Genomic DNA, 72,089 nt, shown 5'->3' on the forward strand with positions numbered 1-72,089 from the left:
AGCTTTATTTAGATAAAGATTTTTATGTCAAAAAATTTAAGAGTAAAATGTCCTGATATCTACAATTTAGTTTTTAAAACATAAAAAAATAAGATGTGTTGGTAGACGGATAGATAAAGCAGATACTGATAGGTACCAATTGTAAAATCTGAGTGGTAGATATTTGGGTGTTGATTATGAAATTCTTTCAACTTTTCTGCTAAGTACCAGTTTGGTACTTCTGCTAAGTACCAGTTTGGTACTTAGCACAATATCTAGAACATAATAAGTTGGTGATGATTGTTTTTATTAATGGTAATTAAACAGTGACAAAATAGAGGTTAAAAGAGCATTTTGGCTTTTGCAGGAATTCAGACAAATAAAACCATGGTCTAACATAGAGTAGTTGTAGTGAGAATGGAGGTAGTAGAAACATGTTAGAGGCAGAGCTGCTATAGTTGGTGAACAGTTGGTAATTAGTGTTGAGAGAAGGGGCAGAGTCTGGGATAATGCTCCAGGTTCCGGCTTTGGCAATGAATGGATGCTGGTACCATTCAGAGATGATAATCCTCTCCAGAAGAATAAAAACATGCTTTAGAATGTCCTGGGACCATCAGAGTTTTACTGCCAAGAAGGTGCAGTAGCCCTGTCTCTTTGACAGGTCAACTTCTGTTGTTCTCATTTTGACCCCTCTTGTGGAGCAATGCAAAATATGACAAACATTGTTTTGACCCAAGAAAAGAAAATTTTCATGCATCATAACCTTCCCTCAGGAAGATACTTCAAGGGATACTCCTTAAAGTACTCCGCAGATGTTTCTGGAAATGATATCCTTTATGACCCTGGTGTGTGCATGTAGTTAAGGAAGTGCTGGCTTGGTGGAGAGAAACAGCTGCTCAGAGTGTGGAGTGCATCATTCCATTGGCTGACGTGCCCTTTGAACAGACTCACTCAGCAGTGCTTGCACTAGAGTTCAGGGAAAGGCTAGCACTTAGATCAGTGTTGCCATCAAGACTATGGCTCATAGATAGTTGTAGAACAATGATTTCTAGTACAACTGCATTTTCTAGCCAATGAGATATTAAATGTTGAGAGTTATTATTTTTATTATTCAGTGCCTTTCCCAAGAAAGGGCTCTGTTCTTCATAAAAGTTTTCCTGTTATTTGATCTCCCACAGGCCTTGCATTGGGATTGAAGAAATGCCATTTGGTTCAGTGTTCAAAGAAAAATTGTAATAGTCAAGTTCATGCCACAGCTGAGAGTTCATGGTTCTAGGCCAGAGACCGTAGGTATAGGAGGGCCAGCCTCAGTCCTCTCTAAGCAATGGCACTCAAAGTGTGGTCCACAAATGTGACCAAAGCCAGCTCACAAGCTGTTACAGAGCTGCTTTGAGATAAGTACAGAAATTGAGAGGAAGAACTTAGAAATCTTTATAGCAATTTTATGTTGTATTGACATCCAAGTACATGATCAATGGACATGTCATTCTTGCATGTGTAGCAGGGTCTTGTAACTGACTGTGATGGATAACAAAGGAAGGAAGGAAGGAAGGAAGGCAGGAAGGAAGGAAGGAAGGAAGGAAGGAAGGAAGGAAGGAAGGAAGAAAAGGAGAAAGATAGGAGGGAGGAAAGAGGGGAGGAAGAAAGAAAAATGGTGTTTTACCACATTTAGTTTGAGAAGTCCTGCTTTACACTGCACCTCAGAGCACCCCACAGATACAAAGACTCTTTACAGATCCACAGACCTCTTCATAGAACTACAAGACTCTCAGAAAATTTCTGATAGTATCCACAGAGTCAAGCAATTCTCACAGAACCTCAGGAATCTTCTCAGTCTCTCTTGTTTACCACTCTCCTTCCTCAGAGATGCAGCTGAACAAACTACTAAAGTCCATTTTCCAGGCCGCAGAGCACCAAGAGTGAGTGGAAGTCAATTTGTTACTGCAGGGGACATTGCCTCTACCTTGCTGGCATAGAGTTCTGCTTCTGAATATAATGTGTTTGGTACCTAACTCCAACTTTTAGGATTCTTAAAGTATCAGTTAGCTTTTGCTGTGTAACAAATCACCCCCAAATTTAGTAGCTTAAAAATACAAATTATTGGTTATCCCAGTTTTGAGGGCTGACTTGGTCTTAATTGGCATCCTTTCTTGTTTGGGCCAGAATCAGCTATTTTCTCCTGGGGTGCGTCTAGGGTCTTAAAAGGGTTGGCTGGAATGGTTGGGATCACTCTGTGGTCGCTCAATGTTCAGTAGGCCTCCCTAAGCTTGCTCAGATGATGGGGGAAGAGTCTCCAGCAGTAAGACGGCAAGCCCTAATAAGCAAACATTCTTTAAGCCTCTGCTTATATTATACTGCTAATGTTTCATTGGCCAAAGTAGGTCACTTGGCCAGGTCCTGATTCAGAGTGGAGGAATAAACTGTACCTTTTTATGGAAGAAACAGAAAAGCTACATTGCAAAGAGGCATACATATAGGAATGAAAAACTTTGGTGGCTATTTTGCTTTTAATAAAGATCGAAGAGGCCAAGTGATGTTGTTTACTTCTGGCCCATAGTAGCTGCTCAATAAATAGCTATTGAATAAATATTGTCTTAAGAGGCCTTCACTTTTCCTTCTCCTCATATAGTTGATGTTCAGATATTTAAAACACTCTTCTCCCAGAGTCTAGTTCTGATTGTGGATGGCCTTGGATGCCAAAAACACTTAGTCATCTTCTGTTTACTATGTCATCATGGAAGAAGCCAGCAAAGTCTGGTGACCTTAATAAGAGTAACTGTATGGCTTTTGTTTCTTTTATAGAAGTAACCACTGGTATAAATTGGGAACTGATGTTTCAGTGTGCATTTAAGACTGCACCAGCCAGTTTCAGCTCTGAGTATTCATACATAACATTGCGTATAAAGATCAGGAATCAGCTGCTGAAATTCTTGGATGAAAAATGGCTCCATCAGTTGCCTGAATGGAACACACTCAATGAGTTTAGGGCTCTGGTAGACTGCCATGAAGTTTAGGTACAAGTTATTATTTTCCATAGCTCCATAACTAAGTAGTCCATGCATTCAGCCTTATAACAAGCCTTCTCCCTCAGATTGAATATGTGAAGGTTTTATTTTTCTGGGAGATCTTCTTGCTGGGGGCCCACCACTGGTGATTCATATCAAACACTTTTATCTTGGATTCTTTTGAAGAAAGTCTTCAGCTGGATTATTTGAGAAAGCTGAGATGGCCTACATGATGACACCATGGGAATGCTTCTGTTCCTCTGGAGGATTTCCTGCCCTTCTCTGCACGCCTGAATCCTAGTGATGTCACTGGGTTTCTGTGTATCAGCTCTAATATCCCCCTACATCTTACCTCTCTTTATATGTGGTGGTTTTTAGAGGGCTTGGGAATGACCTAGGAAACAATATGACGACAAGAGGCAGGCATACACAACAATTTATTAGGTGGCACTTGGATAGGGTTGCATGAGAGGCAAGGTTCCTGGACAGAATGAGACTGCAGAGGCTACAGTGGGCACAGGGCCTACCATCCAGAAAGGGAGAAGGGAAAGGGAACTTCTACGAAAGGAGGGGGTCTTAAAGGAGGCTTACCTCTCTAGGTGATGCTGTGCAACTGCAAGGTAGAAAGTCTCTGCGTCAGAGAACTTTGAAGGACTGTAGCAACTTGGAGTCTTACAACCATAAGCCTTATCTCATTAATGGCCAGTGGATGTAGGGTGAGGTTTCATGGGTTATGCAAAGCAGACAGGTTCTAAATGGCCAAAAATCTTTATATTTGGGCTATTTAAAAAAGAATTAAATATGTAAAAATTTGAATTAGACACCAGTAGGCCTTCAAGGTGATGGGTCTAAGCCTGCAGTGAAGAAATAAACAACGTAGGGGCCAATACACAGAGGCCGCCTTTGGATCATTCATATGGCACTGGGTTCTAGGGTATTCTTTCAAAGACCATGATGAGGCCAGCCACAAGATGAAATGTTGTGGTCCCTCCCAAAGGAGAATAAGCGTACAAAAAGGAAGGCTTGAGTAGCCGTTGGAAACAATGTGGCATGGCATGAACTCAGACTATAACCACCCAGTTTTTTGCTCAGGTTCACAGGAGCAAATCTCTGATTTCTATGGATGTTTTTTTTCCTTGACTGGGGAAAGTTACCTGGGCTGAAGTCCTTACTCAGTCTTTGCCTTCACATCTGCTTCTTCATTTCCTGAGATGTCTACAGTCTATTTGAAGAAATACCATTTCTTTCATTTGCCTTGACCAATGGAAACTAGACTGTCAGAGCTAGAGAGGTCACTGGGAGTTCTCATGTTTCTAGTGGGGAGTTCCACGAAACCTAAGTCTTAGAGAGAATCTGAGAACAAGAGTTCCAAGGTCCAATAAATACAGAAAATACTTCATACTCTAGTGCCCTCCTAGGTGTCCACAAGACACAAATGCATATTCAATGATCTATAGTTATATAGGAGTGAGGTGTGAGACCATGACAGGTAGACCACCTCTAGGAAGACTGTTGAAAATACTTTTCTGGGAAGGAAAATTCCAAAAATCCTGAGGTTTCTGAATCATTGAGGAGCTCATAAGATAGTGAAAACCAAATATTAATAGTATTTTGATTTTGTTACGGTTGCACATTGTAATGGATGGATGAAAGAGAGAGGGAAAGGGGGAAGAACAAGAGAGAGAGAGAGAGACACAGAGAGAGAGAGAGAGAGAGAGAAATTGTGGGAAATAAGACAATGTGGCAAGTGATAGACAATTGACAGCCACATAGGGCTTCCCCCTTAGTCAAATGAATCATAATTTTCAGCCCACTTTTACTTGTCTGAACCATCTTTGACCATGCTTTTGCTGTGGGTTGTGGGGATTCTCAGATTCAAAGTCACATGACTAAACCAATGAACTGTTGCCTCATTCAGGGTCCCTCGAGATCAGTTAAGCTCCAGACTATTTCCTCCCCCAACCCCTGCTCAAATCTCCTGACGTATTTACATTAAGTACAAACTAAGGCTACCAAAGTCATGGTCTATATTAATGCTTACGTTTTACCAACAACATTAATTAAATCCTATCCTAATACCTCTGTGCCTGGATGTGTGACTCAGTTGGGAGACAGCACAAAGAATGAAGCAGGGCCTGGTCTGTGGCTCCCGGCCCCTCCCTGGGGCAGGCCCTGTGCCCATTTCCTCTACAGAAAGTCACAGATTCATCACGATGGAGGCACAAAGCTAAGATGTGTGATTATTAATCACTATTAGCCCCGTGATATGTTCAGTTTCACGCAAATTTATTTTTTTGCTTTTATGTTAGAACTTGAAAACACAGTGTTGAAAGAATTCTTTTGCACTGCATCCTCCAAGCTGTGCAGTCTTCCAGGTTTTGCTTTAATTTCTGTCACTGTGGAACTTGGGGTATGTCTAAGAGTTTACATGCAAGAGTTTAGTGGTTAAGAACATGGGGTCTTGGCTTCAGATAGTTAGAGTTTACTTTTGCTCCACCATGTGCCAGCTATGTGTCCTTGGGCATTTCTTTCACCTCTTGGTGCCCTCAGGACACAGCAGTCCATCCCTCCTGAGATTGTAGTAGGTAATAAATGAGATGTTTAGCTCAATGTCTGGTAAGTGTCCAATACAGTATAAATAAAGTAATTTATAATGTTTTCCCAACTAACCACACTGGTGTCTTTCTCACTTCACTAAATAATCTTCTTAACATTGTTTTTAATATCTACACATTTCATCTCATCACTGTGCCAAAATTTGCCCAATTATTCTCCTATTATTTGAGATTTAGGATGTTCACATTTTCCTTTATCATAAAAAAGTACTGCAATAAGTATCTTTTTTTTTTGCTACATTTTTGCATATCCATAACTATTTTAAGATACATTTCTAAAATTATCATTCTGAGTCAAAATTCTAAGGTAATTGTGCTAGAAGCCCCAGAATTACCACTGAAATCCCCTAGAATGGCTATGTCCTAGTCATTAATAATGAAGAGTGAAAGTAGTTGATACTTTGCCCATAAATTGCCTTGAACCTCTCAAAAGGATTTGACCTTTGTTTGTGAACTTCTCTGGCTTTAGCTGAGGTTTCAAACTTGTTTAAGTGGACTCAGAGATGAAGAAAACATCTGCTTCGAGTTCATTTTAAATGCAACCACTGCTTCTCCAACTTGAAGGTGCACACAGAATGAGGGATCCTGGGGACAACGGTGCACTTTGGGAATTGTTCACACAGATTCCCTTCTAGAATGATTCATGTGCACCTCCTTTTATTTATTTGTTTGTTTATTTATTTGTTTATTTATTTTTTTGGGGGGTAGATTAATGTTCAATGGCTTAGCCTGGCCTTGTTTGCCTGACTCAAGCAGTCCCCTTTCCTGTCTTCCTCCCCCAATGAAGACAACCACTGACATCGGGTCGGGGCTGCCTTCCTCAGCATCATCATGCCTAGCCCACAGGGCCTAGAAAGATCCATCGAGCCCTCTCTTATTCCATCCATTGCTTGTGGGCAGATAACTCATTTTCCACACCTTGGTGAGCCTTTCCCCAGTTGGAGCAGAAAAATGTCCTTTAGGAGTAATAGTTTTAGAAGAGTTTCAGAATTTTCAATCCCAAGTACAAATCAGTTTTGGACCCTCTCTTGCTTAAATTGCTCCTGAATCCTTTCTCTGCTAGCTCATAAGATGTCAGAGAAAGGTTTGCTTTCTCCCCCTCCACTCGCATCTGTGGAATCTGGCTTTCCTAAGCAACAGTGCTTTTGGGAACAAAGACATCTTTGTACTTTGTATTGTTCCAATGGCACATCGTAATCATTCTGTGCTTGTTCTCTCCCACAGGTGAAGTAGCAAAAGATGCAATTCATCTCAAAATGAATTTGTAAATTTATGTAATTTAGGGAACAGCTCTATGCCAACTTGAATTTGTGTGCCTTTAGAGGCTCTCTCCCTGCTTGTGTTATTCACTGAGAATACCTCTTGAGATGTGGAAATGACATAATTTCAAATATGTTTACAGAGGGGTCTGCTCTTGGAAGGCAAACTAGTTCCTTCCATTTCCTCCTTTCTCCCTTCTCCTTCCCTTCCCTCTCTTTCTTTTTTACCTTTTTCCTTCCCTCCTTACTCCCTCCCTTCCTCCTTCTCTCCCTTCTTTCCTCTTCATCTTTCCCCCTTTTGATTGCTCTTTTAATAATCAGCTGCTTTCACCCAAGGTCAGTAGAGTCTAGATGCGACTAGTAAAAGCAATAACTTGACTTTTGAGGACCCTTTAGACCAGCTGTGTCCCAGCCTTGCCAAGAACAACCATATAGTCTGCTGGCTGCAATGAAACAGGAAAGGCTTCATCTGTTATGTAAATACTTCCCAGATACCGACGAAACATCTGGCGAGACAAATGTTACAATGACGACCACATCAACTGGACAAATGCTCAATTAAGATTCACCTCTTTTCTGTGTGGGGAGTCCATATAATGGAAAAAGCATAGGTTTGGAAATCAGAGAAACTGACTGTAAGTTCCAACCCTGACACTTACTTTCTAGTCTCTGGAGGGAACATTGTAAATCCTTAAAGCCTCAGTTTCTTCACATAGAAAATGGTCATGATGATTGCCTGTTGACTAAGACACTACATGAAACAGCATTTCGTAAGTGCTGAAAAAAGGGCTACCTTTTACAGTCTGCTTAGATTCCACTCCCCATGGACACCAGTGACAGCCTTACAAAATGAAACTGTCAGCTCTGTACAGGACCCACCTGGCACTGGTGCTGCACGAGCAGGTGACACGGAGGCCTCGTCAGGCAGGATAGGCAGGATGCTTAAAAGAGGGACTCAAGGGACAGGTACAATCAGTGGAGGTTCCAGGACATTTTCTTGGTTTACTAATTAAAAAAGAAACATTAGTCTATAAATAGGCACAATGTGTCAGTATATTTGGTGAAAAAAGGAAATTAGATTATGTAGAGTCTATGGAGGCAGCATGAAAAAGACATGGATGTGCTATGACTACCAGACACAATCAGGAGCACAGTAGGATGCAAAACAGCGTGAGGAATGGAGTTCAGGCTCTGCAGCCAGAGCCCGGTTTGAATCTGGTCTCTGTCATTCCTTTGTGGGGTGTCTTAAGAAAGTCACTTGATGTCTTTTTGTGCCTCAGTTTCTCCCTCTGATAAAAGAGGGTGATAGGGGTGCCTGTTTCATAAGGTTATTGCAAGGATTAAAAGATCTGATTCATACAAAATCTTCAGAATGGTGACTAGCACATAGTAAGTACCAAGTTACTATGAGCTATTATTGTTATCAATATTTTTATCAATGACTTATGTATGATTTGTTGCTAATGAGCCGAGGCAGCATAGTGCAACAGAAAAGCTCAGGTGTGGGAATTAGACAGTCTAATGTGACTTAACTGGGTTTACTCAGGAAGTTTGCCTAATTCTCATTTTCCCTATCTGTAAGATGGGGGGGGGGATATACAAATAAATAATAATAAATAATAACAGTAGTGTGTGATATGGTGAATGTTCTATTCATTTTTATGGTGAGAAGCCTGGTTGGATATCCTCCATGATCTTGAGGACAAATACATTGCTCAGCATGGATGCCTGAAGTTAGAGTCCTGTTTTGCTGAGAGAGGGCCCATAGAAGGGGGCAAGAGAGCACCAGGAAAGCATTTCCTCAGGTGACTGTGAAGAGGCCGAGAGCCTGGCCTGGGTGGGTGGAAACAAGGTGCTGGGACCTAGTGGATGGAGATAGTTGAGTGCAGTAGTGACCAGCTCTGGTGCCTTGAAGACTCAAGGAGCATGCCAAACAGGTCATAGCTGAAGCCAGCAGGAGATGGAGTAGGGGGTGGGGGCGGTCAAAGGGGACACAAGGGTCCAGGAGACAGGTTCTAGAACATGGAGCTCATGGAAGAATAAATAGCTGATCAGATTGGACCTATCCAGTCAGAAGCAAAATTCATGCCCCTAGCCCCACCCCACCCCACCCTTTTTTTTCTGAGCAGAAATGATCTCATATTTCCAGGCTTAGTCTTGGCCTGAGGGGCAGTAGCCTTCAGAGTCTGATCATGGGGGTCATCCAGGAAAGAGACTGTCTAGGGAAGCCCAAAAGCCACACTCACAGGTCGTCCTCTATGTCAGGAGAGGATTGAGGGAGGGTCCTTCCTCTCTCCCCATCCCCTTTGCCTCTCTCTCTCTCCCCCTCCCTCCCTCCCTCAGTCTCTCTCTCTCTCTCTCTCTCTCTCTCACACACACACACACACACACACACACACACACACACACCCCAATATACACACACTTGTTTTGCCTGGCAAGACTATGAACCATAACTTGTAGAACATTGTAGCTCATACTGGGCCTTGCCTCGATTTGGGCTCTACAGAAGAAGGCAGATGGAAGGAAAGGAAACCAAGAACTATCTGACAGCATGACAATCTAGCAGGACACTGGATCATCTTGGAGAACATTAAAAATTACCCACACCTGAGCCCCATCCCAGACCATCATAGCAGCTGCTCGGGACACAAAGCTCTCAGGTGATTCTAATAAGCAATCAGGGCTGAGAACCACTGCTGGGAAAAATAAAAATGACTTACCCAAAGGGAGAAAGGCTAACTTATTTCATTGGGACTGGAAAGGCTGCTGAGGGAAGATCAGGGGAGAGGGCATTTGGACTACCCACCCTCCAACTGTGGAGCCCAACAAAACATAAAGTGTCTGGCCCAGGGCACTTCCTCAGACTCTATGGGACACTTCAGACTGGGGACCCCTAACATAAGGTGAGGAAATTGCCAGAATTTGAGGAAACATATTCAATAAAACTAAATCCCCTTGACTTGGAGTTTCTACCCAGGAGAACTTGCTAGAGATGGAGGACTCTTTAAGAGCTCAAAGGGGTATAAGCTGCAAAGAGCTTAAAGAATACCATGCCTTCATTTGTCTACTTCTCCACAATTTTTGGTTGTTCTTCCAGCCTGTCTTGTCTGACAGGTTGGAATGTTTCCACTAGAAGTTTACTTGAATTATCTGATGAAGGTCAACATTTAATAATGACTCAATTAAGGGCATATGAAAGACAGAGCCAGAAGAACTCATTTCCCCGAGTTTCATTCTACTATGCTACCACTGTGATGAGGTGGAGTGGGATCTAGACAATCAGGGCAGGTAGCAGAGGCCCTCTCCAGCCAGGGATTAGAGTAAAGCAGGCCCGAGACATTTGGCTCCCTGGGATGATGCTATAAGAGCTGATCTGTGCAATATTTGAGCTCAAAATGATGCTATTGATTAAAAATAAAACCTGTCTGCATACAAATAACATTATGGGCACAGATCCTTCACACAGTATATTTCATTTTTGCAGAGTTCACTGGGAGGTGAGGGGAAGACACTGGGAACCCAGGAGACCTTTTTGCTATTACACAGGCTGGTACTTCCTTCCAGTGAGAATAGCCTTGGTGTTGCAGGTTTTGGACATACCCAAAGCTCCTCTCCTTGTTGAATTCAAGTTCTCTTTGTCCTACAGGGCTTCTTAGGATCACTGCATTCTGGAAAGTACACAAAACTGGGTGCTGTCTCTTTAAATAGTAGAGGCCGAGACACTCTCAGGCCACCATGACATATCCCAGTATTGGACCAGCCCCTGAATAAACTGGAAAGATGCCTGATCTGGCCTTCAGTGACAGGGAACACCACCAGAGGACATCTTGGGGAGCCTGGCTGGAAGCAGCAGGGCTTGGTCTGCTGGCTGCTGGCCTCTCTGCTGCCCTGTGGAGAGGGCCTTGCCTTTGCATCCCTTGCAAAGAAAATCGCGTGGAAGAAGGGGTTACACTGTTGGCCCGGTGAGTTTTATTGCAAAATGTGCCTCTGGGTGATGTGTGCTTATGTTTTACAGAGTGTTGCCCAATTCCTACCCCATGCAAACTGCAAATGGAAGTGACTGCAGTGGAGACAGTGCATTTGCATTGGAATCGACTGGAGAGTCAGATAATATTTAAATCATTGGTTAAGAGCTGGATATAAACTCTGGCTAGGGTGGTGAGAAGGACTGTCTGAAAGCATCTAGAAAGCCCAGTATATCCAGATTTAAAGGGATAAGAGGGTCTAGATACTCTTTCCCTGGTGGGAAACAGCTCTGTGCACACAGCAGGCAGGTGACCTCACATTGGTAAGCAGGTTAGAGAGAAGCTTCCACCTGTAGAGGATCCCTGGCCTGCCTTGGGTGTGGCCGAGCCTGGTGGCACTGCACTAAGCAGCATTTCATCCTCTAGAACTGTGAGCCCAGCAGGCAGGAGACAGGAGACACAATGAGGGACTGATGGGTTCACATGTGGTTGTGACCTGGTTTTTGGTTAAAATATTGGGTTCAAAACAAAGGAAGAAAAGCTGTGCCTTACAATGTATGCACTTTTCTAGATGTATATACTTCATTTAAAAGTTTACTTGGGGAAAAAAGGAAGAGAAAGAAAATCCTGAGTTAAATATGCTAATATTTGTGAAGTGCCTAGGAAGTATGGGGTACATAGTTCCCACATAAATGTTGGTTAAATAAATAAAATAAGTGGCATAAAGCAGAGCAATAGTTTCTAGGACAAATCTGATCTATAAAATGATCAGGAAGGGAGAGAAAACACTTACATTTCTTTATTCATTCTACTTGCATATGCACTTTCAAACTATGGGAGTTATGAGCTATTTGAGTTCAGGGACAGTCAGGCTTGCTTTGAAGTGTGTTGTGAGGGTTACATGTGATATCATAATAAGAATGGCTATGATTTACTGGGCACTGGTCCCTTATTATGTTCCAGACACTATGTTCACTACTTCACACCCTTTAAATAGGCATTAGTCCTGTTTGCAAAGAGAGAAAACTGAAGCTCAGGGAACTTCAGCTAATTGCTCAAATTCATAAACCCTGAGTAAGTAGGGTAATCAGATTTGTTTGAGCCCAGCCACAGTGCCTAACCAAATTGGACCATATCACCTCTTACAGACCATGTATAAAATTCTGCTAAAGAGCCTGCAATATAATGGGCATTGAATACAATTTTTACAAGGATTCTTTTTAATCTGATAATATAACAATTTTTAAAAGATCATTGTTTGAAGAATTTTTCAAATAACTTATTTGCACTTAAAGATTAGAATATACAATTAGCTACAATAAGCAGCTACTTTCAAATAGTAAAATAGTATGGAATGATTTGAATCATTTAGAGTGATAAGGTTTTAAGACACAGAACACTAGCAGGTAGATGTGTGTGTGTGTGAGAGAGAGAGAGAGAGAGAGAGAGAGAGAGAGAGAGAGAGAGAGAGAGAGAGAGAGAGAGAATTTATGAACTGTATCAGTAGGCAAAGACATTTAACATCCACATTCTGGCTCCCTATTCCGCATCTAGGCGGACCTGTGGGAGCATTATATTTGGGCGCATCTGCGCCACGCCCGAAAGGACTAGGCTTTTTCCCACGATGCTGGGAAGACCACGTTCAGGCGGCAATGAATCAGCTGATTTCCCTAGCTGTACTTCCCCCACCTCAAATGGCCAACTCCCCACCTCGTGGCCAGGGATGCTAGCCTTGGCTGGGTGCCATGCCAGGAAAACGTGCCTGGAGCATACCCGGTTGTGGTTCTAGTTTTGTCCACGCTAAGAGAAACTGGATCCCAGGACACACTGTCTCTTAGTAGGCAGGCATCCCCGTCCATCCCCTAATTCTCACCCAAGCAGGGCATGCTTGAGTGGACCACTCCAATTCTAGCAACCCGAAACACCGCCTGGGTGCAGACACGGCGCGGTCGCTCGTGGTGCAGTTGTGCCCAGCTAAGACGCCAGGGCAGGCCAGATGCGCCAGGACACCAGAGCAGAGAGATGTTTTCTAGCGCTGAAGTGCCAACTCCCTCCTACCAGTAGGAGAGAAATACAGTCTCGGTCGCAGCATTGGCTCAGTTTGCTTGGGCGCGTCCCCTGAAGCCCAGCGCTGGGCTCCCGCGGGAGCGACCTTTGGGTGGCTTCCCCACCGTGCGCTGAGGGGCCAGTTTATTGTTCAACACTTGGTCTCTGTGAACTAAGCGGAACCAGGGAAAACGGAGATGAGAAAGCTCGGCTGCCTCTTAGTTTCGAGTAAAAGTCGCATCGGTTTTTCAGTGATCGACTTTCTCCTGAGGCGCATTTAAGGCCAAGTAACTGTGTCCTGTCCTCCCACCCACCCCGCCCCTTTTGCCCTCTCTCCTCCCTGAGTCCCGCCCTCCAGCACAAGCTGACCCAAGGACACACCCTACTGCAGCGACGCAGACAGGGCGTTGTTCCCGTTAAAGGGGAACGCCAGAGAGCCTCCCTCTGGCCCCTCGCTTCGCGCGCGCAGCCCCGCAGCGCAGCTGTCTTTGGGGACGCCAGCAGCTGAGCGAACGCACCGAGTTTGTGCCCGAGGCCATTCTGAAGATCGGGGACAGCTATCCCTTTGGGCCGTAAGTACTTTAGCAGGGAAAGTGGAGGCAATGGAAGAAGAGAAATGTGGGCATCTTTCGTTGATGGTCACAAAAAGCGCGGAGCAGGCGCGCGGGCTTAGGGGCTGGCCAGGTCCCCGAGCTTTCTGTCCCAGGCGCAGGCAGACAGGTCACGGTCTGTTTTGTATGGTTCCTGTGGGGGCTTGTAGGGATACAGTGCGGAGTGCCTTGAGGTCTGTAAGCTGTAAGGCGCGTCGGTGGTGGGGTCGCGAAATGGGGCAGGGACTGAGCAGTCCTCGCCTCGCTGGAGAGGCGCCTACTCGGGGACTCATTGGCGAAACATTCCCCCCGGGGGTTATGGACCCCTGTGATACCTAGCTTTCCAGCTATATGCTCGATCATCCCCCTCTTGCCCCTCCCCTGCACTAGAAGCCACTGGATTTAATTTAAACCTACTGGGAGATACCAGAAAACTATGCTTATATCTTCCTGTATATTTCCGGGTTTCTTCGAATGTCTTCCTTGTGGAGGGGGACGGAGGGGCCTGGGATTGGGTACTTTTAAAACCAAGTTATATGAAACATTGTCTCCCCGGCCCACGACTCCGTTATGATATGGTCCCCAAAGACGTAGCTGGTCTTACAGCTCTACATATCCTCTAACAAATCACCTGGTCTTCAGTTCCCCAAGGTACGTAAGATGAGGGGCGAGGACGCCGCAACTGCAGATAGATGTCCTGCCAGCTCTGGCCAGCTGCGATTCTGGGACCCAACCCTTTCCCAGCCGCCTCTAATTCACATCGGACATCTGCTCCCCTTTATTCCGGTTCCTCCGCCCATGGTCTGCGGCGCGAAGGCTGGACCGCATAGTGTCCCGGCTCCGCATGCTTGGGGAGCCGCTGGGCCCCAGAGGCGAACTTGAGACTAAGTGAGAGAGGTGGGGGAGTGGAGCGCACAGGGAGCGGGAAGCGCAGAGTCCCCCTAAGTCTCTCCCACTATGCTTTCCTCCCCACACTTCTCCAGCTCTAGGCCTTTACGGAGCCCCTAGTATCTCTGGCAGGCTGAGCTGGGGCCAGCACGCTCCCCAGCGCTGGCAGAACTGGGTGGAAACTTGGAGACTAACGGAATGCAGAGCGCACGGGAATCTGGGAAACCAGCTCCCAGCCTCGCACCTTATCTCATAGCCTGCTCCTGGTATCCCCAGGCCTCTCGCAGAAATCTGGGGGCCAAGCCCCTCACCCCCACTTCCACTCTATAAGGGAACATGCGCTCTCTCCTTTCTACCACCTTTTCCAAGTTGGGCTGTTCCCGGGAGTCGCCCGGGGTGGGTGGAGGCGGACTGCGGCCTCTGCTCGTCATTCTGGAAAAAACTCTCCTCCTGGGTGACTTACCACTTGTTTTGTTCCAAAAGCAAAATATGTTCTGTCGCAGGCAGGCCCCACTGATTGCTGGCCGGGAATCCTACGGTCAGCTGCTGCCCCCTCTCGGCAGTCACATGAAGCGCTCCCACCCCGAAGGCGCTGGCAGGCGCGGCGCCAGAGCCGAGCATTCCGCTAGCTCAGGGACCGTTCCTCTAGGCTCCTCCCGCTCCCGCCAGTAGTTTCAGCCTCAGATTGAGCTTTCGGCTCTCTCCCGGCAGGCAGAAACTCCGCTGAACAGAACTTGCCGCCAGAATGCTCCTCCTGTTGCTGGGAATCATTGTCCTCCACGTCGCTGTGCTGGTGCTGCTGTTCGTCTCCACGATAGTCAGCGTAAGTGTCCCGCGGGCGGCCGGGTCGGGAGAGGCATCCAATGCTGCGGGGCCTCTGGGGTGGTGATTCCAGCTGTACCTCTCTCGTTTGGGACTACGTGGTTATTTGCAGACATGAAGTCTCAGACGTCCCCAGGGCGTTTTGCAGATTCTGGCAAACAGCCCCTTTTCAGTTGTTTTGGGAAAGTCAGAGCAGTTTCAGGGATAGGAAGTAATCGCTGGACTAGGTTAGCTGCGCAGGCCTGTATTTAAGCCCAATAATTTCAGTGCAGATCCAGCCCCCGCCCCCGCTTTATTTGATAAAGTTGTTTAGCATTTTTTCTTCACGCGGGTTTGAGGAAGGAAGTGGAGTATTTGTGAAGGTTTGCTTTTTTCCCAAATATAGGTCAGATAGGTGGCTTAGTTCATAAAACATCCTTTAGGACTTGAAATTGGACAGTTAAAATTGGCTTTTTTAGAGTTCACAGTTCCAGTTTTGCTTTATGATGTAGACACTGCACCTTCTTACTAAAGTCTTCTTCACTATGTGAACAGGCCATCAGGATAACTTGAGTTACAATACTATCAAACATCAAATAGATTAAATTTTAAACTTATTTTCTTGGCTATGAAGATGAGCACAGACGCAGGCAGTTAGGTGACTGTGGCTTTAACTTTAAATATAAGGCAAATTTCAGGCAGGGTACTCATATCTGTTCCAAAGTTCGAGAAATAATCTGTCAGTGCAAGAGTGATTATGTTCCAGATTTGTTAATTAGTTGATTATTTATAAGCATTTAACAACATTTTAACTGTGCTTGATAATTTGGTCAGATTAATAGGAATTATAAGTAAGAAAATAGGCTCAGAGAGGTGGTGGCTCAGGGAATGACACCCAGGAGATCCAGCATGACTGTGGCCTCTGGCTGGGCAACACTGGGCAGGGCAGGTGGACAGGTTGGTGAAGTTGTTCTTTGCCTTCCTTTGTTCTTCTCCCTCCCTTTACCTTCACTCCTCACTATGTCACCTGATTTAGGATATCTGTTTTTCTAGCAATGGATGGTAGGCAATGGACATGCGACTGACCTCTGGCAGAACTGTAGTACTTCTTCTTCAGGCAGCATCCGGCACTGTTTCTCATCATCAACAAACGGTGAGACTGTTTTTATTTGCTTCAGAGCTTGTCCTTATGTGTCTGTAGCACATTTCTCAGTCTAGACCTGGGAGCACTTATTCTTGGAACACACAAGCTTGAAAGTTGTTGCTGGGGCGGGGTAGAATGTGACAGGTGGCCATGAATTAAGACAAAATGAGAGGGACAATAGTTTCATTGGCTAAACTAAAACCCTGGGTATCATTGTATGTTCTCTCTGCCAAAGAGAAATGCCCTTGAGCTCTTTCTTACCATCTAGTATAATGTTTCTTGTGAGTAAAGAAATGTGGACACAGATAAAGCAATAAAGGTGACATGATGGCAAAACCTTGGGTAGACCCCACTGGGACTTTAATCCAACTGGTGTCTGGTTTGGTGGTTCTCTGTCTCCAGAAATGTCCTGCTTCTTCCTATTGTAGTGAATACTGAGGCTATCTCAAGGATAGTTGGGACAGCTTGTGGTCCCCTAGTTATAAGACTGCCTTTTCAGGTCTTGGGATTCAGTAATGCCACTTAGCATCAAAAACTTTCAGTGTTTCTTTGTGTAAGATGGGGCCTCAAAACTATTTGCAAAACCCTCAGCTGAGCCTGGGAGAGTTCTTCATCCAGAAGATTGTGTTTCTCCTATGTCCTCAGCATCTTTGCTTGTAAGATATTGGAAACCAGGCTCACTTGCATTCAAGTTAAGGGAATAACTGGCAGTGGAAGCACCCACTCGAAATAGCTCCAGTTTTCAGAGAGGGGGAAAAAAATAAATAAAAGAACTGCTCTGCAGGGGGCCTTGTGTCTGGATGTGGAGAGGCAGAGGTAAATAGGATGCATTCTTTTTGGTGGCTGGGTGGTATTCAGTGGCAACTGGGACCCTGGAAGGGGCCATATTGCTTGGTAATGACACAATGAGCCTGGCTTGGCATAGTTCCATGTTCCTAAGGATATGTCGTTAGTCTGGAGAGGGAAGTAGGTATAGGGATGAGAGTGCTTAGCTGACATCCTAGGTTTAAAAGACCAATAAAGTACAGCTTTCAATGTGGCTTCATCTACTCATAAATCCAATCTTTTGTTGAAGATGCAACACCTAATGAGAAAAACCAATTTAGATCCAGGTCAGCAAAGCAGGCAGTGAAGAGGGCTATAAACTGGCTTTGCACATCCAATTTCTTTGCTGGGCTTTGCCTCCTGTGGGCTTCACAACCAACAGTGCCCAAGCTGTCACCGAAGCATTACAAACTAAACACCTTGAACCTCAGTATAGTGGTTCAGCTAAGATAGTAGTTTACATATGGAGGATAGGTAAAGAGTAGCAAACTCTGCTTTATGTTTTTACTTTCTTGTGGTGAAGGAAAGCAAGGCCCCAGTCTTCACTGAAGTGAGCAGTCCTTAATCTTTTGTTTGCATGTATGAAAAATATTGAATTAAAACCATCCTAGAAGTTGCATGGTGAGTTGGCAACCAAGTAAATGAAACATTCATGAGTGCCTGAGAATGTGAGATAGCACTGCTTGTCCCCAAAGCCATAACATCCAGTGTCTCATCCTTCAGGGTCTACTTTCTTACTAGGGGCATATTAATCAGTGCCCTGAAAACTCAGGATAGGTGTCTCCTCACTTGCCACTAATGCCTACCTGATGGTCACAAATGGTGACTCAACCTGGAAGGTTGGCTTTCCCTGCAGCCAGGCAGTGTCCGCAGGCACTGTTCCCAAGTGGCATCTGGCCATGCGGGGTTGGCATGGAATCTTGGACTCTTAGGCCCGGAAGGGGACAGTTTTGGCAGGCATGTTGAAATCCAGCTGGGTTTCAACAGAAATGAAGTGGTAGAGAAGCAGCTATCTAAATTGTGCTGAAACCGTCTGCAGGAAGGAGAGCAATATTTGCTTCATGGCCTGTTATTGACCTGCATTCTGCATCTTCCACGGTTGCAAATAGCCATTACGCCACACTAGAAGCAGATCTTAAAGAGGCAATAGTGTTATTTCAATGAAGCAACTTCTTATCTCTCAGTCGGCTCTATATGTGCCAACCTCATCTTCTAGGGTCTGTTTATGATGACTTTTTATTTATTTTTTAAATTGTGATTGCTTTCAGTGGCATTACCAGAACATGCGTTCTCCTCATCTGCCTTCTTGGCTCTCACAACAAGGAAGGGCATTTTGAGGAAATCTGGACATGCCCTTAAACGAGTTGGGATAATTTTGATGTGGGCCTATATACTGAGTTAGAAGTTCTCATTTCAGCTTCCCCAATGTTGTTATCTTTGCTGATATCTTCCTGATGGGTCAACGTGTATTACAAACTTCTGATGCAGGTGAATCCTCTGGGCCTTTGTTATCTTTCCTATTAGGTTTAACAATCTCTGTGGCAGACAATAGGTGAAAAGTACATAATTTTAAAAGTTAGACTGCCTTCCCAAATGAACTATATCAGTTGCAAACCAGTTACTTTGGTCTGAATTTACTCTTATATTTGAAACATAGTTTTTATTTGAGTAATCAAAAGTAATTTGTTAATGATACTGATTTATGCAGAATATGTTACAGGTGTATTATGTGAAGATATATTCGTTTACTCAACTTTGTTACTTTTTCCAAAGGGGCTCATTTTTGTATGTGTGGGGCCATGGCACTACATCTCCACAGGGCTTACCAGTCTCTTTGTTTTTTATATGGTGTCCCTTGCCAGGTTAATCATTTGGCAAACATTTATGTTTTATAGTTTGAAGGAGGCATATCAGATCTTTTCCCCAAGCTGCCTCTTGATGTGAGAAGTAGTTTTAGATTTCATACAAACTGCCCTCAACTCTGCCTGCTTTCTCCTTCTCAGAATTTATTTATATTCTTTCTGACTCCATACTGATCCTGGCTGAAGATGGAGACGAATGAGGCTTACTAGAGGCATATTAATCATGAGTGCCTCTTGGGCCCAGGAAATAAAAGGATATGGAAAATATGGACCTCGCCCTTGATGGTCCTAAGCCTCTTTGAGGAGTCAGGAGATAAGCATAAAGAGATGAATCACTGTGAAGGCAGCTTAGGCCAGATGCCCAAGGAGAGGGGGCAGGCTGGCAGTGCCAGAGTTCAGGGGAGGAAGTGGAAGGGAAGTCTCCTGTGGGAGGTGGAATTTGATCCATCCTCCAAAGGATAGGCAGGATTTAAGTAAATATAGGCAAGAAGGAGGATATTCCTTATCAAGGTGATGACATAACCAAAAGCAAGAGGAAAGCAATGTAGGGGATGTGGTAGACCAGTTAGCTAGTGTTCCTGTTAGGTTTAAGATTCACTCTATACAACAGAACATCTTCAAATGACAGTGGCTTAAATAAGATAGTTTATTTCTCTCCCTTTTAAAAGAAGTCTGGAAGTAGACAATCCAAAGATAGTTAAAGCAGTTCCATGAAATTGTCAGGTACTTTCTAGCTTATTTCTTTGCCATCTCTTGGGTTTGACCCTCATCCTCGTAGACCTAAGGGCTGCTTGAGCTCTAGCCATTTCATCCAAGCTTCAAGCAATAGGGTGGAGAAAGGAAGTGGAGAAGAATGCATCCCCTTCCCTTTTAATGAAATGTTCCCAGGTAGATCGTATACTTGTTTCTGTCTTTTATTGGATCTTAGTTACACAGCCACAACTAGTTACAAGGGAGGCTGAGAATGTAGCCATTTGGCCTGGTGAGATGCATGACTTCTCAATTCATAGAAATTTAATAGCCAGCACCTACCAGTAAGCCTGGCTTGAAACACTTCTCTCCAAGGCTTTGACTCCCCTGTTCATATTTAATCATGTTCTTTTACAGTAGCTAGGTCCTGTGAAATTTCAAAGCAGATTTGGGAATCTTCAAATATTCCATTTCTACCATATCTGGGGTCCGTCAGTGGCACCACCATGCTCACAGTGACCCATATCAGAAATAGTAGAATCCTTAGACTTCTCTTTCTCTCCCATTTTCTTAGTCATTAATGTAGTCTTATGCTACCTTCTAGACAGTTACACTGGGATATCTCAGAGGCACCTCCATGCCAGTCAGTATTCATCATCCACCAAATTTACCCTTCAACAGTTTCTAGTATTTTAGTGAATGCTGCTCTACCATCCAGTGAGCTAAATATCAGTCTGCCTTGGTGTACCTCTTTCTCTCTCCCTTCTCAGAGTCATCATAGGTCCTATAGGCCATTCATCATTGCCATGGTCCTTATCATGCCTCCTCACTTGTCAGAGCCATTGCAGCAGCCCCTGAACTCCTAACCTTTCTTGCTCCTTTGTAATTCATTTTCCATATTGAGTCCAGGGTAATATTTTTAAAAAATCTAAACCTAATCATACTACCCAAAGTTTAAAACCTTTCAGAGACCCATCTTTGGTCTTAATCTTCAGATGAGATCTTTATTAAGGCCCATGGAGATCTACCTGAGTGATGTGTTCCTGTTTCCCAGTAAATCTCCTTCCTTTCATCTTTGAATTTCAGCCTTTTCTTAGTTCCTCCAACAGGAACTTCCTGCCTTAGGATTCTCTCCCTCCCTTCTTTTCTCTCATCCTCTCTTCTTTCATTCCAAACTATTCATTGAACACCTACCATTTACCAGATACCATTGTAGGTACTGAGGATACAAGAGTAAGAGCTTATATTTTCCTGGGCAAAATAGTCAATAATTAACATGGATAATTTGGGACATGATAGAAACTACAAAGAGAATAAAATAGGGTAATGTGCTAAAGAGGGATTTGGGTGGGGAGGGGAGGACTCTTGAAGGAGCAACCCCTTGAGGATGACCAAGAGTTGGCCATATGAACATCTTAGAGGTTCCAGGGACCAATTTTGCCAGGGAGGGAAATAGCCTGGCAGAGCTAGAGTAATGGGAACAGAGAGCGAGAGGTAGTATAGCGGGCCAGCCCATCTGGCCTTCTAGACCCAAGTATGGAATTTGGTGCATATGGATGCATTTCTAGTTCCTACAATTTCATTTAGACCACTCTTATATGTTTTCCTTAACTGTCTGTTTTATTTCAAGTTCAAGTAACAGTCCAGAGCGTTTATAAAGCAGAATATATCAGAAATTTTACAAAGTAGAAATGCAGCAATATATTTCCAGTGATTATCCCAGGTCATGGGATTCTTGTCACTTCCAGCATTTTCTTTTCCTTACTCATTTTTCTCCTTGAGATCTTTTTATTTCAATCATAAAATAGGTATAAATGATATTTTACATTAGGAAATTAGTTTTAAATAGTGAATATGTGCTCTCTGCTTTGATTAAGAAAGTGGAGTGTCAGAACATGGTGGGCAGGGCTGTGTCAGTAGTCTTCATCCTCCTAGAAACAGATGAGACCAGTTCCTGGAGCCTTGGTTTTCAAACTAATAAGATCTGAGCCTCTCTGGCTGGGATCTGGGGGTGGGGTGCACCCAGTCTCCTCTTCAACATCTCCCTGGTGTCCTCACACCAGAATGAGTTTAAAATTTACTGAGGTTAGCAAAACATTTACCTTGTATTGAGTGAACTAATGCTTTTTGTTTTTGAATTCTCAAAATTATCCACATTTTAAGACCAAGTGTGGGCCTGGTGTGTAGCAGAATGGTTCAGAGGACTAGAGTTCAGCTTCTAGCTACTTGGAAGCCTGAAGACAGAAGGGCACAGCCCTGGCCTTGCCCTGCCCCTTGGCCTGGCCTTCATCATCTTCAGAGAATTAAACAGAGGCAAGACCCCGGTAGAGAGTGTCTTCAGAAAAACTCGTCTCCCATTCCCTGTCCCAATTTAGAAAGTCCTCTCTTGTCTCAGAAGAGAGTTGGTAAACCTTTTCATATTGAAATGTTAGGCTCATAAAATGTATACATTCTTGAAACAATTTCATTTTTAAAGAGGAGGCCCATGCTCAACATGAAAGCATGAAGGAAAATATCAGGACTTCCTCCAGTCTATCCCATCCTTTGCCACCTCTTGTGTATAAAGACAGCTGCACACATGCCTCCTCCCCCATTTCCCAGTGATGCCAGGCAGGACTTCTCTGCCACAGGGTGTGGATTGGAGTCAAGATCAAAAGCTAAGAAAATGAGCATTCTCTGCCTTTTCTTTCTATTCTAAACAACAATGACAAACTCATGGCAATCAACAGGTTGCAGGCAGCATTAGACCAATGCTTTGGATTGAAAATTAAAAAAAAATTCTTACCAGTCTCAGGAGCCCTCAACTCCAGTGTGTGCTGGTCTCCTGTTGTCTGTGCCTCCTATGATTCCAGATTTATCTTGTTTATCTCTTTAGAGGTGTTGTTATTTTGTCAAGGGCTTAGACCATTTCCTTGTCTGTGGTTCAGCTTTTGGTTAGATTTTAGAAAGCACAGGAGGCCCTCTGCATCTGTGGGTTCATGTTTTGCAATTTAAAATCTTTGTGGCTCCCTGGGCTAACCCACAATCTGTGCCCAAGTAATGGCTCTTGATTTAACAGGCCCTTTTGGGATGCTGAGACCCTGGCAGGCGAAGGAAGTCTGGGAGGTGGGATGTGGTGTCATAATGTTGATGTTTCAACTCTTCAAGTTTCTCATCAAAGGCCAACAGCCAGGAGCTAATTTGGAATGATCATTCAGACCTGTGTCTGAACTATCTGGCCCTTGAAGCTCACAGTCTTTGCTTTTTAAAAAATTGAAATTGTATCCCAAGAATTTCACCAGAGTCAGGAGCAGGGATTAGCCATAATGTGGCCTGAGGTTGTAGGTGATTTTAGTGAAAGAACACCTAGCAAGAAGCCTTCTGAGTATGCAGTCATCAACACACACATAGACTCCCAACATTGGCAGAGACCTGGTAGGTCATGAAGTCCACCTAGCTGCCAGACCTGCAATATACCCACCACATGTTCATCCTACCAGTGATGAGGAACTTGCTACCTTTCAAGAGAGCCCTTTTCATTCAAGGAGCTAACAGTGTGATCTATTCATTTATTCTTCGAGTATACTGAATATATCTTGTGTACTAGGCATTGTTCCAGAAACTGGTGGGCACACAGACCTGAAAGACCCTGTTCTTATGTAGTTCACAGTTACTTGAGGGAGACAGAGACTATATAAGAAATAAATAATTGTGAATGGTGGAAAGGGCTCTGCAAGAGACAAATAGGGTGATAAAGTAGGTAGTCACCTCTGGGAAGGAAGCAGATTGTCATGGAAGGCTTCTTTCTTTCATAGTCATGTGGATTGAGACTTAAAATATGGGGAGGGACCAGTTATGTAAAGAACCACGGGAAAAAATTTTCAGGAGAGAATGAAAAGGGCCAAGGACCTGAGGCAGGAAAGTCTTGATGTGTCTACTAGGGACAGGGGCTGGGGTGGCTGAGTGTGCTGGCTGGTGGAAGGGATGTGAGGTGCAGGAGAGGGACATGGGGGCTGCATTGTTAGGGACTCACAGGCCATGGTACTGAGAAGCACAACGGGGACACCATTGGAGGACCTTAAGCTGAAGGGTGATGTGATTTGATTTGTATTTTGAAAGCTCATTCTGGCTGTGATGTTGAGAGTGTAGAATGTAAGCAGATCACCTGGATTTAGATAGATATCTGTAGCTCAGGGCAGAGGTCTGGGCTAGAAATTCAAATATGGGAGCTGTTAGTCTATACAGGGAGTATTTAATATTATGGGACCGAATAAAATTGCTAGGGGAATAGAGAGGAAGAAGCGGAAAGAATAGAACAAGGTCCAGAGCTAAGTCTTACATTATTCCAGGGGTTTATAGGGATATAGGAAAGCGTTAGCAGATGAGATTGGGAAGGAGTGAACAGTGATGTGGAAGGAATGCCATGAGATGTCATCTTGTCATTAAGAAATTACTTTGTTAAAACCAAGTGTATCCCCTCTTTAGTTCGTTCATTTCTGGTTGTCTTTTTTCATGCTTGCTATTACTCTATCGCATGGCTCATTCTCAAGGAGTTTAAATCTCTTTGATGTCTCTAGACTGACTCTTAAAATATTTGGAGACTCAAGTTTTACCTTCTTGGAGTCTTTCTTTCCCTAGATGATGCCTTCTTTATTTCAGTGACTTCTCTGGTGCTGGCGAGATTCCTCTGAAGTTCCACCTTGCCTCTGGATAGCGGTCATAAGCCTTTTTTTGCCCCTCTGAAGCAGGGTCGGTGGTTGGCTTGGCAGATTGATATGCAGAAGATGGGGGAATCTCTTTTTTTCCTACTCTACCATCCTCCATCTCTATCTTTTGTGGATTCTAAACATAAAGAAAGGCAGTAGGATCATTTGATTAATTAGTTTTCAAACTTATTGTTGAACTTCTCAGTAACCCCACTGTGTTGTAGTGGAACACCCAGTAGACTGGGCATCAAGAGTCCTTGCCTTTCTGTGCTAGGTCTGCCTCTAACAAACTGGGAAGCTGAGGCAGGGGCCCTGGTTGCCTTATAGGGTGAGTGTGGAGGTAGGACCTGGAGTCGGCGCCCATATCACATGAGTCCCTGGAGCCTTTTCTCATTCAGGATGTAATTGTGATGGAGGCATTCTGAGTGGAGGCAGCCTTTGAGCTGAGCCTTGGAAATCATGTAGAACTTCAGTAGGTTTGGGGAGGAGAGAAGGTCGTGCTTGGGGAAGGACATGATGGTGGTTAACTGTGACTGGTGCGTGGGGGCTGTATTGATTCTAGCTCTTAATTTGCATGATGCTCGGGCTTTTTTAATACTTTAGGAATAAAAAGGAGAGGAGGGTTCCGATTATTTTTATATGGAGAATGCCTTTTAAGCCCAAAGACCTTGAAAACAACTGAGTCATCCCCTCATCCCCTGTGCATTCTCCATTAGTACAGCTCACGATCAGGCAACTAAAAGTGCCTTTTTCCTCATCACTGTCATTTTCCATGGCCAAACCCAGCATTTCTAAGTGGGCTATTCTTTTAAAAAAAAGTTCTCTGATAAATCAATTTGGAAAACACTAAAATTAAGAAGTTAAATAGGCTTTTTCCTCTAATGGCAAGACTACTATTTCATTGTTCATTGTAATATCTAAGGAGGAAGGTAATATACTTGAAACTTGCTTCCTCTATTTTTTTTTTTTTTAATCTATTGGTGGGGTAAGTCTTCCAATAACAATTCTTTGGGAAACATAGCCTAATCCGATCCTCCTGTTACTAGAGTTTTCCAGCCAGGGAATAAAAGAAACCTCAAATAGCTTGTCAGGTAACTTCGGGTACCTCAGGACTAGTTAGCAGGACAAGACAATTGGTATCAAACCACAAATATAAGTTAGACTGTTTAAAACTTGTTCCTGTGCTTATCAGGAAGCCTCTTAACTTGGAGTGCAGTTAATTGAATAATTGTATCAGGTTTAGCTGACGTGAAGAATCTTTCCAATTACTGAACAGTTTGTGTTCACTAGTCACCAGCTGTAGGTTTTGTCCTCGTTAAAATCCCCCCAATGATGATGTGTTGACAGAGCCTCCCATGTGGCTTTCTTATGGTTGTGAGTTCCAGGCCCATGTCTGTGGCTGAAAGCCAACATGTAGCTTTCCCCTGTGGCTTGCATTCTTCATGAGCCTCAGCAAAGTTGGCCTGAGACCTGAGCCCTATTTCAAAGTTAGCAGCTGGTCTGGATGGGGAAGAAGTTGAGGTCCTGGGGGAGGACCATGCTGGGCTCTGTACAGACTCCAGCTGGTGGGTGAAAAGTAGTGCAAAAGGTTACATTGTTTAGGCTGGAGGCCTCTTGGCAAGTCAGCTATTTCTGGAATGGCATTCAAACCGAGAAGTAGGAAAATGGGGATTTGTGTGATGGCAGTGAGTTGGGAGGCGTAAGGGTGGGAACTCAGGCCTTGTTGGTCATGTGCTTTTGAGAACACCCTGGCGTTATGCAAATGTGCAGTGCTATCCTTGTGGTTGAGTTCACCCCCTCTGATGGCCTTTCCTTGTGGCTTGTTTATCTCATGGCTCTCTAATTTATGTTCTAACTCTTCTGCAACCACCCTTTCTTTCACTTTTAAGAAAACCTGTTCTCTCGATTGATTTAGAAAGCTTTTATGAATTCTTCGGAGAGGGACTCGAGGAGGACCAGGGGACAAAAAAGGCGGGCAACTCTATGTTGGCAATGAAAGATACAGAAGGGCCCAAATAAACTTGTACATTTAAAAGTGCTTCATCCTTTCTGGGCCCTTACCTTATTAGATGTAGGCCCCAGGCTAAGAATACAGCTGAGGGGGTGGATGTATTTCCTTCACTGCTTAGCTGCCAAGCAGGAGGGATCTGATCTTGAAGCAAGCTTTGATCATTGTGCAACTCTAGCTTTCCCTGATCTTCTGGGGAGCTGGGTCTGCCTGCATCCAAGGCCATGTCCCAAAGCTGTCCTCAGGCCTTTTGCCTGACACTGTCATTAGAACAGTAGGTCTGCAAAGAATTTTAGGGTTTTTAGTTTCTGTGCTCAGCAATAGGGTTGAAAATTAAAATGCTGCCACTGGGAATTCTGCAAATGTTTACCAGGCACCCACTTTGGGCTAGGCCCTGAGAGAGGCCTGTAGAATAACAGTGGATGCTTGTCATGGGCTCTGCTAATAATTGTGAACTTGCAGTTTGAGAGAAAGTATATCACTGCCCTGGGGTTTAGGCTGAAGTTCAGATTTGCCACTTGGAATGTTGGCCTCACTTTAGCTTTTCTTGTATAAAACAGGTTTGTAATTGACAGCTTTTTTCATTGCATCTAACTCTAATAATCATTTCCTGTACATTTGATTTGTTTGGCTATAGCAGAAGTTGGCAAACTATAGGCTGCAGGCTAAATCTGGCCCACTCCCTGATTTTGTAAAGAAGGTTTGATTGGATGAATGAGCCGCACCCACTCGTTTACATATTGCTTAAGGCTATTTTGTGCTAAAATAGCAAAGTTGAGTAGCTGCTAGGAGACCATGTGACCCGCCAAGACTAAAATATTTACAATCTGACTCTTCACAGATAATGTGCCTACACTGGTGCTAAAGATTAAATATGAATTGATATAAAAGTTTTATCAAAATACTTTTTGGAGTTCTGGTTGGTGCCCTAATAGTATGGCTTATATGAACACTGTATATCCCAGATGGAGATGCCCCACATGCTGGAATAGTCTTATAAATGCTATTTAACCTGATTCTCAACACCAGTCATTTAAATGAGATTATTTATACCATCCTTTAACAACGCTTTTATATAACTCTTTTGTTTGATCATGATAATAACTCTATGACATAGCATATCGTGTTAGAGAAGAGGAATTCAAGGCCAAAAAAATGTTAAGTGGCAAGTTAAGCAGAACTAACCAGAGCACACAACTGCCAGAACGGAGTCAGGCTTCAAATATCCTCACATGGATATCCAAATACCTGCCGTGCCCTGAGAGTGTGATATCTGGTCTCCATTACTGCCTGCCGTTGGTCTCGTCCAGTTCCGATAAATGATTCTGGCTCTGGAGCAATGCCCTCTAAACTTCAGAATCTGCTCAAGGCATCATGGACTTCCCTTGGAACAATACCTCAGGACTTTTGGATCTTCAGCCAGCCTTTTGGGGCAAAATGGCGACTGCTTTCTCCTGGCTTGCTCAGTTTTTCCCTCTCTACTCATATGTAGCAGCCGAGGAAAGGAAAAGTGCCTTTACTCTTTGCATGTGGGAGCCCTGTCCTGCCCAGGATCTCAGCAGCTCTTTGAGTTTTGGAATCCTAATTTATTATGGACTGCCATGTCTTCATTGTTTTGTAATCTTTTAAATTGGTTTTAATTATTCACATATTACATGAAAATATTCTTCTTATTAAAATAAATCAAATGATATAGATCAAGTGAAAAACCTTCTTGACCAAAATCTCCTTCGTTTCAGCTCCAAGTTCCTAGGGTAACACTGATTTTAGTTTAGCACATCAGTGGCTCTTTTTTCAATGAACACAATCACATTCATGCATGTATATGTATATATACGCATATCTCATTTTTTTGGTGGGTATTTATATAATGACATCATGTTGTGTGTACACCTTACTTTTCTTGTTGTCTTGGGGATCTTTCAAAGGTTATTCATTTTCTAACCTATGATTTTTTAACTGTTTTAAAATATTCCATTATACCCTTATTTTCATTCATAGGAACGATGTTATAAACTACATAGTTATTCATTTCTCTTTGAGTTTATGTATAAGTATTTATCCAGAATATCGTGATTAAATTGTGGAGTCATGTTATAGGCATTTAAAAATTTAAGTATGTTCGGCAAAATTGCTAATCACAAAAGGATTATTTTAGTATCATTCCTGTGAGCAGTGTATACAGGTATCTACCACACATGTACTCTGTTGATATTTCTTATTTTTGATTTTAGCCAATTTGATGGATAAACATTGATATCACTTTCCTTGTGGATTTTACTCGCATTTTTCTGGTTACTAGTGAGGCTGAGTACCTTTAAATATGTTTAGTAGCTATTCATATTTCTCCTTTGTGAATCATGTGTCTATATGGCTTTTTAATTATATACTTAGATCTTTGATGCATCTGGAATTGAATTTTGTGCATGATGTGAACTAGATAACTAATTTTATTTTTGACAAATAGATAGCCAACACCACTTATCTGTTGTTTTTTTTTCCCTATTGGTTTATATATTTTGTTTACTGTATACTAAATTCACATGTATACTTCCAAAGTCTTAATTCTATTCCGTTGTTTTATTTTCTTTCATGGCTAATACCACATTGTTTGAATTATTAAAACTTTATAATATAAATATAATATAAGCTTTGTATATCTATATGTTTGACCTCTGGCAGGTGATATCCTGCTTCATTGATTTTGTTTATTTTTCTGCTTTTGGTTTTTGTTATTACTGTGTTTAATTCAGAACTTTTCTTGGCTATTATTGCTCATTGTCTTTTAGATGAATTGTTGAAACATTTTGTCAAGGTCCAGTTGATATATTAATTAGAATAGCATTTGTAGATTAGTTTGGAGAAAATTGGCATCTTTACGACTTTGTTTCTATCTGGAAACATAGTATATTTCTGTTTGTTTAACACTTCTTTTATGTACTTTAACAAAATTTATCTACTTTATTGATTCCCTCCACCCAAAGAACAAGATTCTTTAATTAAGTATATCTTTGTCTTGTTTTTCTATTTTATTAATCTCTACTTTTATCGGTATTAAATCAATTATTTTGGATTTAATTCTTTTTATTTTAACTTCTTGAGCTGAAAATTTAGTTCTTTCTTTTTCAATACTTTTCTAGTAAGTGCTTTATGGGAATATTTATTTCTCTGAGTACTGGTTGGGCCACAGCCCACAGGTTTGATATGTAGTACTCTCGATATCACTCCTTGCTGAAGAAATTTTTACTTATCATCTTGATTTCTTTATTTAGGGAATTATCTGGAATACTATTTTTAAATCCCCAAATTTATTTTGGCTAGTTTGATTTTAATTTCTACTTCTTATTTGCTTTTAGTAATGCCTATATCATGTCGGCTTTCTTTGAGACTTATAGAGATTTTCTTGTTGCCTAATACTTAGTTTGTAAGAGTGCTCCATATGTTTTTGAAAAGAATTTTTCGTCCTTGTTATACATACACACATTTCCTACATATCTATTAAATCGAATTGGTTAATTCTGTTATATAAATAATCTATACCCTACTGTATATTGATCTGCTTGATTTATCTATTTTGAGAGAGATATACTGAAGTCTTCTACTATGATTGTAGTTTTATCAATTTCTTCTTATATTTCAATTATTTTTTGCTTTGTACTTTTTCCAGGCCATGTTATTATATTCATAAAGATTTCTGACTGTTATTTCTTCATGGTAAATTGTATCTTTCCTCACTATAAAATATCCCTTTTGACCACTTTCATCCTTTTCAATTTAAATTATGTTTTATCTGATGCTATTATTACTATCTGCTTTCTTTTTGTTAATATTTGCCTTCTGACTTTTTAAAAATCCTTGATTTTCAACTGTTGTTTAATTTAAGTGTATCTCAGTATCAGACTGAATTATGTAATTCAAGATGAAATTCTACATCTTATAACAAATGACTGGAATCCATTCACATGTGATTGATGATATAGTTGGAATTGCTGTCTTTGTGTATGTGTTCTATTTATTGTGCTTATGTTTGAAAACCTTCAACTTGGTATCCCCAAAGCCAACCGAAGGGCTTGGCTTAAAACAGTAGGTGTTCAACACATGCTCATTGAATAAAAACTTCCTTGATCCTCTAGTTCTGATCTGATTTGAGAAATAATTGATGGCAAAATATCTCACTTGAAATGAGATTGGGACTAAAGTTCAAATTATCATTAAAAGAAGTTTCAGGAATGATTTAGTTACATTATTAAGTCTAAGGGACTTTTCCTATTCATGTAAATTTAAGAAGATTTTGAGTTTTCTCTAAATATGAGGTCCAGTAGAAGTTCCTGTTGTTAATGATGGTGGGGGTAAAGACTGAGGTAAGATCTCAGAATTGCTGAAGGATATCCAGAATATCATCTGCACCAGCCATGTTCCTTATGTGGGTGTAAATTGAAAGACATTTTCTAGCAAAATTGAATCACCATTTGTTTTAAGTCTGGATTTGCTTTTCAGGTTACTTTATGTTTTTAATTTCATCTACCAGAGTGCTGGATAATTGGTTTGTTTTTTTAAAAAATAATATTATGGCAACATTAGCTTTATTGCAGATTGTTCTTCCAGGAGAACCACTATGCTGGATACAGACAGACAGATTTAATTAGAGATATATAAAAATGAAGTCAGGATGGCTCACAACCCATTAGACATCAGTTTCTTATCTTAGTTGATAACGAAATTGAAAAAAATAAAATATAAAAGATACATATGTTTTGTCATAGTGAAAAGAATACTAGACTGGAATCAAGGACCTCCCAGGTTTGGCTGTGCCAACTGGTCTCATCCAAACATCCCCAGAAATCTCTTTCGATACAAATGAGCTGAATTGGTTGTTCTCTCATGGTTTTTCTGACTCTAAAACACTTCTAGTCTGTGTCTGGAAAAATCTTATGTGAAACTCCAGTAGCAGTTAATCTAACCAACACCCTTCCAGCTCTGCCATGAGCTACTACCTATAACAGAAACGGTTTATTTTTCAGTTATTGGTTATAAACCATCCACATTTCATAGCTTCAAATGCTGTGTTAAATGTTGATGTGTGTTTTTCTAAGCCATTACACATTAGCCAGTTACTGAGGGGAGAAGATAAAACCCTGTGGCTTCTCCAGTTGCTTTTCCTTGTTTAGAGGAAAAGTGCCCACCCCAATGCTTCTTTGGCACTTGGAAGAAAGGATGCAGGTGACAGATGGGCAAGACCAAATGCAGCTCTCCTAGGTGGACACTGTAGGTTTTCCTCTGCAGTGCAAAATCCAAGTTGTGTCCTCTTCTCCTTCCTTGCTGAAATGACATTGTTTTGCAGTAGATGGCGAAATACAAAATCCTCTTCTTTGCCTGAATTTCAGATGGAAGCCTAGAGATTTGATCTAAAGCTAGGCAGTTCAATGAAGATGCAGAACTGTAATCCATGATCACTGAGCACATGATTTGACTGAGCACAAACTGCTCTTTGCTGAGGCTAATAATGGGGATCAAGATTGAACAAGTAAAGATATAGCTTGGCTGAGCAAATGAATTTTCGTGGCTATAGAAAGTGTTTTTCTCTATCAGCATTTTCTTCCAATTTTCTGTGCAAAGTTAGTTATGGCTCCAGCACCATTTTCTTCTTCCCATTCATCCCCAAGATATCTATATTTCTTTGGGGGATGCTGATATTTTGAAAAGTGGTTTTAAATTACTTTTGTAATACAGAGGTTCGAATGAGCCCTTCAAAAACCTCTGAGAGCAAGATGATAGAAGGCAGTGGGTGGGGCTCAGACCCCTTTTAATACACACTCATGTGTAAGTAACACATTTGGCAAAAAGACCGGAAGGTAATTTAATATATTTCAACTTGAGTTTAACTACTGGTGGTGGGACTGTAGGTATTTTCTTGCAGCCCTTTCTTAAAATGTCCACAATTGACTTGAAGAATACAAAAGTGAATTGTCTGATTCTGTTTATAAAAGAGGGCTTCTGCTGCCTGGGTGGGCTATGGCTCTCAGGGGTCAAGGCAGAGCCCTCCCCTGGCCATGGCTAGCTTCTCCTAACCAAGTGTCTTGTACCTTCAGAATGGCTGCAGTCCGTCCAGGCCACCATGATCCTGTCCATCATCTTCAGTGTTATGTCTCTGTTCCTGTTCTTCTGCCAGCTCTTCACCCTCACCAAGGGGGGCCGGTTTTATATCACTGGATTCTTCCAAATCCTTGCTGGTAAGTTGGAGACAATAAAGTTCACATGGAAGCTGGACCCATCCAAAGCTGCAGAATGATCAGTTAGTTGAAGGATGTGGCTCCAGAATGTTTGACGTTCTTGAGTCTGCCCAGTTGATGGTTTTCGTAAACTACATGTGTGTGTGAGTGTGTGCTGTGCACCTGTATGTGTGCATATACCTTAGAATTTGGGAACTCTCCACTTCTCCATGGAATGACATGCATGAAAAATAGGAGCTGGGGCTCTGGAAAGAAGGTCCCTAAGCAAGCCAGACACATCACCAGAAAGGAAGCTTCAATCTGGACACATAATCAGAGCTAAATGCTGAGGATATCAGTACAGTAGAAGCCAGTCTTAAAGCAGGATTCCTATAGATTACATTATGCCCTAAGGAACCATTGTGGCTTTAGCACAGAAAATGGCCTTGATATGCTGCTGAGACCTGCCATAGCTGTTCTCAGGTATGTGTCTTTCATTCTAAGCAGTGATAAAGCCACACTACAAATTCTTTCTTTCCTTCACTCCATCCCCTTAGTTCTACTGGGCTTTGCCCTACTGTTGCCATCCACAGGTGTCTTCATTTTGGCACCCTTGTCTAACCTGCCATCATTTCCAAACATGGGACCATGGCAATACACAAGAGATCTCCTTCATCTCCTCCCTAACTTTTCTTCAAGTTCCCCCATTGAACAGGTTATCTATATGTATGATGTGCAGAGTCCTAGAGTCTGTCATAGAGGGTGACATCTTATAACTTTGTTTCTAGATTCTGCCCAATGTCTTACTTCATGGACTCTTATCCTTTTGTCCATGGATTGCCAATTGACTGAGTCAGCAGGACACAGGAGAGAAATAAGAGGCCAATGTGGTGGTGGATTCTATAGTCCAAGTTGAAAAATCACAAACACTATATGTACCAGGGTATGTTTAGATACTGTGAGATGTTCCAGATTTGAGCTATTTAAGTAGGCAAATGGCATAACATCTCTTGTTTTAGTTGGTTGTCAAAATGTCCATGGTGCTGAATCACCACCTTGTACACAGGAGCAGTCATTTGGAGGGTGGAAAACAGCTCATTTGTCCTTGATGGATGGATGGATGGGTTGATATAATGGCTTACACAGGGCTGTATAGTAAAACCAAGCCCTGAGTTGAATGTTGATGACCTTTTCTAAAAGCCAGAGAGTTACCTTTTCCTGAAAAAAAAAAAAAAAAAAAGAGGGTCCTGGAGACCCTCTTCTCATTAAATACTTAAATACAGCATTTCAAAATGCATAATTTTAGTATTTTAAAACCAAATAGTGGTTTGCTTCTTGCATAGGTTTTTTTTATAATAAGCCAAGCTCCTGGGTTGTTGCTAGCTTTGTTAAATTAGTAATTACACAGTAAGAGATCATTTCTAAGTATAGTAGAGACAGAGTTATCATTATTTACTCCATTTCAAGAGGGAATACACAGAACTAGTATGCATTCTGGGATTTCTTTTTTGGCTGTTTAAGTTTAATATCAAATCAAAAGGCAATTGTATCCATTGTATCAATGGCTATATCCTCAAGATAAAGCAGTATAGACTTAGGAAACAGAAGTTTCATAAAATATTTATATTTGATCTATACAAGGTTGATATTTTACTGATAAATAAATTGAGTCTGGGAGAGAATAAATCGAATGCCCAAGGTTACCCAGCTCATGCAAGGAAATTGAATGCTTACACCTCTCATACCACAGGAACTGAATATAAGTAGGTATTTCCTTATATTTAGAGATATGGAATACACCAAAATTTTTATGGAACACAAAATCCAAGGCAGAAACTCAGCTTTTTGTATCATCTTTTATTGTATTTGATTTACAGTGAAAGATTGGTGCAAATTTGTGTCATTTATTATTCCTAAGTTCCCAAGCCTACACTTTCAGAGCTGCTTAAACTAAAAATATTGGACTGAAAAGAGTTAAGTTACTGTTGAAGGGGCTTCTCAGAGCAGTCAGCACAGCATCTTCCTCTTCATTTTTCCCACTGAGATATTTCAGCTTTAAATTCTCTAACAATGCCTCTTTAGCAACATCAACATCCCAGAATAAGAACCATTAGACCTAAAAGCAACAAACAAGCAGGACAAACAAACAGAGACTCGTGGACATGAACAATAGGCTAGTGGTTACCAGAGGGTGGGGGGGAGGTGAGAGGAGGAAGGTAAATGGGGTAAAAAGAGTCAAACGTGTGGTGACAGAAAGAACTCTAACTATGGGAGGGGAACATAAAATGCAATATATAAGCCTTATTGTTAAAATGTATATCTGAAACTTACTGGATTACATTAACCAATGTCACCAAAATAAATAAATGAATTAATTTTTGAAAAAGAACCATTAGGTTGCAAATGCTGTCACTACACTGTGTGTTAAAATATTTTGTTCACCCAAAAACTCTTAGGTATTGAGGTTTTCTAATCTTCCAAAGTTTATTTACCATCCATACTCTCTTCACTATTTTGATTTTTCTCTAAATTCAATACAAGCCTTTTAGAACTCCTCTATAAAACCTCTGAGTGTAAAAGCACGTGAGTTGTTCTTTTTCCCCTTCAACTCTAGCTGCTTATCTCTCACAAGACCTACTTTTCAGTTATCAGTTTGTCAGTTTAGCTGTCCATATTTGCATAGGATTTTATCTTGAATTAGAAATGTTGAGCCAAAGTAGCAGTTGTAATTTATAAGTCCTAAGACTGTTCTGTTCTTAATTGTTAACTCTAGTCAAAAGGATCTGGAAGTTTGTCTTCTGGAAACCTCAGGTCTCTGGAATCGTTGCATTTGAACTTGCTCTAGGGTCTTTCCATTAAAATTGAGAACTAAAAGAGTTAGGGACCTAACTTAGAGATGTTCTGACTCTTTTAATGTCTGGCAATTCTAAATTAACTTTATTGTGTATTTTTCCCTACTCAGGGCCTATTAAAAATCCAGTAACTAGAGAGAAAATTAGGGAGGGTTGTTGTAGTTGAGAACTTGTGACAGCCTGAAAAGTTATAGTGTAATATCAAGGAACAAGTCAGAAAAACTAAAACAAATGAAAAACTAAAACAAACAAAAAACAAATAGTGGAAAGGAAAGGAGGGAGGGAGGGTAGAAGGAAGAACAAAGTAGCCCCACAATCATGGGATATAAAATCTAAGAGTGTGTTTGCCACAGTAGCTAGGGTCCATGCAGGGCAAATACTTCTTATAAGCGTTGAAGCATTTTAAATGGAAGCCACTGGAATCTCCACTAAGCCTCCCAAGTGCCATTTGCAGGCTGAATTATCTCTGCATAGCTTCTCTTTGGGGGGCCTAGCTGTGGTCTTTATAGATTATACACATAAGGGTGCAGGGAAGACAAGTGCAAGGTGTGTGGGGCTCTTGAGGCTGTCTAGAGATTTAGGAGCTGTCTCTGCCTTGCTCTAGATTACAGCTCTGCCTGTGGTTACAGGTCCACCTGCTTTGCTGCGTCATCCCTTCTCCATTTCATAGTAAGCCACAGCCTCACATTTAAGAACTATCTTTCCTTGATTACACATTTCTTATATTGGCTGCTTCCTGAAGACATATCAAGAACTACCGTCATCTAGTTAAGTGCTTTGCGACCTTAGCTGCACATCAGAACTACTTTTTTAAAAAGGGAGTGCTTTTTAAAAAAATGCCAGTGCTCAGGTATCATCCCTGGAGAGTTCCATTCAAGAGCTCATTGATGCGACCGCTCCCTCTGACTCTAAGGTTCATCCGGGGTCAGGGACCACAGGTGTAGCTATTAAATTGCCCCTAATCCCACTATCAGGTCTTCTAGGGAAGTTCCCCACAGACAGCTCATCCTCTTCATGAGCCATTTATTCTTAAACCCCCTTCTTAGAGAAGGGTCATCCTAATCCTATATCTGGGTTTTGGTATAATTCTTATTTGCAGAGGCTGTAGCCATCTGTTCCCAGACAGTATAACTACTTGCTCTAGCCCTGTTGGGTTTGGTTCTACTTATCCCCAGCAACGAGCTCTGTGCATGCCACATAAAAGAAGGCCCTGAATAACTTACTTGCTGGATGACTGGATAATTGTGTTCCATTGGCAGAATCAAACTCAGGTCACATGTGTAGTTACTCTTTGTTATGATTAAGAGAAATAGAAAGCATGGAAGAAGGAGACTCTTGAATGAGTTTTACTTTTTCTGTTTGTTTTGTTTCTTTTGTCAGACAGATTGATATAGAAATAGGACTTTAGGATAAAGGAATTTGGGTGATTAATAAAGGCAAAGTGACCTCCCTGTTCTGATTGGTTCAAAGACACCTTTAGTCAGATACCACATTTAGAAACCCTCCTTTGAGTGAATCATTCCAGATGTTGCACTGGCTATGCCCAGATCCGAAACTAGAATGCTATGGGTGACTTTCTAGGCAACAGGGGTCACTTGGATGCTGAAGATGGAAATTGGGCTAGCAGCACAGAGAAGGCTCTGTGTAGGTCAAACATAGACCCCCAATGCTTTTAGAGTAACAGATCTTCTAGCCTCTTCCTGCCCCACCTTATCACCCTCAGGACGAGGCGGGGTGAGACGAAGGTGCTTATTCATTAAACCAACACCACTGAGGCATCTTTCACTGACCTGCTTAGTAGTTTCAACTGCTGTTCACTTTCTAGCCAACTTCACTATGGCTTCTGCTCCAGGCTCTCTAACTGCTTGTGTAAAGGTTACTGGTGTCTACTTTTAAGTCGTTTGCTGAATTTCTCTACTCTTTTTAATATTGTTGACTATTTACTACTTGAAACTGTTTATTCCCTCAGCTTGCACGTCATCACCGTTTTCCCAGCTACCTAAGTTAACCCACCAGGAAGTCATGCCAGCGTCCCCTCTCCCTCACCCCGTATCCTCTCCACCACTGAGTCCTGTCATTGTGTAACAGCCTATGTAGATACCGTGTCCAATTCTTTTCTTTTACTCATTAAGAGCATTGCAGCTGTGCAAATGCCAACTCATGCACCTTCCTGACCCCTGTCTTGTCCCCACCCTTGAATGCATTTCCCACACTGCTGCAGAAGTGATCTTTCTAAAACACACATCTGGTCATCTTTTTCCTCTGCTAAAGATGTGCTTCCCCCCCCCCCCACAACTTCTTCAATACGCCATTAAAGCCCTCCCTATATTGTGAGACATTCTTATCGTGACCTGCTGGCAGTTCCACCAAGCTCTCTTAGTCTTCCTTGCCTCACTCATGTTATTCCTTCTGCCTGTGTTCCCTTCCCAACTTTCTTCACCTGGCTTTAGACCCAGATCAAGAACCACCTCCCCCATCAGCCTTCTCCAGGCCCCCAGGTTGGGCTCAGTGCCCATCCATCCTCTCAGAGCATCAATGCATTTCTCTCTCCCTCTTTCAAAGTCACATCATATATGTGACTTACCCCTTGATGGTAGAGGCCAGGTCTCATTATTCTGGGTGCTCTTAGCACCTAGAATAGTGCCTGCACACAGTAGGCACTCATTACGTGTTTGCTAACCTAAACAGAATAGACTTAAGGAAGTTTAGAGAATTCCCATTATTCTTCCTGAGTCTTTGGCCCCTTTGTTTCTGCCTTCCAAGAGTTCTGGGTTATGATGCTCACCCATGGTTGCAATTGTTATAAAGAGGGCTTGAGATTTCCTCTTTAAGAGGGCTTTAGGGAGAATTTTCAGAGAGTTGTTTCAGACCTAGCCATCCTGAGACAGGTAGAAACTCTTGTGAACACTTGAATGGCCAACATTTCTATGTAATCTGGACAGGGTCTGTGTCCTTCCATGTAGAGCTGACCTCTATGCCCAGACTCAGGATCCTCCCAGGGCGCCCTTGTCTCTGCCAAAGCACAGAATGCTCATCTGTGCGGAAAGCAGAACACCTGTGGGTATGTCAATAGCTTCACTTACCTTTACCCTGGGGGCCTTTGTAAATGCCTTTCCACCTACTGGTTGCTGAGGAAGCGAGTAACAGTCCCTTTATGAAGAAAAGGGTTTGACTTTTAGGGGCTGTCGTATGGCATTAACTGGTCTGTATTCCAGGGCAAATCTGTTGCTTTACATAGGCAGCCTCGTAATAATATGTTACCTTAAATATCAGTCTTCTGACAACAATAATTATAAAGTGTGTATCTTCTCTTCGGTTTTGTAATTATCTAAGCTTATTGCTTATTCAAGCAAAACTTAAATTCATTCACTTCTGAGATTCCATTAGGGTGAATGTCATAAAAATTAAGCCTCCTTGTTAGTCATCACACTTGTGTGTACTGCCTCTCCCTATCCCTCTTGGTCATAGACGAAATGTTTTCTCTTTCATGTTCTTTTGCTAGTGAAATCTGAGCATGGTGGGTCTACATGGCTACTATGGTATTTTACATGCTAGTGCTAATTAGCCACACACACTCCATCTGGAAGCCCTGCCAACTGATAAGCACTGTCCTGGCCTTTTGGCACTCTGTTTATACCTCCTTTTCTCCTTTGGTCATGCTTCTCTTTTTATAGCCCTGCTCTCATTAGGTAGGTCAGATCCAGTCCAACAGACAACTTCAGTATTTCTGAAAGGCAAGAATTAGCTCTTTGGAGAGTTCAGCCATGCAGCTGTGAGGGAGATCATTGAGGATCATGGACCTCAAGCAAATTGAGTGTGTTCCCAACAGATCAAAATTGTATTCCTCAAACAACGATTCTCCAGCTGTAGTTTCCTCTCTGACACCAGCATTTTTGCTATCTCTTGAACTTTCTGTAGGTAGCAGGGTCCTGGATCTGATGTTAATGTAATTCCAAGACTACTGTGTGGCTTTCTCAACAGGGGCCAGTTGGGTGGGAGTTTTCTGTTCTGATTTGCAGAAGGACAATTGTATTAGAGTGGTAACTGTGACATATTCCCACTTCTGCACTTTGTTCAAACAAAGTTGCAGTGTCCAGTCAAATAGCAGCCCAAATAGCAGTGAGGTTAGATGTGGGTGGTCCAGGTCATTGGGAGCTTTAGAACCACAGGGATCCCACACGACTTGCTGAATTTATAATAGAGTCACTCAGAGCCTCTCAAAGACCTTGTTTTCAGGAGGGAACAGAGTAGGCTTTGTGCAGCTCTCGGCTGGGGGTGCCAACGTCACTGGACCCCTCCCTGCAGGGGGTGCTTACTGTCATGGCAGGCATGGACTGTCACACTTCAACTTGAGGACCAAGGTGGATGTTTTCTTCTTCCCTCATAAAAGGGCTGCAATTCTGGGCAAGGGAAAGAGGCCTGACCTATCTATGTATCTAATACCTTTCACCTCTCTTTGGGTTTCAAACCCGACCTTGAGAGTACCAAGAACTGTTGAAATGGACCAGGCGCGATGGGCTTGGCCCTAATAGTCTCCCCATTCTGCAGCTTCATATCCTGTTCTTATTCTGCCCTTCCTCCTTATTCCCTCCTCACCTTCTTTTTCATCTCCATATATTCTTTTGTCTGCCTAGCAGTATTCATAGATATTGCTTGCTCCATTGCCATGTGGCAGTCCTGCTAAGGTAATTCACATGGAGTTCTTCCCTTTTTCTCTCTAGAGCCCCAAACCGTAGCCATGACATGATTCAGATAATAGGAAAGTGTTGTGTCAGTTTAGCTGGTTCTAGATAATACCTTGCTCATTTGCATAGTGATTCACAGGTTTCCAGGAGCTCCCACACCCAATCATCCTTGGAAAGAGATAGTCAAGTTCATCTTGCAGGCCATATTCTTGCTGGCCATCTGTGCCAACCGGGAATTAGTGGCAGTTAAAAAAAGGCAAATGGGCAGAAAAGATGGCAAAGGACCTCAGAGATAATGGCCTGGGTCACGTAGATGAGAAGTGGAGTGGACTGCTTCCTGTGTTCTTATCTCTTCAAGTCTCCTGTCAACTCTGGATCTGGCAGCAGATTTCTTTCAGAGCTATACGTTTTCTTCTAGCACAGCATTGTCTGCCCTCCCCGTTCCCCTCCTGTTATAGCAACCTGTTGCGTGTGTGTGTGTATGTGTATGTGTGTGCGTGTGTGTGCATGCACGCGTGCATGTGTGTGTGTGTGTGTGTGTGTATGTGTGTGTGTGTGGTCAAGAGCAATAAGTGGTGTGGGCAGGTGCCCAGGTTCCTATGGAACCTGCACTGGGAGTGCTGGAGAGGGTGTCTCCACTCTGACTTCTCTCTCACCTAGCTTGTTCCTCTCTTTCCCTAGGTCTATGCGTGATGAGTGCAGCGTCCATTTACACGGTGAGGCACCCAGAGTGGCACGGCAACTCTGATTACGCCTATGGATTTGCCTACATCTTGGCCTGGGTGGCCTTCCCCCTGGCCCTTCTCAGTGGCGTCATCTATGTGATCTTGCGGAAGCGGGAATGAGGTGCCCAGACAGTTCGTTTGAGGCTCTGAGCATACTCGGGGGAGGGAGGAAGGAAACCCTAAAACAGAAAAAAAAATCCAAAAAAACAGCTAGCCAAAAAATCCAAACTCAAACCAAACCAAACAGAAAGCAATTGGGGGGGTGGGGGTTAGTGTTGATTGAAGATGTATATAATATCTATGGTTTATAAAACCTATTTATAACACTTTTTACATATATGTACATAGTATTGTTTGCTTTATATGTTGACCATCAGCCTTGTGTTGAACTTTAAAGAAGTAGCTAAGAAACTTTACATCCTAACCGTATAAATCAAACTCAGTATTTTTGTTTTGTTTTTCATTTTGTTTTTTTGGTTTTGCCCAGAAATAAAATAACTCTATCTCACCCCTTCCCTTTCATTTGAAAGAAGATACCTCCCTCCCACTCCACCTCATTTAGAAAACCAAAGTGTGGGTAGAAACTCTGAATGGCCAAAAGCCCTTTTACTGTGGGTGACCAGTGTTCTTACGGAGACACGCACTGCCCATACCGCCATGTGAAGCCTTATGCACACATGGACGAAACTCTCAAACTGGAGCCCTTGGCAAAAACATGGCTTGTGGCTTTGGAATACTTGCCCTTGAGGGTGGGTGCCCTGGTCACATGTCTAGAAATCAGTGATGAAAAAAAAAAAAAAACCTATGAAATGGTGCTATGTATTTACCATTCCTTATTATCACTAATCATCTAAACTACTCACTGGAAATTCAATTAACAATTTTACAACATAAAGTAGAATGGAGACCTGAATAATTCTATGTAATATAAATGGTTTATAACTGCTTTTGTGCCTAGCTAGGCTGCTATTATTACTATAATAAATAAATAATAAACACAGCCTTTACCACTCCCACATTTTTCTTGCGGTCGGAGCATCAGGACAAGTCTCTAGATCCTGTGGGACTATGAGTTTCCAAGGCTTGGCTGGGTCTAGGCTGTTCTCTGCCTCCAAGGACTGTCTGGCAATGACTTGTATTGGCCACCAACTGTAGATGTATATATGGTGCCCTTCTGATGCTAAGACTCCAGACCTTTTTTGTTTTTGCTTCTTTTTTTCTGATTTTATACCAACTGTGTGGACTAAGATGCATTAAAATAAATATCAGAGTAACTCACTGATCTCTCTTGGTTTTTTGTGGGGACCTAGGTGTGAGTGTGAGGTATGTGTCAGAGTGGAAAGAAGTGCTTCAACAGAAAGCAAGTTCGAGGTGATGATCTGGGTTGCAGTTGGTATGAAAGGACCACAAGCATAGCTTTTGTGCAGGCCTTCCAGGAGCCTGTGCGAGTGTATGCTAATTGGAAAGGGCCAAGAACTGCAGCTAAGATGGAAATTGTAAATGGTCTGCAAGGGACTTGAGTAAAGCTCATTTGGCTCAAACCTCTCTTGTGCTCCATTCTCTGATGACGGCATTGGGACCCCAGAGGCATGTCATGCATTCACCTAATACATGAGGGATGTTAGCACAGATCCACAGCCTTTAGAAGGAGGGGAAGTATGATATGGTGGAAACTCTATGTGATAGTGATTTGAGGTTTTTGCGCTCTGTTCTCTGACAACCAGCATGAGTCAGACTCTCAGATAAAATATTAGCTGGCATCCACTGAGCTCCTAAAATGGTTCTGAGAGAGGGAAGGGGCTGATCATGTCCTCCTGCTCTGGGTTTCTGAGCTGTGTCTCACTTATATTTTTACCTATCGACCTTTTATTGCACATATGTGATACATTAAGCTAGTGATGCACTCAATATTCCTCAATATTTATTAAGCACCTATGTTGAACTGGACACTAGAGATCAAGAAAGAACGATATAATTCTCAATCTCAAAAGGTCTCATTTTAGTGAGAGTCGCAAGTAAACAAGTGACTACATTATAATGAAGAACATGGAAATTAGGCAGCCTGAATTTGAATCTGTCCTCTGCCCCTTAGCAGCTGTATGAAGCTAGACATATTACTTAAACTCTAATATTCAGTTTCCTCAATTATAAGATGAAAATACTAATGCCACATTTATGAGATTGTAGAAGTTAAAAGGAAATAATAAGTGTACAATGCTTGGCATATTGATGGTAGATACAAAGTAGGTCTGTGGTGGGAATTTGGATTCTATATTTCCAATTATTGCCTGAGTGATGCTGAGGCTGATGCTCATGGTCACACCTTGAGTAGCAAGGACCTAGAATGAAGCCACCTTCAGGCAGCTCACGTTCTTGTGTCTTGCAACATCTGTGATGAAAAAGGCTTCCCTCTTCTGAGATTTTCAATAGTGACTCTGCCTCTGACTCAGATTGGATAAGGTGGCACAGAAGGCCATGAAATGCATGTGAAACATAGGTGATTTATAAAATTGGGAATTTTACCTCACAAGCTTGTACTTTGAAAATGTATGCAGGCATACCTCAGAGAGGTTGTGGGTTCCAGGCCACTGCAGTAGAGCAAGTTGTCACTTTTCTCTAAAAAAGTCACATCGGTGAGGTGCAATAAAGCAGAGGGCAATGAAATGAGGTATTCTTGTCATTATAGTTCATAAACTTTCTTTTATAACTTTTAATTAAAAATTAACACAAACATTATTAGAGATAAAGAGGGACATTTCATAATGATAAATGGGTCGATATACCAGGAATGTATAACATTTATAAACATATATGCACCTAATACCAGAGCACCAAAATTAATGAAACAAAACTGACAAAAATGAAGGTAAAATAGGTAATTAAACAATAATAGTTGGAGACCTAAATATTCCACTTTCAATAATGAATAGAACAACTGAACAGAAGATAAAAAAAGAAATAGAAAATCTATAGACCATTCCACCTAACAGCAACAGAATATACATTTTTCTCAAGTGCATACACAACAGTCACCAAGATATGTCATATGCTAGGCTATAAAATAAATCTCAATAAATTTAAAGGGATAAAAATAACACAAAGTGTGTTCTCTGACTATAGTAGAATGAAATCAGAAATAAATAGCAGGAAAATAATTAAGAAACCAATGTGGGAATTAGACAACACACTACTAAATTACTGATGAATCAAAGAAGAAATCAAAAGAAAAATCAGGGAATAATTTGAGATGAATGAAAATCAAGACAGAACATATCAAAATTTAGGAGATGCAACTAAAGCAGTGGTTAAAGTAAAATTTATGGCTATAAAAGATTATATTAAGAAAGAAGATCTCAAATCAGCAATCTAACCTTCTACCTTATAATATTGAGGGGAGAGCATATTAAACCAATAGCATGCAGAAAGAAGAAAATAATAAAAATTAGAGTAGAAATTAATAAAATAGAGAACCAAAAAACGATAGAGAAAATCAATGAAACCAAAAGCTGGTTCTTTGAAAAGATGAAAAAATTGACAAGCTAGATTTATTGTGATTTTGTGATATAATTAGACATATATATTAGGTCTTCCTTTTTGCTTCCAGACACAGAATTCCTAAAACTTTTGTAATTTTCAGAGTGAAAAAAAGTGAAAGAAGGATCTTTTGTTGTTCATAACTTGCCCTTTTCAACCAGACATAGTTTTATGCTAATGAGGTAATGCATAGAGGATGAGAGCTGGTTGCCAGAGAAATCATGTGATCAGAGGGTTGGAACCTCAGCCCCACTCTCTGACCTCCAGAGAGTGAAGAAGGGCTGGGGATTTAGCTAATTACTAATGACCAATGATATAATCAATCTTGCCTATGTAGTGGAACCTCTCTAAAAATTCTAAATGAAGGGGCATAGAGCTTTCCAGGTTGGTGAGCACATCCATATGCATGAGAGTGGTGCACTTCGAACTCCATGGGGACAGAGGCTCCTGCACTTGGGACCCTTCCAGACCTTGCCCTATGTACCCCTTCAACTGGCTGCTCATACGTATCCTTTATCATATCCTTTTAAAATAAACCAGTATCTTCTTTTTGGCTGGAATTGCCATCTTTCAGTAATTCGCCAAAATGACCATCACAAAGGGAAAGAAGAGAGGCACTTGCTATATGTTCTCTAGGCCTTTTAAAAAAACATGGACTTGTTCCTTTGGCTGCATACACGCAAATCTACAAGAAAGGTGATATCATAGACATCAATGGCATGAGCACTGTTCAAAAAGGAATGCCCACAAATTTACCATGGCAAAACTGGAAGAATTACAATGTTACCCAGCATGCTGTGACATTGTTGTGAACAAACAAGTTAAGGGCAAGATTCTCGCCAAGAGAATCAATCAATACGTATTGAGCATATTAAGCACTCAAAAAGCTGAGATAGCTTCCTGAAACCTGTGAAGGAAAATGATCAACAAAAGAAGGAAGCCAAAGAGAAAGGTACCTGGGTTCAGTTGAAGTGCCAGCCTGCTCCACCCAGAGAAGCACACTTTGTGAGAACTAATGGAAAGGAACCTGAGCTGCTGGAGCCCATTCCCTATGAATTTATGGCATGATAGATTTTGAAAAATAAAATAAAAGACCTCTAATTGAGTAGATGTCCCTTCCCCCAAAGAAATATTTAAAGAAAAGCAACTGTCCTAAAGATAAATAAATTAAATAAACCAGTACATGTAAGTAAAGTGTTTTCCTGAGTTCTGTGAGCCATTAAAACAAATTAGTGAATCTTAGGAGGTCTCATGGAAAGTCTTGATTTGGAGCCAAGTTGTACAGAAGTGTGGGTAACCTGGGGACTCACTACTTGTGAGCATCATCGGAAGTAGAAAGTGGTCTTGCGGTACAAAGCCCTTACTCTGTGGAGTCTGCACTAACTCTTAATTAAATAGTAGGACACTGAGTTGGTATCTGCAGAAAATTGGAGACTCTTGGGTGGAAAACCCTAGAATAGAATTTATTAGTTCTAATAGTTTTTAAATGGATTCCATAAGATTTTCTATATACAAGAAATAAGAAACCCCATATGAATAGAATTATCAGGATTAGAAATGATAGAGGGGACAATATATTGGCCCTAAAGAAAAAAATACTGTAAAGGAATACTATGAATAATTGTATGCCAATAAATTGAATAACTTAGATGAAATGACAAATTCCTAGAAAGATACAATTACTGAAACTGACTCAAGAATTAATAATCTACATAGTTTGAAGTGGTTATTGAAAAAAAATAAAAACAACTACCCACAAAGAAAAGACCAGGCCCAGACGGGTTCACTACCGAATTCTACCAAATACTTAAAGAAGTATTAATACCAATTCTTCATAAACTCTTTCAAAAAGTAGAAGAAAGGAATGCTTCCCAATTCTTTATATGAGGTCAGTGTTACTGTCATACAAAAACCAAAAATTTCACAAAAAAATGAAAACTACAGTCAATATATCTTATAAATATGGACTAAATAATTCTCAACAAAATATTAGCAAAACAATTCCATCTACATAAAAAGAGCATTATTCACCACGAACTACTCAGATTTATTCTAGAAACAAAGTTAGTTCAACATCTAAAAATCAATTAGTGTCATACATCATATAAACAGAATAGAAAATAAAAATCACATGACATCTCAAAAGACTCAGAAAAAGCATTGGACAAAACTAAACTCTTTCATGATAAAAACACTTTAAAAACTAGCAATAAAAGGGATCATCCACAGCCTAATAAAGAGCATCTTGAAAAACCCACACCTAACACATCTATTGGTGAAATACTGAATGCATTCCCTCTAAACAAGACAAGGATGTCTGCTTTTACAACCTCTATTTAATATTACACTAATTGCCAGAGCAATTAGGTTGGGAAAACAAATAGGATGAATTAAAATTGAAAAGGAAGAATTAAAACAATATTCATAGAAAACATAATTTTGTATATAGAAAATCTTATGGAATCCATTTAAAAACTATTAGAACTAATAAATGAAATTAGCAAAATAGCAGGATACGATAACTGTATATAAAAATGAATATTGAAAGTTCAGAAATAAACCTGCACATCTATAACCAATTGATTTTTGACAAGGGTGTTAAGAACATCTAATAGAAGAATTCCTCTCCTAAGTATATACCCAAGAAACATGAACACATATGTCCACACAAAAACTTCTGCATGGATGTTTATATATAGAAGCATTATTCATAGTAGCCAAAATGTGGATGTAACCCAAATATCTATCAACAGATGCATGGATATATAGTATGTAGTATATCAATACACTAGAGTATTATTTGTCCATAAAAAAGAAATGGCATATTGCTATGTGCTACTACATGGATGCACCTTGAAAATCTTATGCTAAATGAAAGTCAGTTACAAAAGACTACATGTTATGTGATTCCATTCCTATGACAGTCCGGGGAAATCTACAGGGACAAAAAGTAATTTAGTAGTTATTTAGGGCTAGAGACGGCTGATGAGATTAAGGCTGTAGAAGCTAATGGGTACAATGTTTCTTTTTGAGGTGATGAAAAATTTCTCAAACCCACTGTGGTCATGGTTGCACATCTTTTCACAGATGTAAGTATACTAAACAATGAACTGTGTACTTTAAATAGGTCAATTGTACAATATAATTTTTTCTCAATAAGCACTTCAAAAAGAAGAGACAGCTGTCTGCTCCAGCTGTTTTTTAGTCTCATTATTTCTGTTCTCTTTGTTTGAAAAGTAATACACCTTTTACTTTTGTGGTTTTGGTTATTTTTTAAAGGGAAATGTTCTATTCTTTCTGAGCAGTATAAAGCAAAACAGGATGCTGTAGATGAATAGTTAACATATTTCTTCACTATCAGAATCCCGGGTTTTCCCAGAGGATTATCTTGATGACATTTATTTTCTGTCCTTGAGCTCTTCTGAGAAATATTTTAATCTTAGGAACTTATAGAAATGGAGTTTTGATTGGAAACTGCCCTCTTAGCAGCTGCTTTCTGTTCTGTGTTGAGACTCAGGGAGTATGCTGTTTACACATAAAAACGGCAAATGCATGGAGGGGATGCACTGGTTGTCCGATCTGCTTCTTTGCATTTCTCTTCTCTCCAGATCTTGTACCCTTCCTATTTTAGTAACTCTGAACAATTATGCCTCCCCAAGTCTTTGAGGTGCTGAAAACTGTGTTCAGCCTTTCTGCCCTTTGCATCTACTTCCTAGACAGCCTTTCGATCTCTTGGTCTGATGCTTATTAGCTGGCAAATTCCTTAAGGGAAAATTTAGGAATTAGTGTTGGGCACGCTTCAGTGGTCTTCCTTCCTTCTGGTCTGCTGGCTCCTCAAGTCCTGCTGGCCTTTGTATCTCCTGATGCTTTCAAACAGATTTTATTTGTGTGTGTACGTGTGTTTTATCTAGATTTTCTAGTAATTCTTATCCAGAAGAATTTATCTGCTGTAAGCTATTCTACAAGAAAAACTTTTTATTTTGAAAACAAAAATTCAATACAGTTGACCCTTGAATAATGAGGGTTAACAGACCCCCCTCCACTCCTCTAACACCCTTTTTGTTGGGGAGAGGACACAAACATTCAGACTACAACATTCCTCTATGCACAATTTTTAACTTTTTATTAATGTGAAATGAGTTTTTATAATTCATATAAGTACTTTTTCTATGAAAAATATACTTTAGAAATAGTTTTTAAGACTAACAGTTTTGTAATTTTGTAACTATATTGGCAATGATTTTGTTATCACTGTTCTCACAGCTTTTAGAGCTCACCCCGTATTTTTATGCCATGCCCTCACCATTCTTGAATTCTGAAAAGGGCTTCATTCCTTAGTTGGAAGACATCTTCAACTAATTTTTCAAAAAAACAAAGATGCAGTATTTTTTGAATCTGTAAATAACCGAGAATGACCTGCTACCTAAATACATAAATTGTCTGTATATAAAATGCTTGGCTTACAGATTTTCTCTTTAAAATGCTAGGTGTTTGTTCAGTGTGGCATCTTATGACCCTATGAGCAGCCATATTTTTATTCTTATAAAGATGACCTGATTTTTTCCCCATGCTGCCTATGAGTTTTAGTATATATCTTTGCAAATAGTAGGCATTTAATAAATATTTGTTACATGAATAAGCAAATGGGAAAATGTTTCTATCACATATACCAATGGATTATTATTCTTGATACTATATATAAAAATTTCTTGCCAACCAATAAGAAATTGTAGCTATACCAGTAGAAAATTAAGTGAATATTATAGGCAGGCGATTTATAAATAATGAAGTTAAAGATTTAAACATGAATCAAAAATTACAAGTTAAAGCAACAAAATTATTTTTGTCGACTAAATTGTAAAAGAGAGGTTGGTGTACTATTATAAATTGGTGTATCCTCTCTGGGAAGCAATTTATTAACATGCATCAAAAGTATTACATGTAAAAATTTCCTCTGACTTAGCAATTTTACATTTTGGATTTTACTCTACTAGAATAATCAAGACCAAGTGCAAAGATTTAGCTTCAAAGATGATCATTTCAGGCTTTTTAAAATAGGAAAACTTGGAAACAATAATAAAAGACTATCAAAATGAATTATGATGCATTTATAAATGGGATATCAGGCAGCCATTAAAAATGTTGTTGTAGAAGAATTTTTCAAAATGGAAGTATAATAACAGTGCAGTGTAAAATTAAGGAAGCTGGCTAAAAAGCAGTATTTCAACATAACTATATTCATTCCAACATAACACTTTTTTATTGATTGTCTACAGTATTGTAGTAAATTTAGGGGAGCAAGTCTATATTCTCTGCAAGGGGAAGCATTTCTCTAAACAGGTTTGTCTCCAAAATCAAAATGTTAATAGAGTCATGGATCTTCAGTACATTGTGGAAATGAACAAACTCTTTAACCCACACTCAAGAAAGTTATTCGTGAACACATCTTACCCCCTTTCCTTTTATAATCTTTTAGATATTACTCCTGCTAACGAATTTCCCATGGAGGTCACAGAAGGCACTCAGTGAATATTTTTGGACTAAATTGCAATTCCTCATTTTGATGTTCAAGTTTGCTCAGCTGGTTAGACTGCATGAGTGTTGTTAGCACACACGTGTGTGTGTTGAGAATGGAAATGTGGTATGAACTCAGTTTCTATTAGTACAGAAAAAATGTCTGTTTGTTGTATTGGCCACTTTGTGGGAGACTCGTTTTCCCTATATTTAGCAGTTTTCACTTCTTGTGTATTTCTGTGCAAATGACTGCTGGGACTTCTAAGACAATTCACAATTCGTTAACCTGTTGATTTGACAAAATTGATAATGTCTTTTAGACTCTAATTTGTGTAATCCAAAATTCAACTCCATGTTTAAAATTTCAAATGGATATTGTTTAGAATTTATAATTTTTAAAACAATTTCCAAAAAAGCAAAAAAAAAAAGAAGCAATATAAAAATTTTAAATGCCCAAGCTTTATTACTACATCACAGACTTAGAATATAAAATATGCAATGTGCTTATTTGTATTGACCAAACAAACATGTAGGTTTAGGAGCTTAAGGGGAAAGTCAATCACCTTGAGGTGCCTACTTTTTTTCAGGACCTAAATCTCTGAGAAATATGTGGTGAGTTCATATTTCAGATGAATTTCAACTATGAGAAAGAAAGATGACTATAATCAGGCTCCCTCCTGACACTCTTAATAGCTTCTGGGTGGAAATGACGCAGCACTTCTCCCCTTACATAATCGCAAGCCTGGTACGCATGTGTGGGCTTCTGGAGGTGTGCCACTATTGTTTAACCTGTATATATAAAGACACTGCCGCTCTGCGAGGCTGGCTGCACCCTTATTGGAGTCAAGAGCTATGTCGTGGTTGCATATGGCTCCCTGCATTTTCTTCCAACTGCCCCAGCCTTGTGTCCCTTACCTTGATACCTCTGACCTGCAGCAACACACAGCCAAGGAACATTTTCTAATTGACCATCAGGGTGTTGAGTTAAAAATAATTCCCTTTGGGTTCCATTAGATATTTTCCAGGGTATTTTTATTGCTCTAGCAAATTAACAACAACAACAGCAAACAACAACAACGGCAACATAAAAACATTCTCTAGGAGCATTTTCCTCAGATTTATAGCATTTTTCTGTATTCATCCTATTCTTGATAAAGCAGATGAATATTCTTTTACTTTGCTAAATCCGTAGACTTACCTCCAAAAGTATTGAAAAGACTCGTTACTGATATAGACAGGTGTTGTCGGTCTTGAAAGTTTAAATTAAGAATTAAGAATCTAAGGTGACTAAAGTTTTGTCACCCCAAAATGTGCCTTTGAGGATATTGAGTTAAACAGCAAAAGAATCAGAAAGAACCTTCGACTCTCTACCTCTCTGCCTAAAGGAATTCAGATAGATAAACCTGCTTCAGGAAGGGAATCTTAGCATATTCACCTTAGTATATTCACCTTAACACATATGAATTAGCACATATGTGATGGACAGTAAGAAAAATAGCAAAAGCTGTTTCCCTCTTTGTCCCATTGTTTTTGGGAGAGCCCAGCAAGAATTTGGTTACCATATGCTTGCTGTTTTCTTGGCAACCTGTGAATTACCTACTTCCCTTTTGAGATCCCAAACCTCTGCTCTCCTCTTTTGTCCAGAATTGCATACAAATTGTAAATGCCCATATATTATATGTCATATTATATGACATCCCTGGTATTTACATCCATAATAAATGTGCATGTTTTCTCCTGTTACTATCTCTGTTAATTTGATTCTTAGCCCCCCTAGAAGAACTTAGAATGTGGGAGGAAAGTTATCTATTTTTTAGCCCCCACTAAATATACTACCAGATAAATAATTCAAGTAGTCAATACAATTTACCAATTTCACAATAGATTTCCAGCAGAGGGAGCCCCTGCTTGGATAATAGAATACAAGGACAATTTTCTTCTTCGTTGTTTGTCTTCATTAAAACTTAGAGACTAAAGATTTTAAATAGAACTCAGCACAAGATTTCTTCTGGCTGAAGTGAACCGAATTACCATTTTATATCTAGACCCCAGGGCAGGAGTCTCCCAGTGTTCAGGACCCTGGCTTTGGTGACCTATAATTGACCATGAAGTATCTGAGAGTGTCCGAAACATCTTCCATCTGTACTGGGGGCTTGTTAGTCCCACTGCACTTACTTTGCAGTTAAAAAACAACAAGAACAACAATAAAACAGGCTGAGAGGCTTTAAATGGATGTCTGCTATGCACCTTAGAATCGTGTTCACCCAAGTCGTGGAACACCATGCTATTTCAGATGAAGTCTCAGATGAGTAAAGTAAAGAGCATAGATCCTTGCAAAGCTGGCACTAAAGCCTCACCTTGTGTTTCATCTAGTCTTCTCAGGAGTGGAACATTCTGAGACCTGACTGGGCAAGGAAATAAAAGTGCTTCTTGGTAATTTCTCTGAGTTATGGGGAAAATAATGATTAATCCTCATAAAACCAATCCTGTGGTTGTCTCCATAGTGTCCAACAATGATGTTTACTTTTTTTCTTTGTTCTTTGAAAATTAACTAATTTTAGGAACTGATCTAACTTGTCATTAGAAGCCATGTAAATTCAGAAGGCAGAGTGGAGGTATATATATGAGGCAAAGGATAAGGGCCTGGGGTTCAGAATCAGGCATCCTACGTTCAAAACCTAGCTCTTTCATTTCCTGTGTAACTTGGACACATTCTCCAAATTACCAAGATAATAACAGAGATTTACCTTACAGAGTTGAGTATCAAATAGCATAATTCTGGAAAATAAGTAGTGCCTAACATATCTTAGGTGTTATTGTTATTGTTGAATACACACACACACACACACACACGCACACACGCACACACGCACATACATACACACACACATATAATATTTTAGTTTTAGTTGACATTCAGTATTATTTTATATTAGTTTCAGGTGTACAGCATTATGGTTAGGCATTATATAACTTACAAAGTGATCCCCCTGATCAATTTAGTACTCACCTGGCACCCTACATAGTTATTACAATATTACTGACTATATTTTCTATGTTGTACTTTATATTCCCATGACTATTTTGTAACTACCAATATGTACTTCAGTCATCAGTTTGTTTTCTGTATTTATGAGTTTATTTCTGTTTTGTTTGTTCATTTATTTTGTTTTTTAAATTCCACATACAAATGATATCACACAGTATCTGACTTATTCCACTTAGCATAATACCCTCTAGGTCCATCTATGTTGTTACAAAAAATGGTAAGATTTAATTCATTTTTATGACTGAGTGATATTCCATTGCATATATATAGCACCTTTTTTTTTTTATACAATCTTCTATTGATGGACACTTAGTTCTTTATAAATGACTAACTCTTTATAAATTTTGGTTCTTAACCCCTTAGCTGACGTATCATTGGTGAATAGCATCTCCCTTTCAGTAGGTTGTCTTTTTGTTTTGTTGGTGGTTTCTTTTCCTCTGCAGAAACTTTTTAGTTTGATGTAGTCCCATTTATTTTTTTCTTTTGGTCTCCTTGCCTAAGGGGATATAGCGAAAAAAATGTTGCAGAGTTTACTGCTAATGTTTTCTTTAAGGAGTTTTATAGTTTTATGTCTTATATTTAAGTCTTTAATCCATTTCGCACTTATTCTTGTATATGGAGTAAAAATGTGGTCATTTCTTTTTTATTTTTTTGCATGTGTCTGTTCAGTTCTCCCAATATCATTTATTAAATAGAGTGTCTCTGCCCCATTGTATAGTCTTGCTTCCTTTGTCATAGATTAATTGACCATATAGGCATGGGTTTAATTCTGGGGTCTCTATTCTGTATTATTGACCTGTGTGTCTATTTTTATGTGAGTACTATGAGGTTTTGATTTTACAGCCTTGTAGTATAGTTTGATATCAGTCAGGTAACATGATACCTCCAACTTTGTTCTTTCTCAAGATTGCTCTGGCTAGTTGGGGTCTTTTGTGGTTCCATATAAATTTTAGGTTATTTGTTCTAGTTCTGTGAAAAATACCATTGGTATTTTGATAGGGATTGCATTGAATCTATAGATTGCTTTGGGTAGTATGGACATTTTAATGATGTTAATTCTTCATATCCAGTAGTATAGTATGTGCTTCCATTTATTTCTATCTTCTTCAATTTCTTTGTACAATGTCTTATGATATTTTGAGCACAAGTCTCTTATCTCCTTGGTTAAATTTATTTCTAGGTATTTTTTCGATGAAATTGTAAGTGGGATTGTTTTCTTAATATCTCTTTCTGATAGTTTGTTATTGGTGTATAAACATGCCACTGATTTCTGAATATTAATTTTGTATCCTGCTACTTTACTGAATTTATTTATCACATCTAATAGTTTTTTGGTGGAATCTTTAGGGTTCTCTCTATATAATAATATGTTATCTGTAAATAATCACAGTTTTACTTTTTCCTTTTCAATGTTGATGTCTTTTATTTTATTTTTTCTTATCTGATTGCTATGGTTAGGGCTTCTAATACTATGTTGAATAAAAGTGGTAAAAGTGGACATCCTTGTCTTGTTCATGATCCTAATGAAAATGCATTTAGCTTTTTACCATAGAGTATGACGTAACCTGTGGGTTTGTCATATATGGCCTTTATTATGTTGAAGTAAGTTCCCTCTATTCCCAGTTTGTTGGGAATTTTTATCACAAATGGATGTTGAATTTCGTCAAATGCATTTTCTGCATCCATTCATATAATCATATGATTTTAATTCTTCATGTTTATGTAGCATATCACATTAATTTATGTGCAGATATTGAACAAACCTTGCATCCCAGAAATGAATTTCACTTGCTCATAGTGTATATAATCTTTATAATGTCTTGCTGAATTTGGCTTGCCAATATTTTATTGAGGATTTTTGCAAATAGAGTTCTTCCAGGATATTGGCCTATACTTTTCTTTCTTTTCTTTTTATAATGTCTTTGGTTTAAAAATCAGTGTAATGCTTATAAAATGAATTTGGAGCCTTCCTTCTTCTTGAATTTTTTGGAATAGTTGAGAAGGATATGTATTCATTCTTTTTTGAATGTTTGGTGAAATTCACCTGTGAAGCTGTCTGATCCAGACCTTAAGTTTTTTGGGAGTTTTTTGATTATTGATTTGATTTTGTTAGTAGTTATCAGTCTGTTCAGATTTTTTTGTTTCTTCTTGATTCAGTCTTGAAAGACTATATGTTTCTATGAATTTATCCATATCTTCCAGATTGTCCAATTTGTTGGCATATAATAGTTCATGTTATTTTCCTGTAATCGTTTGTGCTTTTGAAGTGTCAGTTATCATTTCTCTTTCATTTCTGATTTTATTTATTAGATTTCTCACTCTTTTTATTCTTGATGAGTCTGGTTAAAAGTTTAGCAATCTTGCTTATCTTTTTAAATAACCAGATCTTGATTTCATTCATCTTTTGTACTTTTTTAACTGTTTATTTACTTTGTGATCTTTTCTATTTCTTTCCTTTGACTACCATTGGGTTTTGTTTGTAGTTTTTTTATTAGTTCTTTTAGGTATAAAGTTAGATTGTTTATGTGAATTTTTTTGTTTCTCAAAGTAGACCTGTATTGTTATGAATTTCCCTCTTAGAACTGCTTTTGCTATACCCCATAGATTTTGGGTTGCTGTGCTTTAATTTTCATTTGTCTCAAGATATGTTTTGATTTCTTCTTTGATCTCATTGTTAACCTATTCATTGTTTAGTAGCATGTTGTTTAACCTCCATGTGTTTAGGTGTTTTTCAGTTTTTTTTCTTGTAATTGATTTCTAGTTTTATACCATTGTGGTCTAAGAAGATGTTTAATATGATTTCATTCTTGAATTTATTGAGATTGTTTTGTGACCTAACATGTGGTCTATCCTGGAAAATATTCCATGTGCTCGTGCAAAGAATATATATTCTGCTGCTTTGGAGTGAAATGCTCTAAAAATATCAATTAAATTAATCTGGTCTAATGTGTCATTTAAGACTATTGCTTCCTTGCTGAATTTCTTTCTGAATGATCTATCCAATGATGTCAATGGAGTGGTAAAGTCTCCTACAATTACTGTCAATGTCTCCCTTTATGTTTTATCAATATTTACTTTATGAATTTAGGTGAGCCTACATTGGGTGCATAAACATTTACAAGGCTTGTATCCTCTTGCTGGATTGGTCTCTTTATTATAATGTACTCTTTCTTTGTCTGTCATTGTAGCCTTTGTTTTCAAGTTTATTTTATCTAATGTAAGTATCGATACCCTAGCTTTTTGTTTGTTTCCATTTGCATGAAATACCTTTTTCTATCCCGTTACTTTCAGTCTGTTTGTGTCTCTTGATCTGAAGTGGTCTCTTGTAGACAGCGCATGTATGGATGTTGTTTTCTTATTTATTCAGCTACCCTATATCTTTCTATTAGAGCATTTCATTTATTTACATTTAAAGTGATTATTGAAAAGCATGTAGTCATTGTCATTTTATTAGTCATATTTATGTTTTTCCCCATTCTTTTTCTTAAAGAAGTCCAGCTAACATTTCTTGTAATGCTGGTTTTGTGGTGGTAAATTCCTTCAGCTTTTCCTTGTCTCTTTATTTTTCCTCTGATTCTAAATGATAGCCTTGCTTGGGAGAATAGTCTTGATTATAGTTTTTTACTTTTCATCACTTTGAATATTTCATGCAATTCTCTTCTGGTCTGTAAAGTTTCTGTTGAGAAATCTGCTGACACTATTATGGGAGTGTTCTTGTAGGCAACTAACTGCTTTCCTCTTGCTGCATTTAAGATTCTCTGTCTTTAACCTTTGGCATTTTAATTATAATGTGTTTCAGTGTGGGCCTGTTTGGGTTCATCTTGTTTGGGACTCTCTGCACTTTTGGACTTGTGTGTCTATCTCTTTTGCCTGATTAAGGAAGTTTGCAATCTTTATTTTTTCAAATAGGTTTCCAATTTATTTGTCTCTTCTCCTTCTGGTACCCAAGAAGGAGTGAATGTTGGTAAACTATCCTCATTTTCTCTCTCTCTCTCTCTCTCTCTCTCTCTCTCTCTCTCTCTCTCTCTCTCTCTTTCTGTTCTGATTAGGTATTTTATGTTACTTTGTCTTCCAAATTGCTTATTTGATCCTCTGTTTCATGTCATCTATTGTTGATTCCTTTTAATGTATTCTTTATTTCAGTTGTATTCTTCATTTCTGACTGTGTTTTTTTTCCTTTTTGATATAGTTTCTATAACCAGTGTTTTGAACTCTGTATCTAGTAGATTGTTTGCCTCCATTTTATTTAGTCCTTCTTCTGAAGTTTTCTTCTGTTCTTCCATTTGAGACATGTTTCTTTGTCTCATCATTTTGGCTGCCTCTCTGTTTCTGTGTACTAGGTAGATCTGCTGAGTCTCCCAGTCTTGGCAGGGTAGCGTTAGGTAGTAGATGTCCTGTGGGGCCCAGTGTCAAAGTATTCCTGATTATCTTTGCCAGGTATTTCAGAAGTATCTCGTGTGTGTGTGTCTCCTCCTGTTGTATTTGAGCCTTGATTGCTGTTGGTACCTCAGTGGGTCGGGTTGACCCTCAGTCTGCCTGGCTGTGAGGATTTACCACCATCACAACAGAGACTAATACCAGGTAGCAGATTCACTCCAGCAGGACTCTGGTGCTTGCTCAGACTACCCTTTGGTTGTGCTGCTTGTGGAGCTGATTGGGTGGTACTGGTGTGGTCTGAAACTAGCCACTGGGTGTGTTGGTTATGAGGCCTCTTGGGAGGGGCTCTGGTGAACGCTGAGGTCACCTGCTGCCTGTACCTAGTCCAAGACCACCTGGTAGGAGGTATGAAGCAATCTTCAGTTGATAGCTTCTTCTGCTGGGTTCAGAGATGTGTAGGAGAGGCATGCTGCAACCCAAGGTCAGCTGCCACCTGAGAGTATCCTGGAGCCATTTAGCAAAAGGCACAGGACACACTCAGGCTAGTTGACACCTGCCTGGGGCCTGAGACCTTGGAGAGGGCACATAACAGTTGTTCAAAGAGCCATAGGTAGTGCACGAGTTGTATGGAGTGGGGTCTCAGAGTGTCACCAGGGTGAGGTGAGCAATGTTCATTAAGTTAACGTAGATTCAGTTTTGGTACTTGCTTGTGCCTGCAGGCTGTTTTGGAGGATAGCCCAACACAGGAACAATGGAGTCCCTCACTATGATATCACATAATTCAGTTCATCCCCATATGTCTTGGGTGCCTTTTGAGCTGTCCCTTTGCTTGACCATAGAGTGAGTGTTTGTGAGTGAGCGAATCTGTGCTTGGGCCCTTTAAGAAGACATCTGGCTTTCTAGCAGCACTCTGTCTCATCTGGACTGAACAGAATCTTTGCAGATTTTCACATCTGGCTTTTGTGGGGATTCCTCTTGACACTGGAGCCCTATCTGGAAAGACTAGTCTGGGGCTGGAACCTCTAACTTCTCATGGGGGAACTCTGCAGGCAAAATATCCCTTCTGATTCTCAATCTTCACACATTTTGAGTCTCCACTTCTGCTACCATTCTTGAGGTGGCTTCTCCTTTATATCCTTAGTTATAGGAGTTCTGTTCATCTAATTTTCAGGTGGTTCTCCAGGTTGATTGTTCTATAATTTGGTTGTAATTTTGACGTGGTCAAGGAAATTGGTGAGCACAGCACATTTTTATTCTGACGTTCGACCAGAAGCCTGTTATTGTTGTTTTTATTAGGCCCATTTTGTCTTTGGTGTCCTAAATTCTTTCTTTTAAGTTCTCTAATTCTTTTTTCCACGAATGGATACAAAATCTCATTTTTAGCTTTTTGAAAAAAAAATGTATTAAAAAAACAAAGCCCAGTTATTTGCACTGAGTTTTCTGCCAGAACACAGGTGTCGTGAAAACCACTGCTAAATCTAAGCCAAAATAATAAAGGAAAATACTCATGTCAACATTATTGTCATTGAACTTGTAGGTTCCAGCAAGTTTGCCACATCTGGTCTACATATGTGGTAGACTTGATAAAAAAAAAATTTGAAAAATTTGAGAAGGAGTTTGCTGAGATGGGAAAGGGCTCCTTCAAGTACGCATGGAAAATTCAAGACCAGCAACTATCAAAATAATCATATAGTTTTTCATTATTAGTTTATCAATATGAAAGATTACATGGATTGATTTACAAATATTAAACCAACCTTGAATTCTTGAAATAAACACCATTAGATCATGATTTATATTGTTGAATTTGATTTGCTATAATTTTATTTGGATTTTTTTACATTTATGTTCATGAAGAATATTGGTATATAGTTTTTGACTTTGTAATATCTTTGTCTGGCTTTGGTATCAGAGTAATGCTGGCCTCAAGGAATGAATTGGGAAATATACCTGCCTTTGCAAGTTTCTGGAAGAGTTTGTATAGAATTAGTATTATTTTCTCTTTAAATATATGGTACATTTCAACACTGAAGACTTCTGGGCCTGGAGTGGTCTTTGTGAGAAAGGTTTTAACTACAAATTCAATGTCTTAAAATATTATAGACCTATTAAGGTTATGTATATTTGCAATGAGTTTTGTAGTGAGTGTTTTTTAAGGAATTTTCCCATTTCATCTAAATGATAAGATTTATCTAATTTATTAATTTATCCATAAATTCACTTATTTCCCTTTTATTATCTATAAAATATTATAGACTATTATCCTTCTCATTCCCGATATTAATTATTTGTGTTTGCTCTCTTTTCAGATCAGTCTATCTAGAGCAGAGGTTGGCAAATTATAGCCTATGGGCCAGCCATGAGTTTTGCAAATAAACTTTTATTGGAACAAAACATCATTTATTGTTTATGTATTATATATGGCTTTCTTACTACTATGTCAGAGATTGACTTGTAAGAAACTATACAGCACATAAACCTAAAATGTTTATTACATGGTCCTTTAAGAAAAAGTTTGCTTAAAAAAATTTTTTTTTTTGATTAATTGAATATTTTTGTGATTCCATTTGTATCATTCATGGTTCAACCAGAGAAACAGGACCATTAGGAAATACATACACATATGAATAGATTAATGGGTAGGTAGATAGACTTATTACAAAGAATTGGCTTAGGCGATTGTGAAGGCTGGCCAAAAGCCTGAAATCCATAGGTTAAGAAGTCAAAAGACCATAAACAGCCTAGAACACCACAGACATGGGTCAAAACAGTCATCTACAGGCAGTTAAGAAGAAAAACTTCAGCAAAAAAAGAGCAACTATTGACTCACCACCTGCTTGGAGTCTGGCTCAGGGACTGCCTAAGCCTTCTCTTAGAGGATTTTCACGGATTAAATCAGGTCCACAAGGGTAATCTCATTTACTTAGGGTCAACTGATTACGGACATTAATAATATCTGCAAAATTCCTTTATTACACAGTACCTAATTAGTGTTTGAGTAACTGGGAGAAGATATGTATATACCACAAAATGACTGATGTTCTTCCTTCTGTCCTTATAGTTTACTGTAGCCAAGTTGACACATCAAAAACTATCACAGGGTTTTATTTCCTTTGTTTGCTAATAAGCTGTAGTTCTTTATTTTATATTTTTAGTGTTTTAGGGTTTATAATATTCTAGATTCACTTGATATTATACCCTTCATGCATAGTATAGGAACCTTACAATAGTATACTTCCATTTTTCCCCTCCCAACTTTCGTGATAGTGTTGTTATACAGTTTATTTTTACATATATTATTAACCTCACATTACATTGTTATTATATTTGTCTAAATAATGAGCTTTTATAGCATTTTTCCCAATTTTTTTATTTTATTATGATAAAAATACACATAACATAAAAATTACCATCTTAACTATTTTAAACTATTTTTTTTTATTTTTCAATTATAGTTGGCATAATACATTCTGTTAGTTTTAGGTGTAAAATATAGTCATTAGGCATTTATATTACTCACAATGTGATCATTCCAATAAATCTGGTACCCATCGAACATAATACATAGTGATTATAATATTACTGACTATAATTTTTATTTTATACTTTACATCCCTATAACTATTTTTGTAACTACCAATTTATACTTCTTAATCCCTTTTCCTTCTTTATCACCCCAATCCCCTCCCATCTGGAAAAATGTTCTCTATATCTATGAGTTTGTTTCTGTTTTGTGTGTTCATTTATTTTGTTCTTTAGATTCCACATGTAAGTGAAATCATATGGTATTTGTCTTTGTTTGACTTACTCCACTAAGCATAATACCCTCTAGGTCCACCTATATTGCTACAGTTGGCAACATTTCATTATTTTTAAATTTTTATTGTGGCAGAGTAGTATTCCTTTGTATATATGTATCATTCATCCATTGATGGACTCCCAAGTTGTCTCTATATCTTGAGTATTGTAAATATGCTGCAATGAACATACAGATGCACATGTCCCTTTAAAGGAGTATTTATATTTCTTCAGATAAATACTCAGGAGTGAGATGACTGGGTTCTTCCTGTCTTTCATTATAGTCTTTGTTTTAAAGCCTATTTTGTCTGGTATAAGTATTGCTACCACAGCTTTTTTTGTTTGTTTTTTTTGTTTCCATTTTCATGGAAATATCTTATTCCATCCTTTTACTTTCAGCCTGTGTGTGTTCTTTGGTCTGAAGTGACTCTCTTGTAGACAGAATTTGTAAGGATCTTGTATTCTTATCCATTTGACCACCCTATCTTTTGATTGGAACATTTAAGACATTTAAATTTAAAGTGATTATTGATAGATATGTTGTTATTGCCACTTTATTATCCATATTTTTGAGCTATTTTCTTCTTCTTAAAGAATTCCCTCTAATATTTTTGCAATAATAGTTTTTTTGTTGATGAACTACTTTAGGATTTTATTGTCTGGGAAGCTATTTAATCTCGCCTTCAGTTTTTTTTTCTTTGCTAGGTAGAGTATTCTTGGTTGTAAATCTTTGCTTTTCATCATTTCACATATTTCATGCCATTTGCTACTGGCCTGCAAAGTTTCTGTTGAGAAATTAGCTGACAGTCTTAGTGGAACTCCCTTGTAGGTAACTAACAGTTTTTTCTTGCTGCTTTTAAGATTCTCTCTTTGTATTTAACTTTTGGCATTTTAGTTATGATTTACCTTGGTGTGGGCCTGTTTGGGTTCCTCTTGTTTGAGACTCTCTGTACTTCTCGGGCTCGTATGTCTATTTCCTTCACCAGATGATGCAAATTTTTGTCATTATTTCTTTAATTAAGTTTTCAATTTCTTGCTCTCTCTTCTTCCAATAGCCCTATGATGTGAATATTGTTATACCCAATGCTGTCCCAGAGGCTACTTAAATTATTCTTTAAAAAGTTTTTTTTCTTGTTGTTCTGATTGGGTATTTTATGCTACCTTATCTTCTAAATAATTGATTCAGTAGTTTTTATGTATTTTTTTATATTTACTATCATTTTGTTGAGGTTCTTACTGAGTTGAACTATTCTTCCCCTAAGTTCACTGAGCATCATTATAACTAGTGTTTCAAACTCTGCATCTGGTAGATTGCTTGTCTCCATTTTGTTGAGTTTTTTCTAAAGCTTCATTCTGTTCTTTCACATGAGACAATGTTTTTTGGTCTCTCTATTTTGGCTATCTCCTTGTGTTTATTTCTGTGTATTAGGTCAGGCTCCTAAGTCTCCTGGTCTTAGTAGACTGGCCTTATGTAGGTGTCCTATGGGACCCAGTAGCACAGTCTTCTCTGGTCACCTGGGCCAGGTGTCTCCAGGTGTCTCCCTTTTATGAGTTGTATGTGTCCTCTCATGGTATTTAAGCCTTGATTCTGTTTGCATTTTAATGGGAGGGATCGACCCTTGATCTGTATAGTTGTGAGGACTGGCCAGTAAGGGGCTTACCCTATAGAGCAGGGTTCACTTTAGCAGAGCTATGGAACCTGCCTAGGCTGCCTATTGGGTGTGTTGGCCTGAATGCAGCCCTGGATGGTGCTCCATCTTGATAGAAGCCAGCCACTGATTGTGCCAGCCTCAGGGCCTCCTTGCAGGGACCCTACTGCAGGCCAAATTTATTCAGTGCACAGCAGTTCCTGGGGCCAGCTGGAAAGAATCACTAAGAAATCCACAGATGGTCACCACCTGTATTGGGCTTAGAGGAGCCTTGAGAGGCTAAGCCATGAACTGAGGCTGGCAACCAATAAGGCTTGGGGCTGCTGAGCAAGAGGTATGGAACATGCTGGGGCCAGATGCTGCTTGTTTGGGCTTTGCAAACCTTTGAGAGATTTTAAGAAATTCCATAGCATAAGCCAAGACAGGCCATTTATATGGAAAAGCCACTAGAAGCAGGTTGGGTGAGACCACAAGTTGGCTGAGGCGGGGTCTCAAAGAATCACCAGGGTGGGGCAACCAGTGTTTGCCAGGTTGATGGAGACTCAGCTATAGTGCCTGCCTTCATCTTCATGCAGAGATCGGGGAGAACTAAACAAAGGAACAATGGATTCTGGCAGTACTTCTTTCTGAGAAAAGCTGACCCTCTAGCCCTTACCCTGAAGCTAGACAATTCAGTTTCTCTCCTTATATCCCTGGCATTTGTTCAGCAGCTGCCCCAGTGCTAGAGCTCAGAGCAAACAAGTTCATCAGCAAGTAAGTTCATGCTTGGACTCTTAAGAGGAGTGTCTGTAACTTCAGCAGCCCTCCATCTTATTCATCCACAATCTCTCCTGGTTTTTATAGCTGGAGGTTCTGGGGACTTCTCTTCCTTTCATTGAAACACTAGGGTGGGGAGCTCACTGTGGGGCTGGGATCCTTCACCCCTCCAGGCCCCTCTGCAACCATGAAATTTCTCCCAATTTTCAACTACCACACATAGTTATGGGACCAGCCCATTTCACATATCTGCCTCTCTTACCAGTCTCAAGGTGGCCTCTTCTGTATGTCTCCAATTATAAGACTTTTGTTTAGCCAGACCTCAGGCAACTCCCAATGATGGTCGTTCTGTAGTTTAGTTGTAATTTTGATGTGGTCATGAGAGGAGGCAAGCACAGCATCTATGCCAGGTTGATCAGAAGTCTGTTCATCTTAACTGTTTTTAAATGTGCAGTTCAGTGGTATTAAATATGTTCATCATACTGTGCAACCATCACATCATTCATATCTAGAACTCTTTTCATTTTGTAATACTGAAACTCCAAATCTGTAAATAACAAATCACAATTCTCCTCTCCCCCAACCTCTAAAAACAAACATTCTACTTTCTGTCTGTATGAATTTGATGACTCAAGTGCCTCATAAAAGTGGAATTATACAGTATTTGTCTTTTTGTGATTGGCTTATTTCACTTACCACAGTGTCCTCAAGGTTCATCTGTGTTGTAACATATATCAGAATTTCCTTCCCTTTGAAGGTTATCATATGTATATATCACATTTTGCTTACCTATTCATCTGTTGATGCACATTTGAGTTTCTTCTACATTTTAGCTATTGTGACTAATGCTGCTATGTATATTGTATACTATACCCTCAAAATCTATCTCTTTGAAACCCTGTTTTCAATTCTGTTGGGTAGCTTTTATAGTGTTTTTGAGTGCACATCCATGCATAGTTTGTGTGTGTGTGTGTGTGTTTACTCTGAGTATTAAAATATGCATATATGACTTTTTACTGATGTCAACTGATATGAACATTTTACCAATTGAATTACATGTGGAAACTTTACTTCCATTAGATCCTTTTACCTTCCCTATTTTTAAATTTTGAATATCAGATGGTGTTATAATTTTTGTTTCAGTCATCAAAAATGATTTATAGAGGAGGAAAAAATAGCATAATGGTAGATGCTCTATTTATCTCTCTGGAGACCAAATCAAAGTTGTGACAGAAACAAGAAGCAAGCAGCAAGGAAAAATCACCTGAGATCTTAATGAACAAGTCATACCCTTAGGGATAGATCCAAGAAATCACCCTGAAAAGGCAAGGATGCAGGGCTGCTCAGTCTCAAGCAGCTGAGTGAGACAGAGGCTGTGGCAGTGGCAGAAGCCTCTTAAAGGGGTTGTGTCCGCAAATGGATTTTCGTAACGATGGACCTGCTTGTTCAGCACCAGTGCCGATTAGGCTGCACACAGGGGGCACCAGGGACTGACAGGGAGACATTATCGGAGTGAAGGACAAGGCGAGATTCACTCTGTATAGAAGTGCCGGTGATATCCATTGTTTCCTGTTGAGCCCTCCTCGCTCCCAGTGAGTGAACACAGCATCACATAGCCATGAAGTCATTAAACTAGATAACAGAGGTCACTCTGCCCAGAGGATTCCCTGAAACCCTGCCTTTTCCAACTCACAGCCCCACCCAAGCCACATCCAGGTATATCCTCAGTGAGTCAGGTGCTCCTATTGAGCAGTGCCTAGACTCAAACTGGAGGCAGCTGGCCTCAGTTTCTGCTGTGGCCTTTTGAGGCAACTATAAGCACAGCATCTGTGGATTGCTTGCTGAATCTTAACAGGTGGCCCCAGAGGGGTAGAGACATGAGATAAATTTGGCCTGCAGCTAAACCCCTCTCAGGACTGTGCCATGGGATACCTGCTTCACAAAACCATACTAATAAAATCAGGAGACTTGGGAGCTTTGCTTAGTACATAGAAACACTCATAAAGGTAGCCAAAATGGGAAGACAAAGCAGAAATCATATGAGAGAATGAAACAGAGATCCAGATATAATGGAGTCAAAAACTCTAACAGATGCAGAGTCTAAAACACTGGTTATAGAGATCCTCAATGAACTTTTGGGAAGTGTAGATAAATTCAATGAGAACTTCAACAATGAGGTAAAAAACATTAAAATGGAAGTTGAAATTATAAAATGGAATCAGTCAAAAATGAAGAACACATTATCTAAGATGAGAAGTATATTAAATGGAATAAACAAATGCCCTATCTAGGTAAGCCAAGGAAACTCAATAAAAATGGCAAGAGATAAGATACCAAGACTATAAAAATGATTTAAGGAGCATATGGGACACTATTAAAAATCAAAATATCTGTCTGATCAGTGTACTTGAAGAAAATCAAGATGTTGAACAATTGTTTGAAGAAATAATGATGGAAAACTTTCATAATCTGGTGAAAGAAATGGACATAAAACCCCAGGAAGCTCAGAGAATCCCCAAAACCAGGGATCCAAAGGGGCCCACACCAAGACACATCATAATTAAAATGCCAAAGATTAAATATGAAAAAAGAATATTAAAAACAGCAAGAGAAAAACAGATAGTTACCTATAAGAGAACACCCATAAGACTGGCAGGTGATTTCTCAAAAGAAACTGCAGAACAGAAGGGGTTGGTAAAAAATATTTGACTTGATGAAGACCTAGGATCTACCATCAAGAATACTTTATCCAGGAAAGCTATCACTTAGAGTCAAAGAACAGATAAAGAGCTTATGAAACAAAAATAAGCTAAAGGAATTTATTACCACCAAGCCAGTATTACAGGAAATGTTGGAAGGACTTCTTTAAGAAGAAAAAACATGTATCAAAACAGTAATAAATAATGGTAACAACTACATTTCTATCAATAAGTACCTTAAAAGGAAAAGAATTAAGTCCTCTAACCAAAAGATAGAGTGGCTGAAAGAATAAGAAAACAAGACCCCTACATATGCTGCCTACAAGATACTCACTTCAGATTAAGAAACATACAGAGACTAAAAGAAAGGGATGGAAAAAGATATTGTTTTGATGGACCTAGAAGGTATTTAAGTCAGACAGAGAAAGATGAACACATATGTGGAATTTAAGGAATAAAAAGAACAAACTAATAAAAACAAACTCACAAATATAGTGAGCAATTTGGTGACAGATAGGGGAAGGGGTGTTGGGGGCTGGGATAATGAAGTGAAGGGTTAAAGAAGTACAAATTAGTAGCTGATGGATGGTTATGGGGATGGGAAGAACAAAATAGGGAATGTAGTTAGCATTAATACATTGGCTAGGTGGAGAATTGAAGCAGAGGAAGCAATTGGGGAGATCATTTTATGAACTATATAGATGTCTAACCAATGTACTATACACTTGAAACTAATTACAATAAATAAATTATTTTTAAAATGATTTATAAAACTCATGACAAGAATAATGTATTATAGTCAATATAGTTAAAATGACCATATTGCCTAAAGCATTATACAGATTTAATGCAATCTCCATCAAAATCTCATTGACATTTTTTAAAGAAATAGAACAAAAAAAAATCAGATTTGTATAGAAACACAAAAGACCCCAAATTGCCAAAGCCATCCTGAGAAAAAAGAACAAGGCTGAAGGCATCACTCTGCCTTACTTCAAAACATACCACAAAACGACAATAATCAAAATGGCATAGTATTGACAGAAAAACAGATACATGGATCAGTGGAACAGAATTGAGAATCCGAAGTGAACCCATATTTATATGGGCAAATAATTTTTGACAAAAGAACCAAAAACATACAGTGGAGAAAGAAAAGCCTAATAAATGGTGGTGGGAAAACTAGAAAGCCACCTGCAAAAGAATGAAACTAGACTGTTGTCTATTGCTACCCAACAAAATTAACTCAAAATGAATTAAGGACCTGGATATAAGACCTGAAACAATAAAATGCATAGAAGAAAACAGGGGAATGAAACTCAAGGACCTTGGTCTTAAAGAGTATTTTATGAATTTGACCTCAAAAACAAGGGAAGTAAAACCTAAAATAAATGAATGGGACTACATCAAACTAAAAAGCTTCTGCTCAGCAAAAGAAATCATCAACAAGGTAAAGTGCCAACCATCTGAATGGGAAAATATATTTGCAAGCAACACCTCTTATAAGGGCCTAATATCCAAAATATACAAAGAACTCATACAACTCAATAACAACAACAAAAAAAACAAACGATCTAATAAAAATATGGGCAGAGGACCTGAACAGACATTTTTCCCTAGAGGACATATAAATGGCCAATAAATATATGAAAAGATGTTCAACATCATTAGCTATTAGGGAAATGCAAAGCAAAACCACAATGAGATACCATCTCACATTTGTTAGAATAGCTATAATCAACAGGATAAGTAATAGCAAATATTGGAGAGGATGTGGAGATAAAGGAACCCTCATACCCTGCTGATGGGACTGCAAATTGGTACAGCCACTATAGAAAACAAACAGTATGGAGGTTCCTCAAAAACTAAGAATTGATCTGCCATATGATCCAGCAATCTCTCTACTGGGTATTTATCTCAAAGACTTGAAAACTCATATCCGAAAAGATATTTGCACACCGATGTTCATAGCAACATTATTCACAATGGCCAGGACCTGGAAGCAACCAAAGTGTCCTACAATAGATGTTTAGCTAAAGAAGCTGTGGTACACATATACAACGGAATATTACTTAGCTATAAAAAGAGATGAAATACTACCATTTGTGACAACATGGATGGACCTCGATATAATCATGCTAAGTGAACTAAGCTAGACAGAAAAAGCCGAAAATCACATAATATCACTTACATGTGGGATATAAACCTAAAAGCAACAAAATAACAGGACAAGCACACAGAGACTCATAGACATGGACTATAGACTAGTGGTTACCAGAGGGTAGTGGGTAGGGGAGAGGTAGATGGGATAAAGGGGGTCAAATATGTGGTGACAGAAAAAAATTTAACTATAGGAGGTAAACACACAGTGTAAATATATAAACGCCTTACAGTTAAAGTTTATAGCTGAAACTTATTGGGTTTCATTAGCCAATGTCACTATAAAAAATAAATAATTAAAAATTAAAAAAAAAAAAGAATAGTGTATTATATATACCAGTGTTTCTCATTTTCATTGTTGTTTTTTTTCCTTCGTGGTCCTTCAAGATTTCTTCTTTTCTTACTTCTTTCTGTTTGCAGAATTCCTTTTAGCCAATTCTTTAAGGATTGGTTTGCTAGCAACTTATATTTCTATGTTGTCTGAGAATGTCCTTATTTCCCATTCATTGCTAATGGGTAGTTTTACCAGATATCAAATTTGTGATTGATAGTTTTTTTCTTTCTGTACTGAAAAAAAGTTACTTTTTTCTTCCCATCATGGTTTCAGATAAGATGTCAGTTGACATTCAAATTGATATTTTCCTATAGGTAATGTATCATTTCTCTCTGGCAGCTTTCGAGATTTTTTTTTTGTCTTGTTTTCAGAAGTTTAATTACAATGTGTCTTGGCATGAATTTCTTTAGGTTTTTCCTATTTGTGGTTTGCTTAGTTTTTTGAATCTGAGGGCTCATTTCTTTTGTCAAAACTGGGAAGTTTTCACTTATGTCTTCAAATAATTTTTCAGTGTCCTCTCTTTTTCCTCTCCTTTTAGGACTCCAAAGATACAAATGTTGTATCTTTTGTTATTGTTCTACAGGTCCTAGAGGCTCTGTTTATTATGTGTTGGTTTTGTTTTTTTGGTCTATTTTCTCTATGTTGTTCAGATTGTATTAACGTTATTAATCTGTCTTCAAGTTAAATACTTTTATTCTCTATTGTCTCCACTATATTTTTAAACCCATTGTCAAGTTTTTGATTTCTAATATTATTTGGTTTGGCTTTATAATTTTTATGTTTTTTTTAACATTTATACATTTCTTTCATATGAGTTTCTTTTTTTCTGTTTTTATTTGCTATAAGAGAATCTGTACTTGCTTGCTGAAACATTTTTATGATGGCCGCTTTAAAATCTCAGTTAGATAATTCCAGCATCTGACTGATTGATCTTCATATTGTTGTGATTGCCTTTTCTCATTCAAATTGTGATTTTCCTGGCTCTTGGTATGATGGGAATTTTTCTATTGTTATCTTGGGTATGTTGTCTATTGAATTAGGAGACTGTCTAAATTTTTAAATTTTATCAGAAAGTCACACTGTTCAGGGTCAACACACAGATCCTGGCCTACTTTTGTGGGTTGTGGTTCCTGACAACAATTTAATTTTTACAGGATTTGTGGTGCTGTTTTGGTCTGATATCTTTATCTGATGCTGCTATGGCTCCCACTGATCCCTGCTGGTGCTCCTTGTGTAGGTGGAAGAAGCTTCTCCAGACCAGGCCTCTTGGTGTCTCTGACCCACAGGGACACAGAGCATTTCATGGGCCAGGTTCTAATTATGGTGGGATCTCTTTTGCTGCTGCCCCTGGCCGTGCTATGTCTCTTGGTGAGGGAGGGGTCTCAGATCTGGCATGCAAGGAGAATGCTCCCTGATCTGGGTAATTTGTTGTGCAGGTTCCCCTTTGCTGGTGTCTCCAGTTGTATAGTGTCTCTTGATGAGGAAGTAGAGTCTCAGGCCCAGCAGGAAAGGATGGCAGTCACCCTGGCTGCTTGTTATTGGAGACTCGGGGGCTTCTGATTTGTTCCCCCTCTAGTTCTGCTGGGCTTCCTGGTATTGTCTTTAGGACTCTTTTTTGATTTGTGGAAAAAATGAACCAACCTGGGATCTAGGTTGGGGATTGTGAAATGCTGAATTTTCTTTTTCTATTGTGTGAAGGGCTTCAGGGAGAAGGGGTCACATGACACCTTGAACTATTTTGTTCCTCCAATCCTGGAATTCCAAACCAGTCTGTTTTTCTCTTTCCACCTGTCAGAATTCTCCTTTAATTCTCTCTTGTATTATTTCCAGGGTTTATAAGAGATTTAATAATAGGAAAATATCTTAATTATTTATATTTTACTTAGATAGTCACCATTTCTGGTGCTCTTCATCCTTTTCTAGATCTGTTTTCCATTTGGAATCATTTTTTTCTGACTAAGAACTTTTGTTAACCTTTCCTATAGTACTAGTCAGCTAGAGATGAATTCTTTCAGTTTTCTATGTGTTCAAAAGTTTTCATTTCACTTTGTTTCTGAAAGATGATTATCCTGTATATGTAATTCTAAGTTAATAGTTTCTTTCTTTTGGTATTTTAAAGACATCACTTCGTTATCTTCTTATGTCTGACAAGAATTCTGCTGTCAGACATATCTTTGTCCTTCTGTAGGACACATGTCTATATGCATCTACTCCCAGATACTTTTTAAGATTTCTCTTGATCACATATGAGTTGTAGTTTTATTTATTTTGTCTTGTTTTTGAGTTTATTGAGATTCTTGGATTTGTGGCTTTATAGTGATTCGAGTTGAAAATTTTTCAGTCTTGTTTATTCATTAGCAAGAAGTAATATCATCTATTAATGTCTGCCATCTATTAAAAATCCAGAATTGGAGAGTTCCTTAGAAATTAAATAGTACCACATTTGTCACTTTTTCCATAAAAACAAATGTTTATAAAGGAATGTACACATATTTATGCTTATTTTTTAATAGATCAGCCAAAATTATTAGGTATTTCTCAGGCTTAATGTGAAATTTTCTCTTCTAAGCACAATTAAGAAGATAATCCTGGAGTGAAGTGAAGAGATTTTTAATAAAGGATAAAAATGTTGTTCCTTGTTTATACTTCATTGATTGCTGTATAAATTGCTACAAGCTCTGTGGAGGTCAGTTTGACAATATTTATTAAAATAAAAAATGCTATGCTCTTGATGCAGTAGTTCCAAGTTATGTAGAATTACTTGATATATGCTAAATATAGTAACACATATGAGAAATGATGTGAAATGAGATATGGCAGCAGGGTTTGTAAAAGTAAAGAAGTGAGAGTAATATATGTGTCCATCAATATAGAGGACTTGTTAAATAAGTTGTGGTACATCCACACAATGACACATTTTTAGCTCTAACAAAGAGTGATAAGCTCTTAGTGTACTAATATGAAAAGGAAGCTAAGATATACTATTGTACAAAACATGACATGTGAAACATTGAGTGTTTTGTGAAACAAAATGGAAATCATTTCAGTAGTCTAGCACTGGTGCATCAATCTGTTGCTTGTAAATGCACAGATATTTCTGAAAAAATACATAGGTGGGAATCTAAATAACTACAGAGTGAAGAGAGATGCTTACTTTTTATCTTAGCCCTTTTTTACCCTTTGAATATTGTACTATGCCTGAATTGCTTATTTAAAGAAACGAATAATCCCCAAACACACAGAAAAACTATGTGACATGAATGATTCACAAAGCAGATAATAGAAAATCAATTCTTTTTCTAAAATTCTGCCCTCAGGGGGAAAAAAGAACACTAGTTTTTCACAGTCTGTAAGATGAAAATGGTGAATCCCACTCTTGCCAT

General features: G+C 39.5%; 1 protein-coding gene and 1 pseudogene across 1 annotated transcript; both read left to right on the plus strand.

The window, feature by feature from the left end:
• The first annotated feature begins 13,280 nt into the window (after positions 1-13,280).
• Positions 13,281-41,843, plus strand: PMP22 (peripheral myelin protein 22). Its single transcript, XM_016161256.2, has 5 exons — positions 13,281-13,444; positions 15,062-15,173; positions 16,205-16,304; positions 32,455-32,595; positions 40,793-41,843. The coding sequence occupies exons 2-5, from the start codon at positions 15,096-15,098 to the stop codon at positions 40,954-40,956; spliced, it is 483 nt and encodes a 160-aa protein (XP_016016742.2). The 5' UTR covers positions 13,281-13,444; positions 15,062-15,095; the 3' UTR covers positions 40,957-41,843.
• Positions 41,844-43,772: 1,929 nt separating this feature from the next.
• On the plus strand, positions 43,773-45,462 carry LOC118603893 (annotated as a pseudogene).
• The last annotated feature ends 26,627 nt before the right edge of the window (positions 45,463-72,089 follow it).

The sequence above is a fragment of the Rousettus aegyptiacus genome, unplaced genomic scaffold (assembly GCF_014176215.1).
Source record: "Rousettus aegyptiacus isolate mRouAeg1 unplaced genomic scaffold, mRouAeg1.p scaffold_m13_p_6, whole genome shotgun sequence".
NCBI lineage: Eukaryota > Metazoa > Chordata > Mammalia > Chiroptera > Pteropodidae > Rousettus > Rousettus aegyptiacus.

What these genes read in the sequence shown, in the direction of transcription:
- PMP22 (XM_016161256.2), top strand. Translation starts at nt 15,096, where the DNA reads ATGCTCCTCCTGTTGCTGGGAATCATTGTCCTCCACGTCGCTGTGCTG. An exon ending in TTTCTCATCATCAACAAACG is followed by an intron (nt 16,305 to 32,454) that starts GTGAGACTGTTT and finishes TTGTACCTTCAG; the next exon opens with AATGGCTGCAGTCCGTCCAG. An exon ending in ATTCTTCCAAATCCTTGCTG is followed by an intron (nt 32,596 to 40,792) that starts GTAAGTTGGAGA and finishes CTCTTTCCCTAG; the next exon opens with GTCTATGCGTGATGAGTGCA.